Source organism: Saccopteryx bilineata, chromosome X, assembly GCF_036850765.1.
Source record: "Saccopteryx bilineata isolate mSacBil1 chromosome X, mSacBil1_pri_phased_curated, whole genome shotgun sequence".
In the NCBI taxonomy this organism is placed as follows: domain Eukaryota; kingdom Metazoa; phylum Chordata; class Mammalia; order Chiroptera; family Emballonuridae; genus Saccopteryx; species Saccopteryx bilineata.
In genome coordinates this window covers 129138564-129210652 of record NC_089502.1, presented here as the reverse complement: position 1 = coordinate 129210652, position 72089 = coordinate 129138564, and the positions used below count along the sequence as shown (strand labels likewise).

Genomic DNA, 72089 nt, shown 5'->3' with positions numbered 1-72089 from the left:
AATACGAAGAAGAAATAAAAACATTTACAGAAACAGAAAAGATGAGGGAATTTATCACCAGAAAACCCCCACTTCAGGAAATACTAATGGGAGTTTTCCAACCAGAAACAAAAACAAAACAAAACTACAAGTAAAAGCTCCATCAACATCGCAATAAAAACAAGATTAATCTATGACAAAGAAATAAAAAAGGGGAGAGGACAATTAACAGTAGCAAAGGAGGATGGAGTGCAGAAGCACTCATGAGATAATGTACTACAATGAACATGATATGCATGTTTTCAATTACTTAATGGTAACCACCCCTGAAAAAACCAACACAGAGGTACATGGCTTGAAAAATGAAGTAACAGAGAAAAGAAGTATGGATTACAACCAAACAAAAACAAATGATAGAAAAATAAAAGAGAAGAACAAACAAGATACAAAACTATCAGAAAGCAATACATAAAATGGCAATAGGAAACAGTCAAATGTCAATAATTACACTAAACATAAATAGATTGAGCTCACCAATAAAAAGACACAGAGTAGCAGAATAGGTAAAAAATCCAACTGCATGCTGCCTACAAGAAACACATCTAAGCTACAAGGATAAAAACAAATTCAAAGTGAAAGGTTAGAAAACAATACTCCAAGCAAATAACATCCAAAAATAAAGCAGATGTAGCAATACTCATATCTAACAATGCTGACTACAAGACAGCAAAGGAAATCAGAGACAAAAACGGTCATTTTATAATGTTAAAGGGGACATTGAATCAAAAAGACAAAACACTTCTTAATATATATGACCAAACCAAGGAGTACCAAAATATATAAGACAGCTACTGACTGACCTAAAAACAAAAACCGACAAAAATATAATCATACTTAGAGACCTTAATACACTGCTGACGGCTCTACATTGTTCATCCAAACAGAAAATCAATAAAGAAATATTGGCCTTAAATGAAATACTAGAACAATTGGACAGAATAGACATCTATAAGACATTTCATCCCAAAGTGCCAGAACATACATTTTTCGCTAGTGTACATGGAACATTCTCAAGAATTGACCATATGTTGGGACACAAAAATAACATCAACAAATTCAGAAAGATTGAAATTATACCAAGCATATTTTCTGATAATAAAGCCTTGGAACTAGAATTCAACTGCAAAAAGGATGTAAACAAACCCACAAAAATGTGGAAACTAAACAACATACTTTTAAAAAATGAGTGGGTTAAAGAAGAAATAAGCGCAGAGATCAAAAGATACATACAGGCAAATGAACATAACAATACAACATCAGAATCTCTGGGATGCAGCAAAAGCAGTAATAAGAGGGAAATTCATATCACTACAGGCCTATATGAACAAACAAGAGAGAGCCCAAGTAAATCACTTAACTTCACATCTTAAGGAACTAGAAAAAGAAGAACAAAGACAACCCAAAACCAGCAGAAGAAAGGAAATAATAAAAATCAGAGCAGAAATAAATGAAATAGAGAGCAGAAAAACTATAGAAAATATTAATAAAACAAGAAGCTAGTTCTTTGAAAATATCAACAAAACTGACAAACCCTTCGCAAGACTCACCAAGGATAAAAGAGAAAGGACTCATATAAACAAAATCCAAAATGAAAGAGAAGAAATCACCACAGATATCATAGATATACAAAAAATTATTGTAGAATACTATGAAAAACTATATGCCACCAAATTTAACAATATAGAAGAAATGGATAAATTCCTAGAACAATACAATCTCCCTAGACTGAGTCATGAAGAAGCAGAAAGCCTAAACACACCCATAAGCAGGGAGGAAATAGAAAAAACTATTAAAATCCTCCTCAAAAATAAAAGTCCAGGCCCAGATGGCTATCCTAGTGAATTCTATCAAACATTCAAAGAAGACTTGGTTCCTATTCTACTCAAAGTCTTCCAAAAAACTGAAGAAGAAGCAATACTTCCAAACACATTTTATGAGGCATACATAACCCTCATACCAAAACCTGGCAAGGACAACACAAAAAAAGAAAACTACAGACCAGTATCTTTAATGAATACAGATGCTAAAATACTAAACAAAATACTAGCAAATTGAATACAACAACACATTAAAAAAAATAATTCATCATGATCAAGTGGGATTCATCCCAAAATCACAAGGATGGTTCAACATATGTAAAACACTTAATGTAATATACCATATCAACAAAACAAAGAACAAAAACCACATGATCCTATCAACAGATGCAAAAGAGGCATTTGATAAAATACAACACAATTTTGTTTAAAACAATCAACAAAATGGGTATAGAAGGAAAATATCTCAACATGATAAACTCCATTTATGATAAACCATCAGCTAACATCATATTAAATGGCATAAAACTGAGGACTTTCCCCCTTAAATCAGGAACAAGACAGGGTTGTCTACTCTCTCCACTCTTACTCAACATAGTGCTGGAAAATCTAGCCAGAGCAATCAGGTAACACAAAGAAATAAAAGGCATTCATATTGGGAAAGAAGTAAGGGTTTCACTTTTTGCAGATGATATGATTCTGTACATCGAAAACCTCAAAGACTCCACAAAAAGACTACTAGAAACAATAAACCAATATAGTAAGGTCGCAGGATACAAAATTAATATACAAAAGTCCATTGCCCTCCTATATGCCAACAATGAAACATCAGAAAATGAGCTCAAAAAAACAATCCCCTTCATGGTTGCAACAACAACAACAAATACCTAGGAATAAACACAACAAAAAATGTAAAGGACCTATATAATGAAAACTACAAAGCATTGTTAAGGGAAATTGAAAAAGATATAATGAAATGGAAAAATATTCCTCATTCTTGGATAGGAAGAAAAAATATAGTCAAAAGGACTATATTACCCAAAGCAATATACAAATTTAATGCAATTCCCATAAAAATTCCAATGACATTTTTTAAAGAAATGGAACAAAAATCATGAGATTTATATGGAACTATAAAAAAAACCAAATAGAGCAATCCTAAGGAAAAAGAATGAAGCTGTGGTCATTACAATATCAGACTTCAAATTATATTATAGAGCCACAAAAATCAAAACAGCATGGTATTGGCAGAAAAATAGACACTCAGACCAATGGAACAGAATAGAAAGTCCAAAAATAAAACCACATGTATATGGTCAAATAATTTTTGATAAAGGGGCCAGCAACACACAATGGAGAAAAGAAAGCCTCTTTAACAAATGGTGCTGGGAAAACTGGAAAACCACATGCAAAAGAATGAAACTTGACTACAGTTTGTCCCTTTGTACTAAAATTAATTCAAAATGGATCAAAGACCTAAATATAAGACCTGAAACAATAAATTACACAGAAGAAAATATAGGTACTAAACGCATGGACCTTGGTTACAAAGAGCACTTTATGAATTTGACTCCAAAGGCAAGAGAAGTGAAGGCAAAGATAAGTGAATGGGACTACATCAGACCAAGAATCTTTTGCACAGCAAAATAAACTGACAACAAAACAAACAGACAGCCAACTAAATGGAAGATGATATTTTCAAACAACAGCACAGATAAGGGCCTAATATCCAAAATATATCATACAAAGAACTCATAAAACTCAACAACAAACAAGCAAAAAATCCAATAAAAAAAACAGGAAGGGGACATGAACAGACACTTCTCCCAGGAAGAAATACAAATGGCCAACAGATATATGAAAAGATGCTCATTTTCATTAGCTATTAGAAAAATGCAAATCAAAACTACAATGAGATACCACCTCACACCTGTTAGATTAGCTATTATCAACAAGACAGGTAATAACAAGTGTTGGAGAGGCTGTGGAGAAAAAGGAACCCTCATCCACTGTTAGTGGGAATGTAAAGTAGTACAACCATTATGGAAGAAAGTATGGTGGTTCCTCAAAAAATTAAAAACAGAACTACCTTATGACCCAGCAATACCTCTACTGGGTATATATCCCCTTATCTCAAAATCACTGGTACATAAAGACACATGCAGCCCCATGTTCACTGCAGCATTGTTCACAGTGGCCAAGACATGGAAACAACCAAAAAGCCCTTCAATAGATGATTGGATAAATAAGATGTTGTAGCCTGACCTGTGGTGGCGCAGTGGATAAAGCATCGACCTGGAAATGCTGAGGTTGCCGGTTCGAAACCCTGGGCTTGCCCGGTCAAGGCACATATGGGAATTGATGCTTCCAGCTCCTTCCCCCTTCTCTCTCTCTGTCTCTTCTCTCTCTCTCTCTCTCTCTCTCTCTCTCTCTCTCTCTCTCTCTGTCTGTCTCTCCCTCTCCTCTCTAAAATGAATAAATAAAAAAAAGAAGATGTTGTACATATACACTATCGAATACTACTCAGCCATAGAAATGATGACATCGGATCATTTACAACAACATGGATGGACCTTGATAACATTATACTGAGTGAAATAGTAAATCAGAAAAAAACTAAGAACTATATGATTCCATACATAGATGGGACATAAAAATGAGATTCACGGACATGGAGAAGAGTGTGGTGGCTACCAGGGTTGGGGAGGGAAAGGGAGGGGGTAGGGGAGAGGAGGGGCACAAAGAAAACCAGATAGAAGGTGACAGAAGACTATATGGCCTGACCAGGCTGTGGCGCAGTGGATAGAGCGTCAGACTGGGATGCAGAGGACCCAGGTTCAAGACCACAAGGTCACCAGCTTGTGTGCGGGCTCATCTGGTTTGAGCGGAAGTGCACCAGCTTGGACCAAGGTTGCTGGCTCGAGCAAGGGGTTACTCAGTCTGCTGTAGCCCCACAGACAAGGCACATATGAGAAAGAAGTCAATGAACAACTAAGGTGTCGCAACGAAAAACTAATGATTGATGCTTCTCATCTCTCTCCATTCCTGTCTGTCTGTCCCTATCTATCCCTTTCTCTGACTCTCTCTCTGTGAAGAAAAAAAAAAAGACTATATGACTTTGGGTGATGGGTATGCAACATAATCAAATGTCAAAATAACCTGGAGATGTTTTCTCTGAACCTATGTACACTGATTGATTAATGTCACCCCATTAAAATTAATTTAAAAAAAGAAAAAGAAAAAAAATGACCAAGAGATGCTTTGTGCCCTCAGAATGGGTATGTTTATTAGGGAAAACAGCTACAGAGGGTTGGGGGCAGACCTTGGAGAAACAGAGAGATGTGGGATGGGGAGAAGAGAGGCTACCGAAGATAACACAGGGATGGGCAAAAGTAGGTTTACAGTTACATTGTGCAATTTTTTCTTTTTTCTTATAAGTGAGAGGACTGAAGGTAGTGAGACTCCCACATGTGCCTTGACCGGGATCTATCTGGCAACTCTGTCTGGGGCCAATGCTCAAATAAACCAAGCTATCCTCAGTGCCCCGGGATTGATGCTCAGACCAACCAAGCCACTGGCTGTAGGAGAGGAAGAGAGAGAGAAGGGGCAGTGGGAGGGGAAGAAAAGCAGAAGGTCACTTCTCATGTGTGCTCTGACTGAGGATTGAACCTTGGATGTCTGTACACCGGGCCAATGCTCTATCCACTGAGCAAACCAGCCAGGGAACTTTTTTTTTTTAGAAACTAAATTTAATAGGGTGATATTAGTCAATAAAAATGCATAGGTTTCAAGTGAACATCTCTTTAGCATTTGAACTGTTGATTGTGTTGTGTGCCCATCACTGAAAGTCAAATCATTTTCTGTCACCATATGGTTGCCCCTCTTTATTTCCCTCTTCCCCACGCTCTCCCCCTAGCAAGCACTTCACTTTTATCTGTGTCCATCAGTCTCATCTTTTTATCCCACCTATGTGTGAAATCATAGATTTCTCAACTTTTTATGATTTACTTATATCATTTAGCATAATGTTGTTAAGGTCCATCCACGTTGTTGTGAATAGCAATACGTCATCACTTCTTATGACTGAGTAGTATGTGACAACCTTTTGTGGGAATAAAGCAATTGTAATAATCATAACCTGCATGTCTTTTACCATACGAACAACTATAAACCACTTTTGCCCACCCCTGTATTTGCAGGATTACAGCTCAAGAGACCCTGTTGCCAAACAAGTCAAAGGCTGTCAGATCTTGGAAGAGGTCACTGACATTCTTAATACACTCAAAAGGGCCTAATGGATTTTCTCAAAAATATGCAGCCAGGAATTGTGAAAATAGCCATCCACTCTCTTTTTTTTTCTTTTTTCTTTTGAGACAAAGACAGAGAGAGAGACAAAGAGAAGACCAGATAGGGACAAACAGACAGGAAGGGAGAGAGATGAGAAGCATCAAGTCTTCATTGTGGCACCTCAATTGTTAATTGATTGCTTTCTCATATGTGCCTTGACCAGGGGGGTCCCCAGAGCAAGTGACCCCTTGCTCAAGTCAGCAACCTTGGGCTTGAATCCAGTGACTTGTAGGCTCAAGCCAGCAATCATGGGGTCATGTCTATGATCCCACACTCAAGCCAGCAATCCTGTGCTCAAGCTTATGAGCCCGCACTCAAGGCAGTGACCTCGGGGTCTTGAACCTGGGGCCTCTGCATCTCAGTCCAATGCTCTATCCACTGTGTCAACACCTGGGTCAGGCGCTATCCACTTTCTATGTCCTTGCATCTTCCATGACAGCTGTGTTCTGAGACTTTTGGAGGATTTTCATAGACAGGTTCAATTCTGAGGAAGATAAAAAAGCTGCTGGCGTCTGGTTGTACCACACAGTTGTCAAGCTATCATTCATTGAGTAATTTTATTTTTTAAAAGGAAAGAAAGAGAAAAAATAAACACTGTCTATTGTGACTAGCATTATATGAAAGACATAACGTTAGAGAAAAGGACAGTTAAATTGCAGAAATATGGACCAGTGTTGGGGACCTGGTGGCTGTTTGTTTCCTGCCTCAGTTTACCAACCAATCGCTATGCATATGGGTTCTGACTACTAAAACCTGGGAGTGCTGGTTTTACCTCCATGGGCACGTACTAATATCCAGTAGGAAACTACATCGACTGTCCATGTCTGTTTCTCATTAATGTCTTAGTCTGAGTTCCCCAGAAGCAGAGCCTGAGGCAAAGGTTTGAATATAAAGTTTATTTGGCAGACAAACCCAGGAAGCACTGGGAGGTAGACAGAGATATGAGGCAGGGAAGGGAAAGCAGCAACTACAGCATATAACTGGGTTCAAGAAGGAACTGCTGGGGACTGCTAGGCTGCACCATGCACACGGATTAGTCAACTTCCTGTTCATCCTTTGTGCAGGACCACTTCCAGGAGTAATGACTCCCGGACCTACTGCTCCACTCCTATCTCTAGCTGAACCTGTCCATGGAACTAGAGAAAGTCCTCAATTCACAAAAGAATTTGTAGGATTCAAAATAAGATCATTCCCTGTATCACCTGGAGTCTCCAAAAGGCAATCTAGACACCTTGTGATCTCTTTCTTAGTAAGAGCATGACACATCGGGGAGAAAACAAGAGTGGCCTCTAGACACAGAAGGTGTTGGGACTGACTGATGTTGGCTTTTGCCCCCTTGGGCAGTTACATAATGGAAAAAGGTAAAAACAGTACATGAGGAATTTAGAGACAGTCTGAAAGACATTGTTTTAAAAAAGTTAAATTTATTTTACCTTCCTAATAAGCTAAAGTTAGTCACCACTGAATAAATCACAAAGGTTACTGAAACCTCATCTCAGAATCTTGCCAAGACATATTTCTAAGGCTTTGTTCTTTGTGCTTTAATTGTAGATTCATATTTGTAACATTGTTTTACCCATGCTGTCTCCTCAAATAGCCATCTATAGTTATACAGATAGCCTTATTAAGACATAAGGAACAATAAGGTCAGAATTTGTTGGTCCGGATTTAATTATTTCTTCACCCCAAAGATCTGTGCTGAACCTCTGTGATGTCTGGCACAGAGTTGAGGTTCCAGATTCAAAGTTCAGGAAGATGTTTTCCTGTTCTCAAGGGGCTCAGAGTGTAATGGTTATAATATCCAGGTGCAACATGAAAAATGAGGAATTAGAGTACCCATTTTTTGCCAAATCAAACAAAGGGTTTGGGAATCACAAATTCAACTTAAGCATAGTGTTTTAGTGTCCAATGAAAGGCTTGAGTAAATAAAATTAGATAACAACAACTTTAAGGAGAATATAGAAATAAGACTAAAATTTAGCCAGAGATTACGTCCCTGTCTTCTCCAGTCTTCAATCATGTTTTCCTTCCGAAAATCATTCCAGCCCTCCAGGCAGGAACCCCAGTCTCGCCCTCTGGACCTGATGTTAGTCCTGTTGTAGGCTCCATAATAGGGATACAGGAGGTGAGTCCTGGGTACCTGACATCTTGCCTTCATTCTTACTATGTTTGTTGATCTTGTAGGATTGACTTTTTAACCTTAGTACAAGAGAACTACTGGACACTTCTCTGAACCTCAGCCCACTAGATGAGAACCCTAATTCGTTTCCACACATTTAAGTGCATCCTTCCTCCCTAGATGACTAGGTCATCTTGCCATGCATTTCTCTCTACATCCCCCACAACCACTCACAAGGTTTATTTGTTCACCAACAACCCTTAATGTGACAAACACACCACCATACTCTCACTCTTCCTGCCCCTGACAAAAAGGCCCACAGAGGCATGCACAAAGCCTAAGTTATTCCCTCCACGCCCTGCTGGTTACATATGCTCAAATGTTATTAAGTAAATTCACGTTAGTGATTTCTCAAGCACACCCACAATCACCCGCACTTTATGAACAGTTATACTACCTGCAAATAACAAAACAAATAATAAAAATTATTTAAAAAATAATTTTGTATTTTTCAATTACAGTTGACATTAGTTGCAGGTGTACTTTTTAAAAATGCCTTTTTCTTCAAAACAGTTTATTGTTCAGAACTATGCAGATGACTACACTTCCTTCCACTGAGTCAGAATTAGTATATGTTTGCCATAACTTACCATCTAAGCCCCTTCACCAGGAAAATGTGCCTGAATTCAAGAAAACACTACCTTCAGGGCCTGCTTCCTTCTGAAAACCTTCATTATCTCATTTCCAGAGTAGTTTCATACACACTTACCAATTCTCCAAGATGAGAGTTACTTCTGGATGAAGAAGTGGAGAAAAAACAATAGGGTCTACTGTTCCAAAATCTATAGTCATTGGGGCTTTAATAAAGGACATTCAGTGCCCTCTTATTTCCTATGCTGGATGATTTTTTGACCCACAACAGACACGTTGGAAATACAAACATAAGCAGGATCAACAGCTTTCCTTCAACAAGAAAAGAATTGTCCCTTTTCAAGGAAAGAAAGGGCTAATTTCATCCGGATCTGCATTCCATTTAATGAAAGAAACTCCACGAAGAGGGACCATTGATAAAATAAGCCTCAGAGGAAAAACCTCTGCTATCCCTTTTGCTAGATGCTGCTTTGCATATTCATTAGTGTATTAGACTATATTATACAGATTAGAATATTAAACAGTATTTGTCGTGTTATTGCTTCATTTTTTTTTTTTTTTTTTTTTTTTTAGTGAACTATACGTCTCAATAAAAACAAAGTTTTGAAAATAACAAATCCCCATGAGGTATTTTGCAATTTGACTCCTCACTGTCAGGTTAAAACTTATTCCTAGAGCAACCCATTTCTCAGTTCCTTTAAAATATTTTGGTCATTAACTTTTGATTATTTCCTCTGCAATAAGGTTAAAAATTATTGGGCCATTACAGCACTAAGTAGGATTGTTCAGTGAATAGCACATAAATTTCCTTGTTCAAAATATTGATGGTTCCTTCATGCCCCATAATATCCAGAGAACATACATTACACTTATCTTCCCCCTCCCCTACTGTGTTGTGCTCTGGGAATCATATAGCAGGAAAGGATCACGTACTAGTTGCCCCTACGAACATATCTAAAACTGCAGCAGATGAGGTTTTATCAAACTATTTAGTTAGATGCTTTCTTTTAGAACAGAGGTGACAAATATGTAGATGCCAGTGTGCTGTCCCCCTCACCAACATGTGGCAAACACCACAAATCAATCAGATTTCTAATAATTAATCCTTCTGAATTAGACCACATAGTTAGCTGTACCAAGTGACCAAAGTGGACACCAAGATGAAATCAGCAGTTCCCTGACTGTTTCAGGTAGTGTGAGCCAGGATCTTCATGGATTTCCTACCAGGCAACTCATGCTCACTTCCAAGCCAAACATGCTCAGTCCATAACGTCAACGTAATGGGTACATCTGATCCTCAAATATGTCATCCAGTTAGGAAAATGTGAACTAAGAATCACAAAAGTCTTGAGCAACGTACTCAGCCTCCTGAGTTTCTCATCAACTACAGAACATAGAAGACAGCCACAGCCCCACAATTTAAAGGGGAAAAAGTTCTCCTTAAAAAAAAAGAGCATAACTTTCTCGAGTACAAGCATAAGTACACAGTCAGCATAATGAATTTTAGTGACTGAGTTAATGGAATAGTAATTCACTCTAAATTTCAGGGGCAAGGTATGCAGCCTCTCCATAAAACAAATGAGTGAGAATTGGTTTCGTCCTACCTGGGGTGTACACAGTAACTAACAATGACAAAATCTCCATAAGTTTGTGCTTCTCTATAAAGAAAAGAAAAGCTAATTAGGTTCCCTGCTCCTTGAATAATTGTATTTACAACACAGATTCACATCATCTCCTAATCCTTAGCAGTCTTGACCTTGAGATTTCAAGCAGCCTTTCATAATGCCTTACAAAGGAGTTCTCTGCTTGCCCAGCACACTGCAGAGTCAACTAGAATCCACTCTGTTTTAGTTACCACTGCTGCCTATCAGCTAACATTAACAAGAAGCAGGCAAATACAATGAGAAAGTTATACTCTTCTAGACACCTTATTCCCCCAGTTTCCATCCAAAAGTTTTTATTTGTAACACCATATCATCAAATTTAAAAGGTTTACTTTCTCTAATCTATCGACCCTTCTGTTGTTTCCATTTTTCTCCCTGGGGCAAGATCCAAACCAGTAATTCCTAAACTTTTCAGGCAATCCTAACAGTCCAGCCAACCAACTGACGGTGCATAGTCTATTGTTTCTCATTTCAAGAATGACACTTTCCACTGCAGACCGAACTTGCAATTATTACCCTGGCCTGTATTTTGCTGCTTTCCTTGGAAATTGCATTTTCTATTTCTAACCTCATCTGTGCTCTTAACAATTCCAGCAAGACTCTTGATATGTAATGCTGAAGAAAAAACAAAACAAAACAAAATGCTCCCAAGGTTTAGTGGAAGAGAGGAACACAAGGTGAACAGGAATCGCCTAATGCCTAAGGAATTAGATAGAGGTCTTTGCTTCTCTCCCAAGTCTGCCTGCATACATACCACTGGTGCAATGCAGTGTGATATGCAGCCGATCAATACTGAATATATATAACTTACTTTTCTGTCAGGGGCAACTTTGCTTGGTATGATGATTCAGAGCAGTGGAACGTAACTGCAACTGTCTTTGGCACCAGAACAAGACTTTCCTTCCATGAGCCTGTGTTGAGATTACAGAGATGATTTGAGAAATGCCTAATACTACTACTCCTCTAACCTCCACTGGAGCATGGACTTCCCTTCCTTCTTGTTACAGATCAGAGGGTCCAATCAAAGAGGGCTGCTGTCTGAAAATAGTCAGTCAGCTAATAAGGCCAGAAGCAATTGTTCATAATGAGTGGTCAGAAAAATTATTATGCAGAGTCAACTAGAATCCACAAAGTTGGCATATAATAAGAAGTGCTGTGATTACAACAGAGCAAGAGATAAAACAAGTCTGGATTCATTTCACGCACAGAGTCTGGGATGGAAAGGAATTTTTCTGAACTTGTAGGCTCACTTTTTTGTGTGTGTGACAGAGAAAGAAAGAGACAGAGGGAGGGACAGATAGGAACAGGCAGGCTGGAAGGGAGAGAGATGAAAAGCATCAATTCTTCGTTGTGGCTCCTTAGTTGTTCACTGATTACTTTCTCATATGTGCCTTGATGGGGAAGCTCCAGCAGAGCAAGTGATCCCTTGCTCAAGCCACTGACCTTGGGCTCAAGCCAGCAATCTTTGGGCTCAAGCCAGCGACCATAGGGCCATGTCTATGATCCTATGCTCAAGCCAGTGACCTCATGGTTTCAAACCCAGGTCCTCTGATTCCCAGTCTGATACTCTATTCACTGTATCACCACCTGGTCAGGCTAGGCTCACTTTTCAATAGATAAACTATGTGCTGAAAGGCAAGGATGAGGCTAAGGATAATCAACTGTGGAATTAATGTCTGATTTACCTAAGAGTTGACTGACATAACTAAATGCATACACACTAATAATCATACACAAGGCAACTTTGGCACCAGCTTTAATTGTTCCTTAAAAAAAAAAGGTGAAAACCTTAGCCAATGCTATCTTAGAATTTTTCTCAGTACTTGGGTTTAGTATTAATTACTCTACTTCTATGTCCTTTGCTAATTTACATAACAATTTGGAATCATCTCATCTTTGTAACAGGGGTAATTAAGGAACTCTACAAAATTCTCAGTCTGCCATCACTAGAGTAATATTCTTTACCTTTTGCCATTCCCCTCTTACCTCCAAGCCTGTTCTGTGCTATAAGAAGGTTTTCTGCCCTGATAGCTTGGTTGGTTAGAGCATCATCTGGAAGCGCAGAGGTTGCCAGTTCGATCCCCAGTCAGGATACATACAGGAACAGATCGATAAGCTATATTCCTGTCTCTCTCTCAAAGAGAGAAAGAGAGAGAGAGAGAGAAAGGAAGAAAGAAAAAGAAAGAAAGAATGAGAGAAAGAAAGAAAGAAAGAAAGAAAGAAAGAAAGAAAGAAAGAAAGAAAGAAAGAAAGAAAGAAGAGAAAAGAAAAGAAAAAGGTTTTCCCTTTCAATGTATCAATATATCATCTATAAATATATGCTGGTATCTCAGAATGGGCCCCCCCTCTGAGCAGTGGTAGAGGAAATGGAATACTCACTCTACCTGCCTTGAGTTTCTGAAAGAGGCAGAACAAGCTGTAGCGTGTGTATGTTTCTAAGGAACACCCCAGTGGAAATCACTGCTTCCGAGTTTCTTGTCACAAAATCAATCATTTGCTCTGGCTACACTAAGTCTTCCATTTAGTCATTTCATGCCCAATCATGTGTGGGCTACAGAAGCATTTTTGTAAAAACAAAAATTTTGGGGAAAAAAGCCCCTTATTTTTCTAGAAAAAACAAAAAAGAATGATAAAAAATGTGGCATTCATTTCCGTCTCCAGGATCAGAGAGCTCTAAAGCTCTAATTTCATTTTGTCAGTCACTCGATGCACCGTGCTTCCTGAGAGCCCACCTGGGGAATCTCTGTGGTCACCCTATGGGTCCTAGAGGAATTGTGACAGAAAGATTGGGAAGGTTCTCCTGAGTCATGTCTCACCTCAGCAAATAGACAGGCCCTGCAAACCCACAGAACTTGTCCCAGAAAAGCAGACACACACTGTGGGTTGTTAATTCATTCTTGGCTGCTACCTGGCCCCTGTCTTCCCTCGGCAGGTTTGTGGTGTGGGGGCTGGGATGCTGCAAGCCACATTTCTGCTTTGCTGGCTGGAGCCCTATTAGTCTCTAGAGGGACTGCAGGCCAGAGGAAGGAGAAGAGACTTGCTCCTTCCTGTCTGCTTCCTAGGAAGATTTCTCCACCAACATTTCTCCACTGCAGTGGTGGTGCCATCCCGTGACGGCAGCCAAACGCAGTTGGCAGATTTTCCAACCCCTATAGAACACCTTCATCACTCTCCCTCAGAAACACCAGAACCAGCCATCCTCACAGATCTGCATTTAATTCCATGGACCCCCTCCTCTGAGGGGCAATATTTTAAGAATTCCTACATCTTTTTTTTCTTTCCTTACCCACAAAGGTAGATGCTGTTACCTGTAGTTTCTTCTCCTCTGATTCCTTAGTGTTTTCTTTTCTACTGTTTAGTGTCTTAGTTAACAATGCTAAGCTTTGTTAACAATTCTTTGTACATAGTTAAGGCACTGCAGGTTGTCAGATAATGTCATTTTGTTCAATGTCATTTCATTATAATGATGCAATGTGGAAAGAATTTAACTCTTGTTTATATCAGTTAGCCTACTTAAAACTGGTTTTTCTTATATGTTACATATTTCATTTAAAGTCACAGGGCCTATGAAAATGCTACGTGAGCACATATGTTACTAATGAGGTTTCTGCCACCTCACTGGACCCTGAACTGATACATAAGCCTTTAAAATATAGCATGTTTTTGGAAACCAGCCGAACAATCTGACTGCTATGAAAGCTCACTGAGCTCTCAGACAGGTGAATTTCTCTTTTCCTCACCAAAGTCAAAATCCTCTACAAAGTCATGAGATTTAAACTATGTAGAGTAACTTGTTGCATCTAGTGATGGACAAAAATGCAAAATTTTGTATACGATTCTAGGATTTTGTGCTAGCCAGTCCCTACCTGGTTCTCCCACTGCCCAGAGTAGACAGAAGTCTTACAACGAGCCTTCAATGGGACATATGTACTGGAAGTACCAGGAGCCTGCTGGAGCTGAGGCTGTCCCATCTCCTCCAAGCATACCCATTCCATCTCCCTGAGCTTCACCTCCAGTCTTGGGTTGGCTCTACCTTGACTTGGGGCCCAAAACCCCTTGCCAGCTTCCTTTCCTGGGGAGCTGGAGCCCGGTCTTTCCACTTGCTCAGGCTCTGCCTTAATATCAATCAACTCCCCTGGAGAGAAAACTGCAACCCAGAGATTCCTGCCATCAGGATCCTGCCGACAGCCTGAGTCCTCTAAATACAACATAAATTTACTAAAGCCAAAGACACTGATTCTACATCTGGGTCAATCTGTCTAGGGCCCTCAAGGCTCTGCTCATGCCCCTGTCCTTCCCTGCCCAAAGCTAGAGGTCCAGCAAGGCTTACAACTGGAGACACAGTTTATGATAGTACACTCCCTTGCTCAGTTCCCTTTTAAACCAAAGACTCTGATCTGGAGGCATTGGGATCTGCAATGTATGGCTGTGGAAAAATCATCCATGTATGATTCATGTTGTTTAAAGATCATCTCTGGGATATATGACATGATTCTCTGGCCAGCTTTTTAAGTGAACTGGGGCCAGGAAGGCTCTAGGCATGAGCAAACATCGACTGAGGAGACAATGCCCCAGGAACAGACCCACTGCCATGCAGAGCCTGAGAAGCAATACGCAGCACACACAAAAAACATCTCTTCCTCCTCTTTAGCCCACATGTCTCAGCTGCAACAGATAGCCAATACTATGATCATCTCTGCTTCTTTCCTATGTCCCCAAAGACCTTGGGGACAGAGCTTAAAATGAATACTAACATCTGCTTCAAATTTCTTTTTTGTTTCCTTATAATCTGATGTGTTGGCCCTGGCCGGTTGGCTCAGTGGTAGAGCGTCGGCCTGGCGTGCAGAAGTCACGGGTTCAATTCCCGGCCAGGGCACACAGGAGAGGCGCCCATCTGCTTCTCCACCCCTCCCTCTCTCCTTCCTCTCTGTCTCTCTCTTCCCCTCCCACAGCCAAGGCTCCATTGGATCAAAAGATGGCCTGGGTGCTGGGGATGGCTCCTTGGCCTCTGCCCCAGGTGCTAGAGTGGCTCTGGTTGCGACAGAGCAATGCCCCGGATGGGCAGAGCATCGCCCCCTGGTGGGCGGGCCGGGTGGATCCCGGTCGGGCGCATGCGGGAGTCTGTCTGACTGCCTCCCCGTTTTCAGCTTCAGAAAAATACAAAAAACAACAACAACAACAAAAAAAAAACAAAAAAAAAAAACCCACAAGCACCTTAAAATTAGAGGAAAAAAATATTTAAATATATATATATATATATATATATATATATATATATATATATATATATATATATAATCTGATGTGTCATGCCAACTGTTTTGTACTTTTTTTTGGGGGGGGGGACACAGCCATGCCCATTTATTTGCATATTGTCTATAGGCACTTTTTCACTAATAGGGCTGAATGAAGTAGTCACAACAGAGATGTGTGGTCCACAAAGCCAAAAATAATCATTATCTGGTCTTGCAGAAAAAGGTTTGCTGGCTCAGCTCCCATTTATAACCACTTTGGGATATATACTAACCACATGAGGTGATGGATGTGTTAACTAACTTGATTGTGGTAATAATTTCAGAATCTCTGTGCATCTCAAGTCATCAGATTGCATGCCTTCAATACATACAATTTTATTTGTCCAATAAAACTGGAAAACCAGAAATTATTTAGTTTATTTCACTCAAGCTCTGTTGCTATCTGTTTTAGGATCATGGTGAGAGACACCTAAAACCAAAGGCCTAAAAATAGCTGATGACATCTGAAACCCTGAAAATAAATTACTTGTCATTATTATTTCCTAGCAATCAGAGACTGCACTGTCTACACTGTTAGGGTACTGTTGAGAACTCTAATGTGTTATTTCACATACTCTTCACAATCATAACACATATTAGTTATTCTATTTTTACAGACGGAGAAATGTCCTCAGTTAAAAAAACTCAGAGAAATTTAAGATACTTGAATGATTTCAGCCAATCATTGGTAAAAGCAGGATATAAATCATAAGGTAATTTATTATACACATCTTCTGAAATCTAAATGTGTAGAAATCATCTGGCCCTGGCTGGTTGTCTCAGTGGTAGTGTGTGGAAGTCCCAAGTTTCATTCCCAGTCAGGGCACACAGGAGAAGTAACCATCTGCTTCTCCATCCCTCCCCCTCCTTTCTCTCTCTCTCTCTCTCTCTCTCTCTCTCTCTCTCTCTCTCTCTCTCTCTCTTCCCCTCCTACATCCCTGGCTTGAAAGGTTCAAGCAAGTTGGCCCCGGATGCTGAGGATAGCTCCATGGCCTCACCTACCTCAGATGCTAAAATAGCTCGACTATGGAGCAGCAAACAAAAGGACCCAGATGGGCAAAGCACTGCCTGGTAGGGGGCTTGCTAGGTGCATCCTGCTGGGGCGCATGCAGGAGTCTGTCTGTCTGCCTCCCTGCCTCTCACTAAAAAAAAAAAAGAAACAAAGAAATCATCTGGTGGACCTTAATGAAAGGCAGATTCTGATTCAGGAGGACTGGAATGGAGCCCAAGATACTGTCTTTTTAACAAGTTCTCAGGTGATGCTGTTGGTTTCAGACCATACTGAGTAGCAAGGCAGTATATCATACTGCACCATGCTGAACAGATTTAATTGGAAAATATTATATCTTTCTAACTAGATCAAAACTGGAATGAAAAAATCAGTGACCAGAGTTGGAAGGAACAATTTAGTAACAGGAACAGTAAAAATAGCTAACATTGGCCCTGGCTGGTTGGCTCAGCGGTAGAGCATCAGCCTGGCGTGCGGGGGGACCCTGGTTCAATTCCCGGCCAGGGCACATAGGAGAAGCGCCCATTTGCTTCTCCACCCCCTCCCTCCTTCCTCTCTGTCTCTCTCTTCCCCTCCCGCAGCCAAGGCTCCATTGGAGCAAAGATGGCCCGGGCGCTGGGGATCGCTCCTTGGCCTCTGCCCCAGGCGCTAGAGTGGCTCTGGTCGGGGCAGAGTGATGCCCCGGAGGGGCAGAGCATTGTCCCCTGGTGGGCAGAGCGTCACCCCTGGTGGGCGTGCCGGGTGGATCCCGGTCGGGCGCATGCGGGAGTATGTCTGACTGTTTCTCCCCGTTTCCAGCTTCAGAAAAATACAAAAAAAAAAAAAAATAGCTAACATTTACTAACATGTTACTCTGTGTACTTGATGTAAACTGTCTTAATCTCCCAAATCACCCATTTTATGACAGAGGAAACTGAGGCACAGAGTGATTAGGCAACTTACTCAATGCTGTACAAATAATAAGTACAAATACTGAAACTCAAATTTCATTCTATATAATACAGTCTCTGCTTATGATCACTAGACTACTATATCTTATTGCGTGTCTTCAGTTACATGACAGTGATGATTGTAAGCCCCATCTGTGAATGGGTGTCAGCCCCTGTCTTTCCCAGACACCCCTACCTGGCTTCAGCCAAAGCTCCTCCACAGGGCCTGATCATGGCATGAAATTCAATAGCAACCTTGGCCCTCTTTCCAATGGGCTGGAATCAGCCCTACTGTCATTGATATAACATCAAGTATACCATACGGACTCTGCCTCACATAAGCCCCACCTCATGTTGAAACAGTCTATATAACAAGTTTCTATCCTGTTCCCCTCTGTCCATTTCTCCAATGTTACATTGGCAACAAACTCCCATCCTGAACCACAGCCAGCTTGGGTGGGTTCTTGAGAACTCACCAATTACTCAGTCCTGAGAGTTGCACAATCCCAAAGGCTCTCTGAATGGCAAGTTGTCTGGAATGACAATAGCCTCTCATACTAGACATCTTGTACTAGCAGCTGTGAGAATTACAGTTACAGGATTAGAACCTTTAACTACCATGAAACTGAACCTAGTCTAAGATAAACACATGCTCTTTGGATCCTACACATTAGAAAAGCTAGATGTCTTTTAGAGTCTCCTCCATAGCCTGGCTAGTTTTCCTCACCTCCATTCTTTCTTCTCATCTGCTCCCCCATTCCGACTGGCCCATCTTTGATGACCTCAACCTGTCTGAGGTGGGACATACAAGCCTCAAAATTTCTCCAGGTTTAACTCACAGACGCCATCCATGAAATCTGTGCCGCTCCAAGAAGAGAATATTCAGAGCAAAGTCAGATGGTCTAGGACTTGATGTTCTCCTTGAATGATCTTTAAATAGCCACACACACACACATACATTAATTAATTTTCTGCCATACTTCACTGGGGTTGCAATCTTTTTCAGCAAATTGAGACAGAGATGCCATAATGAGAGCAAAATTCTATCAAATAGCATTTCAGCAAAAATTGAAAAATCAAAAGCAATAATATTTCTGAGTAAATGCCATCAAATGTATCTATTTTCCTATCAAGGGCTATAATGAGACTGACCAAAAAACAACTTGCCAAATTAATCCATCCTTAAAGACTATTGCCTTTTCTTCCATCAATTTCCTACTCCTATCATTTAGGAATATCAATAAACTCCCAAAGAGAAGCTTTGGGAGTTGTTAACATTGTCATTTGTGTTCCTCTTCCCCCACAATGATTCTTACTAAAGACTTCAGTCACCTGCTATCTCTCCCTCAGTAGTAATGCACACCGTAAAGAATTGAGCATAAGCCCTTGCCCCAAATCCTCAGTTTGAATGGTTTTATCAACTACAAGCAGTTTCAAAGCCCCCGAGGAAGACAATAAGAACTTTTGTCTCACCGGATTGCCTTTCTTATCCCAGATTATCACAACTGAATATGTTTATTTGGAATGGCTTCCGTTTCTTGCCTTCCCCATGTTTCCCCAGCCTATTGTTATTCGTCCGTGAGTAGAGTCAGGAAATCTGTTTGAGTTTGCTTCGTGCAGCTCAAGAGTTAGCTGGGTGTCCTTGGAAAAATAACAAAATATGTGTGCCTCAGTTTTCTCATTTGTAAACTGTATTGCTATTAGGAGGCAAAATTAGATAAAATTAAATACATATAAGAAAGGGGACAAAGTACTTAGAAACCTAAAATTTATACAGTTCCATGTGTTATTTCTTTTGAAAGTTTATTGAAATATAATTCACATACCATGCAATTCATGCACATAAGGGGGGTGGAGGTAGGGAAGAAGGGCAAGGGGTAGGGAAATGGGGCTAGAAAGAGACTTTGCTTGGGGCAGAGAATGCATGATGTGGTGTACAAATGACGTTATACTGAGTTGTATTTGAAAACTGTATGGTTTGACGAACGATGTTATCCCAATAAATTAAAAGTTATTAATAAAATTTTTAAATAAAATAAAAAAGAACAAAAAATAATAAAGGGCACAATTCAATGGATTTTGAAACAATCACCACCGTTGAGTTTTAGAACATTTCATTGCCCCAAAAGAAACTCTATAGCAGTGTGAATGGTGGACCATGGTGAGAGACAAATAATGTTAAAGGCCTAAAAATAGCTGATGACATCTGAAACCTTGAAAATAAATTACTTGTCATTATTTCCTAACAATCAGAGACTGCACTGCCTACAGTGTTAGGGTACTGTTGAGAACTCTAATGTGTTATTTCACATACTCTTGGAGATCCATTACCCCTCCCGCCCTACCCCCAAGGCCAGTTTGCCTCCCACTCCCAGTCTCAGCCCTGGGAAACCACTAATCTGCTTTCTCTATGTATATTTGCCTCTTCTGGACATTTTGTATAAATGCAATAATAAAATAACGGTCCTTTGTGACTCACTTCTTTCACTTCTCATAATGTTTTCAAGGATGATCGATGTCAATGATTTTCAACCACCAGTCCACCAGATCTACATACAACATCAGGGAGGTTAACTCTTCCTTGGGCGGGCAGGAAATTTCCAGCAGACTGGTGGTTGAAAAACAGTGGTCTATGTTACACACCATTCCTTTTTATGTTGAATAGTAATAATCCATCATATGGACATTAACACATTTTATTTATCCACTCATCAGCTGGTGGAAATTTGGGTTATTTTCACTTTTTGACTACTATTGATACTGTTACTATTTACATCTATGCACGAGTTTTTGTGTAAACATGTTTTTATTTCTCTTAGGTAGATTCTTAAGAGTTGAATTGTTAGGACATAAGGTAACTTTATTTATTTATTTATATTTATGGTCATTTTATGTTTAACATTTTAAAAGACTGTCAAAATGTTTTCCAAAGTCACTGCACTATTTTACATGCCTACTAACAACGTACACAGGTTCAAATTTCTACATCACACCCTCACCAACACTAATTATTATCTGCCTTTTTTATTATAGTCATTCTAGTTGATGTGAAGTACTATCTCATTGTGGATTTGATTTCCATTACCTTTAAAACAAATAATTTTGAGCAGGTTTTCATGTACATTTTTCATGTGGGTTAGTTGAAATTTTTTCAGAATTCTACTTTATCTTTAGTGCTTTTTGAGTCATCATTTGTATGGCTTTGTAGTCTCCAGGAATCAAATTACATGTCCATAACTAATCACAATCTACTGCCATCATTAGTTCATTAGTTTACAGTTTGATGAAGTATAGAAACTTTACCTTTTCTTATGTCCCTTTTCCCTACCCAATTATAATTGTTTTAACTATTACCTCTGTACATATTGAAAACCATATCAGACAGTTATAATTTTGCTTTGTCAAACATAATACAGAAAGTCAAGAAGAGAAGGCTACTCTGTTGTATTTACCCATATTTTGCTTACTTTCTTTCCCCCTTCCTGATATTCCAAAGTTCCTTCTTTTATCATTCTCTTTCTGTTCAGAGAAAGTACTTTAGCTATTGTTTTAGGTTATGTCTGGAAGCAATAAATTCTCTTCATTTTTCTTCATTTGACAATATCTTGATCTTATCTTCATTCCTGAAGGTATTTTCTCAGGATATGGAATTATGGGTTCATCATATTTTTTATTCAGCATTTGAAAAATATCATGCCACTCCATTCTGGCACCCATCATTTCTCATGAGAAACCTGCTATCATTTGAAATGGTGTTCCCCTTTAAGTAGTGGGTAATTTCTCTGTATTTCAAGAGTTTTTCACTGTCTTTAGATTACAGAAGTTTGATTAAAATGGATCTTGGCATGGATTTCTTTGGGTTTATTGTGTTTGGTGCTTACTAATTTTCCTAAATTTGTAGGTTTACACCTTTCATGAATTTGAGAAATTTCTAGTCCTTATTTTGGTAAATATTTGTTCATACTGATATTCTTTCTTCTCTTCTGGAACCTCAATAACAGGAATATTAGGAACCGTTCTCATTGTCCACAGGTTCCTCAGACTCTGTTATTTATTTTCAGTCTATTTTTCTCTCTGTTTTTAAGATTGGGTTGTTTTTAATGTTCCATCTTCAGGTTTACAGCTTCACTCCTCTCTCATTTCCATTCTTTCACTGAGCCCACAATGGGACATTATTTTGATTATTATATTTTCCAGTTCTAAAATTTCTATTTGTTTTTTCTTTATATCCTCTACTTCTCTTAAGAATTTCTGTCTAATTTGTTCCAGTATGTTCATAACTGATCACTGGCACTTTTATTATGATGGTTGCCTTTAAATCCTTTCCAGATAATTCTGATATCTGTGTTTTCTCAGTGTTGTAATCTATTAAATTTTTTTCTCATTTATCCTGGATCTTTCTATGATGAGTCATTTTTATTTCTGTCTTAGATATTTTGTGTACTATGGACTTTGGATATTATTTAAATCTTCTATTTCAGAAGGCCTCCATGGACACCATGCAGATATGGGAAGTCTGGCCCTGCCTCATTGCTGCCAGGAAGGTGTGGAGGTTCAAGCTTTGCATTTAAACCTAAAATAATACAGTGTAATTTAGAGGTGGTAGAAGTCCAGACTTCTCATGTGGTTGCTACTGATGTGATGGTGGGGGACGGAATATGGAGAGGGCATCTCATTACCTCTGGGTAATGCTGAAATTATAGTCTTGGAGATTTCTAGAACACTACTTCAGAGGGGAGAGATAGAGGAATCTCCTTTCCAATAGATGATGGTAGAAATCTAGACTCTACAACATTTGTCCTTTGCTGATAGGTCCAGGGAAGAGGCACTATTTCTGTGATGTGTGAGTAGGGCAGTTATTATGAAAAAGGTGGTTTTTTTGCTAGACTGATTCTTTCCTGATGTTTTGGCTTAAAAGAACAGGTTTTTCCTAGGGATTTATTTTTGGTCCGGCCTGTGGGATATTTCTGAGTTGCAAGCTCCTCTAGCACCCAATCCTGGATAATATAAGGAAGGGAAAAAGAAAATCCAGGGAGCTCAGCATTTCATCATTCCTCAAGTTTTGAGGTCCTCTGTTGGTCTGCCTTCTCTCCAGATTTTAGAGTCTTTGTTTGTTTTACATTTAAGGGGAAATGTGCCTACACATATTGTCCAGAATCAGAAATGTCCCCTTTTTCATTTTTTTTTAATGTAGCCACTAGAAAATTTAAAATTGCATCTGTGACACATCATGTTTCCATTGGACCTACCTTCTTAGCTTTCTCACATGCAAGTGAGAGGGTCTTGGAGATTCCTTTCGACCTCTAAAATGCCTGATTTTAAGGATTATTTTTTGGCTTCTGTATCTTGTTCAAATGATGTAAATAAAAGTATTGTTATTTCCACTTACCTACATCATAGCTATCAGAAATTAAATGGTCCTAGAAAGCCCTTGTAATACCTACCTCAAAATAGAGCCAAGGGATAATCGAAGGTTATTAGTTTTTAAAGGAATGCCAATATGTTCAAATTTCCATAGGAAGTAGCTGGCAAGCAGGCATTTCTCCAAAGGAGCTTATTGTAGGTGCTAATCAGCTCGCAATATTTTTTCTACTGTTTGTGCTGAAAGTACAATTAATTACCTCAATCGCCTTCCTTCTTCATATACTAAATAACATATCCCCCCTCACTCTGTGGAGAATAAACTAAATTTGATAGAGAAACGTTTAATGGGTAGCTAAAAATAGCACAGTAATGCCCTTGAAAGAACTCCCAGTGCTCCCTCTCCCTCCTTCTAGAAATACTTTCCTTTTTCTGAAACTACCAATGAATGTTCTTGTTTCCTAGCGATTCTTTCCCTCATCCTAGGCGCCCACATATTTCTTTTCCTCCCACATATTTTGAAAGACTATTACAACTCAGTTCCTTCCAATACTCACAATAATTAATATTGAAATCCACTGGCTCCTTCACAGAATAACCCCCATAACTGTGCCTTGAAATCCTGATTTCCTAGAAATCTTGTTTAAAAATTAAGACAGTGCTATTCAGCTTTTGGTACAAGATATGAAGTCCTCTCCACATCATCCAGAGTTCCCCAGTGGTTGGGTTGTCTCTTATTTCAGTTGCTTCCTTTGCAACATGTGTTCCCCATCACTCAATATAAGGGGCCTTCCTGAAAGTCATTGATGATTTTCTTCTCCTAAATTCTGTAATCTATTTACCAGGCATTCTTTTTTTTCTTTTTTTTATTTATTCATTTTAGAGAGGAGAGGGAGAGACAGAGAGAGAGAGAGAGAGAGAGAGAGAGAGAAAGAGGAGAGACAGAGAGAGAGAAGGGGGGGAGGAGCTGGAAGCATCAACTCTCATATGTGCCTTGACCAGGCAAGCCCAGGGTTTTGATCCGGAGACCTCAGCATTTCCAGGTCGATGCTTTATCCACTGCGCCACCACAGGTCAGGCTACCAGGCATTCTTGACGTGTTCTCCTCCCTTATTTCATATTACAATGTTCTCTTCTGATTCTATTGAATATTTCTTGTTTCTTCACTTGGCTCCCTGTCTTTCTTTGTTATCTAATAATATGAATTCTCTGATTCCTTCAGTTATTCTTAAACCTGTCTTTCTTTATTCTCTTTCTTGGGAAGAATATCCATTCCTAGTTTCAACTACAGCTTTTAGCTGATTATGCTTATATCCCTGTCCTTGCCTTTGCATCTATACTACTGTCCCAAATCTCCTGTCCTCCTTAGCATTCCTGCTTGTATGTTCCCACTACATCACACACTAGACACATCTGAAACCAAACTCTTCTTGTCCTACAAATGACTGCCACTCCAACTTCCCTGTCAAATGGTTGCAAGGTTCTCTGCTCCAATGGGTCTCCAACCTGTACATATGAGTTATCTCTGATTAAACACTCTTTATATTATATTCCATCTCTGAAATTAGGCACCCAATCCAGCATGTCTTCCCCTACAAACAGGAGTATCGTGGAGGGGGAAAGGCCTTGGAGCTGATTAGACATGTGTTTAAATTTAGCTAAGTTATTTACATGTTTGCATGAACTTCGATGTATTACGTAACATCTATATGGTTCAGTGTTTTTACATGAAGAAGGAGAACAATACTTATATGGAATTGTTGTGATGATTCAATGAGATAATTAAATGACATAACTTGAAAACTGCATTTTAAATGTAATGTCATATAGTAGGACTAAAAATAATGTTTGTTGCTACTTGTATCTCCCCTCCTCTTCTTATCTGTTCCTTTCTCTGAATTGCCATGGTCATAGTGTGCAAGCCTCTCAGTGCAATGTACTTATAATCTCACAAACACAGCCCTCACTTTTTATTCTGCTGCATCCAGATGTCTTCCTACGGACCTGCTACCCTAATGCATACTGACAGAGTCATCTGACTCCTTCACTTTACGGTGACTCCCTTTCTTTGAAATATTAATAGGAAACTTCTTTAGCTGTTTTTATAGTTCTTGAAAGTTTCCTTTTCCTTTCTCCTGACCCAAACTCTTTTTCTCCACATCCCCTCTTTCCATGATCTGGATCTTTTGCCCTAGTCGTACAGGTGGCTCTCATCTCTTTCCCAGGTCCACATTGGTCTCTCCCTTGAAACTTTACCATCTCTGTTTCTAATTTCATACCACCTAGTGACAGATCAGCCCTATGTCCCTTACAAGTCTTTGCCTCAGCTTTGCAACCTCCCAGACAATCCCTGCGGCCCTTCTTGCCTGTCATCATGATTAATAGCTAATAGCATTCTGAACTGTGTTTAATTGTTAATGTGCTCGATTAGTGCTTCTAATTGCTTTGCTTCCACATACCAGTAATGTTTCTAAACCAAATTTGGCTACTGGCATTAGTTGTACTTTTTTGCCCTAGTAAAGATCTTCAAAAATCATTGATAATCCTCATTTCATTTTAAAAAGGGTATTTTACAAAAATAGAAGAGAACAATGTTAGAATTAAAATATTTAAATTGAATAAATATTTTTTAAAATTTGTATTATCCTTATTCTTTTCATTTTGATGTGAACTTGAGGAAACTATTAGGACAATTCTTAGACAGGGATTTGGGAACCACTATGATTGTCTTTATATACGTATTATTTCTGGAACATGGGTAATTGGGACTCAGAGAGTTCCTACTATGAACCAAGTAGTGTAACTCGGTGTTTGTATGTATAAGATAGGGATTAGTATATCATTGTACAGAGAGCAGAGCCAAAGCATAGAAGCTTGAAACTTGTTCTAAGAATCGACAACCCACATTTAATCATGAGAAATTCAATCAAGCGTAACTAATTTGAAGGACATTATACCAAATACCTATCACTCTTCAAAACTGGCTACACAGAGTGAAATAAGTAAATCAGAAAAAACTAAGAACTATATGAATCCATACATAGATGGGACATAAAAATGAGACTCAGAGACATGGACAAGAATGTGATGGTAATGGGGTGGTAGGGAGGGGGCGAGGAAGGAGAGAGAGGGGGTGGGGGAGGGGGCACAAAGAAAACCAGATAGAAGGTGACAGAAGACTATTTGACTTTGGGTGAGGAGTATTCAACATAATCAAATGTCAAAGTAATCTGGAGATGTTCTCTCTGAACATATGTACCCTGATTTATCAATGTCAACACATTAAAATTAATAAAATAAACTGGCAAGGTTTCGAAAAATAAGGAAAGACTGAGAAAAGGTCACAAATCATACATGACAACTAAATGCAAGGCAGTGTCCAAGACTAGATCCTGGAACACAATAAAAACATTAAGGTAAAGCTGGAGGTATAAAGTCTGGAGATTAGTTAATATTAACACACCAATGCTGGTTTCTTATATGTGACAAATGTACCATGGTAGTGTGAGATAAGATTGGAGGAAACAAACTGGTTGAAGAGTATACAGGAACCCCTTGTACTATTTGTGTCACCTTCCTATAAATCTAAACTTATTACATCTAAAAAGTTTAATTAAAAGATTGAGAAGAGGTTCTACTGGCCAATTCCTTTGGAAACTTTGGGTTAAATGATAGCCAATTGAGTTTTCCAATTCCTGCAATTGTCAGAGTTTTCTAAGACACTTGAATGCATTGTAGCTATAAGAAAGAGAATATAAGATGCTATATTTCCCAACATATTTGGCTAGTAACCTTTTCTCTCTTCAAAAATTATCATTCCAGTAAAAAATGCTGACATGGAGAAGCTTTTTCCCAGTGCTTCACAGATTTCTAGCCAATATCTGACTGTGTTCAAATTTTAATCAGCAACTTTTGCTGGAGATAGAAAGATGCTATAAACATGTAACTAGCCAAACACTTAAAACTAGAAAATACTATGATAAATGAGACACTGGCATTGAAATTATATTAATAGGCTGCTTCTGTTAACCAAACTTAATAAGATGGCTATAAAAATATAAATATATAGACTATCTTTAGTTAGACAAAGGGAAAAAATAAAAATCAACCATGTAAGTACAGGATGAGAAAGAATGGATGATTCAAATACCCATCATGTTCCCGGGAGGAACTTTGTGTCTTGAGTTAGTAGGTAGGATGAGTAAAACTGTCATGTTTAATGAAGAGGACCCATATAGTAAGATTAAGCCCATTTCTGCAGATTTGTTTTGTTTAGTTCTATGTGCCATGTCACAAAAGGTTCTCAATGAATATTTTCAAAGGAGAAGGGACAGGACCATGTAAATCTTGGAAACCATATCATATCAAGAAATGTGGAGGGGTTTTCCCCAAAACTAGGACTTTAACCATAATGAACAGAAACCTTAAGGGGATTTGACAGCAGCCATTACAAATACAAGGATACAAGGAGAATCAAACCCATTCCTTGTCATTCAGCAGTCAGAAGGAGAACCTAAGGAAACAAGAGCTGGCATATTTTAGTTCAATACCATCTTTGTAATCATTAAATTGCCTCATAATGGAATGCATACTTTTGAAGCAAAGTGAGCTCCTAGCCTCCAGGATTGTTTAAATCGAAGCTGTATAGCTATCTGCCCAGATTGCTACCAAGGTGTCTTCTACTTTGCACCTCGTACATGACTTCTATGAATCCTTCCAGTCCTAAGATCTGTGAATGTATGAAACCATAGGGAAGGAAAAAAATTAAGAGGCATTAAGAAAACTAGAAAACTACTGAAAAAACTCTCTTAGGTACCTTAGACCCCACTATACCTCTCTTTTAACTAGCATCCCTGAAATCATATTTAGAAACTGCTTGGAAAAATGCTGGAGTTTATCAAAAGAATCAGTGCTGAAGTACCATTCCTAAGTGTGTACTTAATAGACTTCTGATGGTATTATTTAAGTTACAGTACAGGACATGGAACTGAATTTATCTAGACCAAGTATTGTTACACAAAAGGAAACTTACTGAAACAAATTGGTTTTGTTTTTTTTTTTAATCCATCATATTTCCTTCCTATGCAAATAATTGGCTTATAAAAAGAAACCAAACCAAATATGTGTATAATAAGTTCAAAGCCTGCTTCAAGTCTATTCCCAAACTCAGCCAAAACTAGCATGACCTGAGTGACTGAGGCACCTAGGACACCAATGGTGAGTAAACACTCTCCAGGATCAATAAAGGTCTATATGCTCAGCCCTTGAGATTGAGTATCAATTTTTTATTTTTACTTATTGATTTTAGAGGAGGGTAGGGAAAGTGAGAGAGACAGATAGAGAAACATCAATTTGTCATTCCACTTATGCATGCATTCAGTGGTTCACTCTTACATGTGCTCCGATTGGGGATGGAAACCACGAACTCAGTGTATGGGGACTATACTCTACCAACTGACAGCTCCACCCAGGGAAAGTGAGTGTCGCTTAAATTTTGCGTCAGAGGTGCCTGCTTACCTCACCTTGGTCTCAGGGTGATGACCTGTGACCTGTGATTGGTCAGGTCATCACAGCCCCTCCCTGCTTTCACAATCGTCTCCTAGGTAACAGCCATATAGCTGCCAACCTTAACGGGCAGTATGGTCTGTTGCTCAAGAGCCTGAGGAAAAAGGGGCTTCAGGTCACGTCTTTTCTCAACCCACAAGGAGGAGAGAGGTCTGTACCAACCCTACCATGCTATCATGGCTTGGGCCCCGGAGCAGAAGTGGGTGGGGCCAAGTCCAGATGATCCTGGAGCCAGTAGGGATGGCCTGGGAGGCGGAGGTGGAGGCGGAGGCGGACATAGTGGAGGTAGCAGAGGAGGAAGAGGTGGAAGAGGCAGAAGAGGCAGAAGAGGCAAAAGAGGAGGCAGGGGCTTGAGGGCCACTAGCTCCACAGAACCTCCTACTACCTTTAAAATACGAAACAGTATGATTGGTGCTGTGATTGGTATCAGAGGATCAAAAATACAACACATCCAGAGTATGACAAATACAAAAATACTGATTATAAAGGGTGACAACGAAGCAAATGTAAACATTTTTGGCAGCAAGGATATGACAGCAAATGCCAAAGCTGCTATAGAAACCATTATTAAAAAACGAGAAGAAGGTTCCAATTCACAATCCAGTGTTGCTAATGCTGCATCCCAATCCCCTGTTGGAAGAAATTCAACCACAAGTAACACTGTTAGAGAAGTTCGGCAATTGTTAAACTGGGACCGAATTAAGGAGGAAGTAGCAGATTGGGAAAAAAAAAAGTGGATGGGTTTACCTCCAATTAGAAAAGACTTTTACGTAGAATCTGCAGCAACAAGTTCACTGTCTCAAGTGCAAGTAGACATTTGGAGAAAAGAAAATTTCAATATAATGTGTGATGACTTGAAAAATGGCAAAAAACGTTCTATCCCCAACCCAGCTTTTACATTTCAAGACACATTCCACGATTATCCTACCTTGATGAGAAACATTAACAATGCTGGATTTAAATATCCAACACCATTTCAGTCACAGGCATGGCCCATTATTCTTCAAGGGATAGATCTTATAGGAATTGCCCAAACTGGAACAGGCAAAACATTGTCCTATTTATTGCCTGGGTTCATTCATATAAGTTCTCAACCAACACCTAGAGGACAAAGAAATGGTCCGGGGATGCTAGTCCTTACACCAACTAGAGAATTAGCTATCCAGGTGGAAAATGAATGTTACAAGTATGCATATAAAAGTCTTAAAATCGTTTGTATATATGGTGGCATAAATAGAAAAGAACAAATAAGAAGCATTGACAGAGGCGTAGACATCATTATTGCTACTCCTGGTCGGCTCAATGATCTACAAATGAATAACTTTATCAACCTAAGAAGCATAACCTATTTAGTCTTAGATGAAGCTGATCAAATGCTGGATATGGGATTTGAACGTCAGATAATGGAGACTTTAATAGATGTGCGCCCAGACCGGCAGACAATTATGATAAGTGCAGCTTGGCCAGGTACGATTCGTCGAGTTGCACACTCTTATTTGAAAGAGCCTATGATTATTTATGTTGATTCTCTGGATCTCGTTACTGTAAATACAGTGAAACAAAATATAATTGTTACCACAGTAGAAGAAAAACGATCTCTTATCCAAGAATTCCTACAGAATCTATTTCCCAAAGACAAAGTCATCGTGTTTGTCAGCAGAAAACGTGTTGCTAATGATTTATTCAATGACTTAAGTATCCAAGGCCTATCTGTCCAGTTGCTTCATGGCAGCAAAAAACAGAGTGAACGTAAACAAGCATTAGATGACTTTAAAAGTGGAAAGGTGAAAATACTGATCGCTACTGATTTAGCATGCAGAGGTCTTGACGTTAGTGATATTACACATGTTTATAATTACGATTTTCCTTGGAATATTGAAGAATATGTACACAGAATAGGACGTACCGGAAGAGCTGGGAAAAGTGGCATAGCTATTACCCTAATTACTACAAAGGATTGGAAGATTGCCCCTGAATTGATTCAAATTCTGGAAAGAGCAAATCAAAGTGTCCCAGAAGCTCTTGAAGCAATGGCCAATCATCACAAGTTTGCTGAACCAAAAAAGAATACAAAAAAACCCACAAAAATATTTCAACAAAAACCCCAGGGGTCTTATGGAAAACGACATTAAATACTTGCACCAGGCTACTGAAACATTCAAAATATGTTAAAGACATGCACTGTTCAACATACAGAAGGAAAAATCGGAAACATATGGGGAGTTTACAGACAAGCAACTCTTAAATAACACCACTAACCTGCCAATATGCTCCTTAATAAAATCAAAATTGATTTGAAAATGAGAGAGTGAGTGAGTGATTATGTAGGGGTAATTGTATCTTCTCTAAAAGACTTGGCAGTAGATAATAATGGTGCTCTACTTGCTTTAAAATAGTTGTACTAAATTGAAAGTTTTTATCAGACTTATTCAAGTCAGGACATTCTATTTTCACCCAATGGTCAGGACCACAATTCCTAAAAATATCTCCACAATGATTCCCTAATTATTTTAATTCTAAAATTCTAACTTTTTTCAATAGATATGACTAAGAGAGCAGGGTGCCTGACTGAGTAGGAATCAGATCTTCATACAAACTCTGTTACTAAACATTGGTTAAAAATTGGAGAAGGGGAGGCAATTGCTTTTAGAGGTCTCACTGTCTTCACTATTGAATTTGGGTGGTTGTATTAAGTAACTTTGGGGTCCCCTTCATTTCTACAATAAATTCTATGATATAACCAAACTCATGTACCTAAGCCTTATATTAACACTTTATTTTCTAATCTAGGGAAAAACCACATCCTTGCATAACAAATTGACCAATGAACACCCCACCATTAAGAGGAAGACAGACACACAGATAGATACAGACAGATACACAGACAGACACAGACACATAGATACAGACAGACAGACACACAGATAGATTCAGAAAGACACACAGACACACAGGTACAGACAGAAACACAGATACAGTCAGACACACAGACAGATACAGACAGACACAAAGAAAGGGAGAGAGATGAGAAGCATAAACTCATAGTTGTGGCACCTTAGTTGTTCACTGATTGCTTCTCATTTGTCCCTTGACTGGGGATGAGGCTCCAGCTGAGCCAGTGATCCCTTGCTCAAGCCAGCGACCTTGGGCTTCAAGCCAGAGACTTTGGGTTCAAGCTAGTGACCATGGGATCATGTTGATGATCCCACACCCAAGCCAGTGACTCCCCTACCCCGCTCAAGCTGGTGAATCTGCACTCAAGGCAAATGAACCCATGCTCAAGATGGTGACCTTGGGGTTTTAAATCAGTATCCCAGGTCAACACTTCATACACTGCAGCACCACAGGTCAGGCAATGAACCCCTTTTAATAATCAGAAAAGCGCATTCTGCTCTTTCATTAATTTTTGTGATGTGACTTGTGGGTTATGTATTTTCTTTTCATCAGATTTTATTCCTCAATTTGTCTTAAGAAGGTCAATACTGCCTGACCAGGCAGTGGCGCAGTGGATAGAGTGTCAGACTGGGATGCTGAGGACCCAGGTTCGAGACCAGGAGGTCAAAAGCTTGAGCGCGGGCTCATCCGGTTTGAGCAAAAAGCTCACCAGCTTGAGTCCAAGGTCACTGGCTTGAGCAAGGGGTCACTCACTCTGCTATAGCCCCCCAGTCAAGGCACATATGAGAAAGCAGTCAATGAAAAACCTAGGTCTTGCCTGACCTGTGGTGGCGCAGTGGATAAAGCATCGACCTGGAAATGCTGAGGTCGCCGGTTCGAAACCCTGGGCTTGCCTGGTCAAGGCACATATGGGAGTTGATGCTTCCAGCTCCTCCCCCCTTCTCTCTCTCTGTCTCTCCTCTCTATAATGAATAAATAAATAAATAAATAAAAAAGAAAAACCTAGGTCTTGAAACAAAAAACTGATGATTGATGCTTCTCATCTCTCTCCGTTCCTGTCTGTCTGTCCCTGTCTATCCCTCTCTCTGACTCTCTCTGTTTCTGTAAAAAAAAAAAAAGAAGGTCAATACCACATACATACTTCAATAGAAAAAATGTGAAAGAAAAATATTTCTTATATACTTGGAAAAACGGTAAAAGCAATCAAATGACACTTTTGTCATAGGAACCAATTTTAGTAAAACTCCTAATTTGCAATTCTACCTCTTATGTTTTCTGTAGACACAATATGTATCTTCTTACATTGCAAGAAATCCTCACAATGATGCAAATTTTAAAATACATAATTTTTTAGAACATTAGAACTCATCAAGCTTTAAAATTTCTGGCAAAAAAAAAGTAATGCAACAATCTTTTTTTCCCCAGCATGTCTTAGCTGTGACCACAAGAATTAAGTCAGAAATTAAGTAAAATAAAGAGGCATAAACTTTAAGTATAGATGTTTGAGACTTAAAGTCTGGTTTTAAAGGTTCGTTCTTCATATAGGCCTCAATATGTCTTGATAAAATTAATAACAATGGCTAACATTTTTGAGTGTCTGATATAAACCAGGTGGGCTAGCTTATAATTTTTATTAAAAAAAAAAAAAAGAAAACCACTCAGAAGGTAATCTTATCCCTATTTCGCAGGGGATGAAACAAGGTCAGAGGAAATAATTAGCCCAGGATGCAAGACATTATGCTTGTCTTTAGGTTACCCACCGTTCATATTTAGTGATCTAGACAGGTATGTGCAAATTTACTCTATGCAAAACAGTCTATAGCCAAACTTTTGGGCAGAAGTTCAAATGGCCCGTTTCTGTTCACTCAGAGGAGAAATGATGAATGTTTAGCAACTTGGAATATATGTTATTTGCCAGAACTCCTCCTAGGGGCAATGCTATATTTGTTAGAGAAAAATGTAACAATTAAACCACTTGAGATAGAGAGAGAGTTAGGTTTCTCAATCATGTTTAAGAAACAACAACAACAAAAATTATCACTCAATGTCCACGAGTTGGAAACGGAGAGAAATATAACATTCTTCTAAAAGAAAAGGCAGGCAAGAACTAATGCATAAGGATATGAAATAGAGATTCAACAGTGGTTCTCAACCAGGGGCACATTTGGCCCCTCCCCTCCCTATATTTCACAATATGTGGAGACAGTATTGATTTGTTCAGCTACAGGGGGTGGAGGTAGGGTGGCAAGGTGCTACTGGCATCTAGTTAGTAGAGACCAAGGATACTACTAAACAGCCCCACACAACAACAAAAAATTGATTTGGCCCAAAATATCAACAGTGCTGAGACAGAGAATCCATGAAAGAGCATAAACAAAGAAAACTTCATAGAAGCCAAAAAAGGATTTCCCAGGGAAAAAAAATAGAGGATTTTAAAATTGTATTTTGTGGGTTATGCAGAATAAAATCCTACAGCCTTTGGGTCCTTGTTTTAGTCTATATCAGTCTCCACCAGGGCCCAATTTATTGGTGTCTGAAGACAGATTTGGTTGTCACAACTCAGGGGAGGGATGTTTGCACATCCTGGGAAGAGTCCAGTGGTGCTGCTAAAGTTCCCAGAATGCACAGTACAATCCTTCAAAACAAGGAAATATGTGGCCCAAAGGTCAGTAGTGTCACAGTCAAGAAACCTTACAATAGATTAAGTGCAACACCCCCTGCACCAAATTCAATTGCAGCAAAACCAAGAAGGAAGTTCAATGAGGGGGGAAAAAAAGATGATGCACATTTCTTATGCATCATTCTACATAAAACCTACGAGGAATTTGGCTGTCTTTGTTATTCTCTAGATCAATGAGTTTCAGGGTTTTTTTTTTCCTCCTAGGGGAGACTTGGCAACGTCTCTAGACATTTTTGGTTGTCCTACTGAGGCAGCAGAATTGCTACTGGCATGCAGTAGTGGGTTAAGGTCTGGGATAAACATCTAATAATGTACAGGACAGCACCTTACAAGAATGGATTTTCCAGCTCAGAATATCTATGGTATTGAGCTCAAGAAACTGTGGTTTACATTGATCAAGAAAGTTTTTTGTGAGTGAATTGCTTTTTAGAAACTCAAAGAAATACTGAAGTCTACATACAAATTGGAAGACTGTGACATCAGGGCACTGCACATTCTTTGACACAGCAGACAAAGTATGAGGATTCAACTGCCCTCAGAATTATTCCTATAAAATGCTTAGCATGGTGATTTATGAAGCACTCGACAAATATTAGGTCCCTACCGTCCTGCCTCTCCCATCACCCGTTATGTAAGGTTAATCACAATTCTGGAGGCTGTTACTTTATTTCTCCCACTTGGAATGCCCTTTATCCTTCCTCTCTACCTAGTTAACTCAGATTCACCATTCTGGGTCCAGTCAACATGCCACATCTTCCCTACGATCCTAGCTGCTCGCATCCATTTCAGAGCATGTAGCTCTCTCTCATTATCTAAAATGTTCCCATCTGTACTGTACTTGTTTGCATTCCTACAGTGACAATTTTGAAAACTTCAAATCAGTTGAAAGGAATTGCACTATCAAATATTTAAATGCATTATAAAAATATAACAGTTATTCAGCATGATTGACAAATCATAGGAGAACTGTCCAGGGCTAAAACTGCATTAAAAAACCTGTGTAGAATAAAAGCAGAATTTTGAAATGAAAGAAAGAAAAGCATATTCCAAAACAAGTTTAAAAATTAAAAAATATAAAATACATATGCCCCCCCATGCAGTCTCTTCCTACCCCCATGCCTCTGCCTTCGCCCTCCCCCCGCCCCTATCTCCAACCCCTCTTCCCTCTGGCTATTGTTATCCTGTTGTCTGTAGCTATGTGTTATGTCTCTGAGTTGGCTAATCCAGTCACCTTCTTTGATCTCCTCTCCTCTTCCCCCTTCCCTCTGACAGCTGTCCATCTGTTCCCTGTGACCCTGCCTGTTTCTATTTTGTTCCTCAGTTTATTGTGTTTGTTAGATCAAAATGGAAAAAAAGTAAACATAAAAGCACCTACAGAAATTTTAAAGGTAAATATTAATAATTTTAACAACATAAAAATAAAATATAAAAAAATATCATAAAAGCCAAAGGAAACACCAGAAAAATAATCTAAAAAACATAAAACAATCATAATTATTTATATTAAATACACAGAGATTTTTACAAAGAAAAAATAAAAAATGTATTCCAAAATAGATGTATAGGCAGATATGCGGAAGGTAGTTCACCAAACAGATGAACAAGTGAACAATGAACATTTGAAAAGAGATTAACTTCCTTAAAATCAAAGGAATTAAAATTAAACCAAAGACATAACTTTTTTCTCTAAAGAGTTGGGCTGTGATTAGGGGGGAAAAAAACCCCTGGAAATAGCTAATACTAGTAAGGATGTAGGAAAGTAAATGTTGATAAATTTAGGGATAGTTGAGATTATATTAACATCTGTACATATTTAATAGAATTAGCCCCAGTGAAATCACTTCTAGATATTTCCCTTAAGCAGATAGTAATGTAGACATACCAAGATATATATGCACAGCTATTTATCATAGGGTTACTTAAAATAAAAGTCTAAAGAAAGAAAACCTCAATGTCCAATGTTAGGGTACTGGTTAAATAAATTGCAGTGTATCTACTTCTGATTTGGAACAGAAGAAATCGTGCTCTCAAAGAATATTTAAACGTATGAAGGAAATTCGTTTATGAAATCATCTTTTTTAGAAAATTACATTGATCCATATACCCATACAGAAAAAAGCAGTTGAGATGGACCACATATAGACACACATTAATAATAGCCACAGGTTTTTCCATGATGTAATTATGAATGTTTTTTTTATTTATTTACTTTATTGGGGTGACATTGGTTAATAAAATTATATAGGTTTCAGGGGTATAATTCTATAATACATCAGCTGTACAGTGTATTGTGTGTTCACCACCTCAAGTCAAGTCTCTTTCCATCACATTTATCCCTCCTTTACCTCTCCTCCTTCTCCCCAACCCCTTTCCCTCTGGTAATCACCATACTGTTATCTGTTTGTTTTTTTTCTTAATCCTTTCACCATTTTTACCTATCCTCAACCACCCTCCCTTCTGACAGCTGTCAGTCTGTTTCTACTCTGTTTGTTAGTTTAATTTCTTCATTAGATTCCACATAACAGTGAACTCATATGGTACTTAGTCTTTCTCTTACTGGCTTATTTCACCTACTGTTCAGGTTCATCGATTTGGTCAGAGGGTAAGATTTCCTTCTTTCCTATGGTGAAGTAGTATTCCATTGTGTAAATATACCACAGCTTTTTTAACCACTCATCTACTGATGGGCACTTGAGTTGCTTCCAAATCTCAGCTGTTGTAAATAACACTGCAAGTACTATAGGGGTGCATGCATTCTTTCGAATCAGTGCTTCGGGTTTCTTTGGATAAAGTCCCAGAAGTGGAGTCTCTGAATCATAAGGCAGTTCCATTTTAACTTTTTTAATTGAATTTATTGGGGTGACACTGGTTAACATAATTATACAGGTTTCAGGTGCCCCATTCTACAACACATTTTTATGCACCATATTTTGTGTTCACCCGCCCAAGTCAAGTCTTCATCCACCACCATTTATATTCCCTATACCCTCCGCCAACTCCTAGTCCCCACAATCACCACACTGTTGGCCATGTCTATGAGGGTTTTTTTTTGTCTTTTTTCCTCAATCCCTCCACAGACACCCTCACCCAGCTCCTCCACCCACAACAGCTGTGACTCTGTTCTCTACCTATAAGTCTGTCTCTCTCTGTTTTGCTTGTTAGTTCATTTTGTTCATGAGATTCCATATATAAGTGAAATTATATGGCATCTGTCTTTCTCTGGCTTATTTCACTTAACATAGTACTCTCCAGGTCTATCCATGCTGTTGCAAAAGGTAAGATTTCCTGCCTTTTTATGGCCAAATAGTATTCCATTGTGTAAATGTAGCACAACTTTTTTATCCACTCATTTGATGGGTACGTGGGCTGCTTCCAAATCTTAGCTATTGTAAATAATACTGCAGTGAACACAGGGGTGCATATAATTCTTTCAAATTATTATTCCCCATTTCTCCAGATATATTCCCCAAAGTGCAATCACTGAGTCACAAGCAGTTCCATTATTTATTTTTTAAGGTAATTCCATACTGCTTTTCCACAATGGCTGTACCAATCTGTATTCCCATCAACAGTGCACAAGGGTTTCCTTTTTTCCACATACCATTCTGATAGGTGTGAAGTAATACTGTGTTTTTTAATTTGCATTTCTCTTATGATTAGTGACATTGAGCATCTATCTTTTCATATGTCTATTTGCCATTGGTATGTGCTCTTTGGAGAAGGGTCTATTCAGGTCCTTTGTCCATTTTTAAATGGAATTATTTGGGGGAATATTTTGGTGTTGAGGTTTTTGGTGTTGAGCTGATAATAATAGAATGTTAACCCCTTATCAGCTGTATCTTTGGTGAATATGTTCTCTCATTCGGTGAGTTGTCTTCTCATTTTGTTGATGGTTTGCTTTGCTGTGCAAACACATTTTAGTCTGAGGCCGTCTAGGTGGTTTTAATCTTTATTTCATCTTCTAAAATTTATACAAAATTGTATCACTTTCATTATGATAAAAATGATGTTGAACATAATTCTTCAATAATGTTTCTAAAGTGACTTAATGAGTAATTGACTGAAGAAATTACTTCAAGAGGCATTGTGGTTGAATGTATTCAAAATGCAAGCATCTGTTTTGTTTCCCACATTAGAATGTAAATATCATTAATAGGAAACATTTCTCTTTTCCACCACTGACTGCATCTTAAGTGCTAAAAAAAGTGCCAATGGAATATAGTATGAGCAAACTAAGTGTCTGAATGAATGAATTTATGAATGAAAATAAGTGTACTGTTTCATTTTTATTAAACAAAAGTTTTTGTATTTCTGTTTCTTGTTTGGTTTGCTAACATCTGGCGGCCAAAACTCACCTTCTGTTTAATAAGAAAAATGTTGTATGTTCTTATCACACACACACACACACACACACACACAAAGGAAAAACATACAAAAAAACAAAGGGATATGAGAAAATTCTGGTAGGTGTTGGATATCTGTATTCCTTCAATTGTGCTGATGGTATCATGGGTGCTGGCATATGTCCAATCTCATCAAATTGTAAACACTAAATATATTAATATGCAATTCTTTGTATATCAATAATACCTCAATAAATCTGTTAAAAAAAAGAAAGAAAAGAATGGGGCATGGCTTCCAACAGAGAGACCTGTTATCCTTTTATATGTGATCAATGGGAACTCCAGTTTTGTTTTTGTTTTTTCATTTTTATAATTACATGGATTTCACAGAGTTTTCTAACTCATATATCAAAATAAAAAGTCAAAAATTGCCTGACCAGGTGGTGGTGCAATGGATTGAGCATCAGCCTGGGACACAGAGGACCTAGGTTCCAAACCCCAAGGTTTCCAGCTTGAGCATGGGCTCACCAGTTTGAGTGAAGGGACACTGGCTTGAGTGTGGGATCATAGACATGATCCCATGGTCACTGGCTTGAAGCCCAAGGCTGCTGGCTTGAGCAAGGGGTCACTGGCTTGTCTGGAGCCCTCTGGTTAAGGCATATGTGAAAAAGTAATCAATGAGCAACTAAGGTGCCGAAACTACGAGTTGTTGCTTCTCATCTCTCTCCCTTCCTAGCTTATCTAGAGAATAACTCACACATAGAGAGCAGGCTGACAGCTGTCAGTGGGGGGCTATGTGAGGAGCGTAGAGGGATTGAGCAAAAAAGGGACAAAAAAAAGTGAGAAAAAACTCAAGGACCTGGACAACAGTATGATGACTTCCAGGGTGTGCAGAGGTAGAAGAGGGTATAGGGGGATAAGTGGTATTGGACGAAGATATGACTTGAGGTTGATGGTGAGCACACAATACAGTGTACAGAATAGATGTTGCAGAATTTGGCAACTGAATGTTGTGTAATTTTGTTAATCAGTGTCACCTCAATAAATTCAATTTTAAAATAAGTAAATACATAAATAAATGAAAATTCTTGCAGCACACTGGTTGGAAATTCTCTGGTTTAAGTCATTATTAGTTGAATATTATTACCAACAGCCCAAAGCGACTTATCTAATAAATTGAAAAACAGCTATACAGAACCTTGCGTTGAGGCAGCAAATTTTTCATTATTAAGAAGCGGCTCCAATGAGGTGTACTCTAGGATGAGAGTTAACTATAACAAGCAAATTAAGTCCTTGCCCAAGATGTTTATTTAATAGGGACACTAAAAACACAGGCTTCTATTGGGACTTGCTGTAATTTTATAATAAATTGGAAGCATACCAAACCAACCCAGCTTTTGAAAACTCAGCAGCAATTAGAGGAGCAGAAGGAGAAACCAACGGAGTAGAAAACTTGAGGACACCCAATATCAAGGTCATCTGAACCAATAGCTTTAACAGCATTCACACTTGGCTGCACCTGGAGTACATCACTGGCTCTGACAGATTTGAAACGTAGCCGACCAGAGAATTTCTTACAATCAACAACACAGAGGGCTCAGGGTGAACAATTCTACCTAATGGAGATACATAGCCAAGAGCAATGGGAATCTTCTCTTGAACACAAGGAATTTAAAAACATCTTTTCACACAGAAGGGGGACAAGGCCATCTTTGTTCTTCCACCTGAGCTTGAAAATCCAATTAAAAAAAAAAGGCAGAGAGTAAGTACTTTCTAAAAGAATATTGACAAAGTCAGCACATTACTCTCTACCACCTCTCTTCCGATAACTCCAGTGCCCTTCCCTTAATAAAAAATGGTAATTCAGGATTTCTTGGTGTATTGATTGAATAAAAATCTATAATTAATTATAAAAAATGGAGAGACAGATGCTCTCTCCTTAAGCTGACTCCTCCATTTCACTTCCCAAATACTGCTGAAGTCATTCAGTGCCACTAAACTACAGTGACTGCTGACATCTCCTCACCTAGCACACAAACGACAGTGAAAGCCTTGTATCACTTTCCCAACACATGCAGATGGTATTCTTTGGGTCCCTTCTCCTACTGCAAACTTCTGTTTTCTTCTAGACATTCCAACAGGGTAAAAGCTCTGCAATGATGTTTACCCAGCTTAAATAAAGTCCATCCAATCATTTAAAGCTTGCAATTTGTGGAGAACTTTCAGCAGTAAGTACGCTGATGTGTTCTGGGGTCCTAATTAAAATTTCAATTGGAACTCATTTCTCATATTCAGCAAAATCCCTTTCAAGCCCGAACTAATTGGTTTTAGGCTTGTGTCCTGTGAGGACCCATATGCGGTTTTACATAAATGTTTTAATTTTCTTTGGAACCAATAAATGTGGCCTTGTCACATCTCTTCCAGGCATTTACGTTCAGGTTCTCTTTATAGGCCTCTTGTTCAACACACACACTTTTTCATGGTGCTTTCCTGTGAAGCACCACGTGACATTCCAATTTAACTTACTCTCTCATGAATAAGAGCATGTGAAATCATGTTTAACTAAAGGAAAAAAACTACTTTCTGTTTCGAAAGAAAAGGCTCCTCCTCCCCCCTTCTACAGTCCACACACACACACATGCACACACATATTCACATGCGCGCACACACTCACATGCACACACACAGGTTCAGCTTTGTTGAGAACATCCAGCCTGCCTGTCCACTACATCCCCTAGAGCTCACTCTGCCATTCAGAACTCAGAATACTATGGATGGATGATATGCAGAGTTAGCTGAACTTACTGTTTCTGTTGATGAGGGATAAAGATCTTTGCTTTTATCTGGAAGTGACTGGCTGTTGTCCTCAGCTTAAGTATAACATAACGATTAAGGGTAAAGTCTTTTTTTTTATCAAGTGAGAGGCAAGGAGGGCAGAGACAGATTCCCGCATGCACCCCAACTGGGATCCATCAGTCAAGCCCCCTACCAGCCGATGTTCTGACCATCAGTGGCCATTGCTCCTTGCTCGGCAACCGAGCTATTTTTAGTACCTGAGGCAGAGGCCATGGACCTGTGCTCAGTGACCGGGGCCATCTTGCTCAATTTCGAGCCATGGCTATGGGGTGGGAAGAGAGAGAGAGAGAGAGAGAGAGAGAGAAATGGAAGGGGGTGCAGAAGCAGACGGTCGCTACTCCTATGTGCTCTGACCAGGAATCAAACCCAGGACTTCCACACACTGGGCTGATGTTTTACCACTGAGCCAACCAGCCAGGGCCTAAGGGTAAAAAGTCTTAGGAGTTGGAAAGACCTGCACATGAGTATCAGATTGGCTATTCGCAATCAGTTACATGAATTTGGGTAAGTCATATAAAGGTCCTAAGCCTTGGTTTCATTAGCTGTAAAAGGTAGACGATGATTTTAATTTCTACTTCATGCATACTAAATTATATATATATATATATATATATATATATATATATATATATATATATATATATATATATATAAAGTATCCAGGATAGAAGAATATTTCTACCTCATGCATACTAAATTATATATATAAAGTATCCAAGATAGAAGAATATTAACATTAAACTCAATAGTTTAAAAATTAAAAAAAAAAAAAAAACAGGAGAAGATGGTTTGGGTATAGTATGATAACACTCAGGCTATTTCATTCTAATTATCACTTTCACACACACACACAAAGTTAATGTGTTGCAAAAGAATACCAAAAACATTGCTGTTTTGTTTTGGGAAATGATTCCATGGAGAAGGTACTTGTTGAGACTCTCTACCTCTGCAACATGTATGTGCTTGAACTCTGTTCCTCCCTGAGTCTGTTGCATTCTTCTTCCTCCTTAAACTGCATTTTTTACTTTTTCTTTGTATACATGGTAAAAACGGCTGATTCTATAGCTCTCTGGTTTATATTATATATGTTCATGACATCAGTCTAGATTGAGCTAGATTGTCTCAGCTCCAAATTTATATCTTTGTAAGAGATCATGTGATTGGACCAAATTGAATCAGGTCTCCATTCATGGTCCAATCAAGTAAAGTATTTTGAGTGGGAGGGCTGGAGATGATAGGGCCCTATAACAAAAAGACAGCTTCTCATACTCCATCATCCCTGTATTTGAAGGAAAGTAAACTTCAGAGAAATGGTTCCTTAGAGACAACAGTATTAAACTGTTTTTCCTTAGACCAAAAGCTCGCATACATTAATTATGTTATATGCCCAGTTAGTAGCTCTAGTTCTCACACACAGAAACTATCAAAATTATTTTTAGTCCTTTCTCTAAAATATGAGCCTTTTAATACTACCAAGAGAATAAACTCATTGGTAAATCTATTATTTATTCTACCACATATTTTAACTATCCCATTACTGGAAACAAATATGAGACCATCTGATGAACAACATCTACTTTTTTTTCTTTCTTTTTTTTTTCTGTTATATCCATGTGTCCAGAGCATGAATCAAGCAAGGGCATGGACCAAACACCATGCTGGGATAAACAAGGAGTTACTTTGCCTCTGGCTAATATGAGATAAGCACCACCAAACCAGGTGCAACTCTGTGCAGGTCAGGGATACAACATTTATTTCTAATGAATTTTCACAACCATTTTCCAAAAACAGTATTCACAATAATATTTATATCATTTCCCAAGCCTATTCTCTGTAAAACCTGAAACTGTTTAATTAAAGAAATCTCATGGGCCCTGGCTGGTTGGCTCAGCGGTAGAGCATCGGCCTGGCGTGCGGGGGACCCGGGTTCGACTCCCGGCCAAGGCACATAGGAGAAGCACCCATTTGCTTCTCCACCCCCCCTCCTTCCTCTCTGTCTCTTTCTTCCCCTCCCGCAGCCAAGGTTCCATTGGAGCAAAGATGGCCCGGGCACTGGGGATGGCTCCTTGGCCTCTGCCCCAGGCGCTAGAGGGGCTCTGGTCGTGGCAGACCAACGCCCCAGAGGGGCAGAGCATCACCCCGGAGGGACAGAGCATCGCCCCCTGGTGGGCAGAGCGTCGCCCCCTGGTGGGCGTGCCGGGTGGATCCCGGCCGGGTGCATGCGGGAGTCTGTCTGTCTCTGCCCATTTCCAGCTTCAGAAAAAAAGAAAAGAAATCTCATGACTAAAATAAGACAACTCAAGGATCCAAGATGGCAGCAGAGGAGGTAGAACTTACATTCACCTTCTCCCAGGACTAAATAAGAATTACAACTGAACTATAGAGCAATCAACCAGAATAACCAATTGAACATTAGCTGAACAGAAGTCTAAGAATTCATAGAAGAAGCACTGTGGAGACTTATAGGAAGATCAGAGATGCAAAAAGGGCTAGCCCTGCACCCACAGGTGAAAATTGAGAATCCAGAAGGATATCTCAGTTGCAAAGGTCACTTCTGAGAAGCTGGGGGTCTCAAACTCATGCCAGACTCCCCAACCCAGAAGAGTTCCAGTGCTAGGAAGAGGAGCACATGTAACATCCAGCTGTGAAAACCAGCAGAGATTCTATTAATACATGCTGGGGTGAGACAGGTATGTGCTCTCAAACCAGGCATACTCTTAAAAGGTCAGCAGACAAAATCTGATTCATGGGCAATCGCCTTGGGTTCTGGGTGAGTGATGGTGGCTCAGGGTAGACTGGAGTCAAACAGAGAGAGATTGTGTTCTGTAGCTCTGGGGGACAGGGGGACAAGGCTTGAGGAATAGCTGCCATTGTCACTGTGCTGTGTTTCTTTCCCACACTGTCCACAGATGCTAGCTTTCTTGGGTTGAGCATCCCGTTTCACACAGTGCCTGTCCTGTGGAAATCTACTGGCCCCAACCACCCAAATCTCTGTGGATGCACACTGTCATGCACACCCCTGCCAAAGAGTCAGCTTCCTTTAGGGACCCTTGGTCCAATAAAGTCTTTCGTAGAAGACTCTGCAGAAGGTCTGTGCAGACTTGGGGTGGGGTGGGGGTGTCAGGGACACACAGGGTGTAACCAAGTAGTATAGTGTGGGTGCAAGAGCTATTTTTCCCCATGTGCCTCGTCTGGCACCACAGTTCCTGTGCAGAGCCCTTTGTGTTTTACCTAATAAATTCTACTGGTCTCCCACTAATGACTCACTAAGAACTTGCCCTACCATAAAGTTTCACAGGCTCAGGGGTGTGGCGACTGGCATTGGTGTACTCTGAAATTTTTGCTAAGTGTCCACCAACCCAGCACTGGTACTGAGTTTGAATCTGTAAAAACCTGGTAAACCTTTAACCAGACTCATCAATAATGAAAGACAGAAGACTCAAACCCCTCCCCCAAATAAATAAAATGAGACATGAAAGAGGAGGTGTAAGAACTGACACCACAGAAATACAAAGGATTATAAGAAAATGTTGCAAACAACTATATTTCAAAAAAAATCAGACTATCTTGAAGAAATGGATAAATTCCTAGAAACATACAATCTTCCAAAAATGAATCAAGACGAATTAGAAAATTTGAACAGACTAATTAAAACCAATTAAATTGAAGCAGTAATAAAAAAATTTAGAAACTTTCAACAAACAAAGCCCTGGACCAGATGGCTTCACAGGGAAATTTTACCAAACTTTCAAACAAAAACTAACACCTAGCCTATCAAATATTCCAAAATTTCAAGAAGAAGAAAGACTTCCAAGCTCATTTTATAAGGCCAGTATTAGCCTAAATCCAAAACCAGATAAGGACACTACAAAAAAAGAAAAGTATAGGCCAATATCCTTGATGAATATAGATTCTAAAATCTTCAACAAAATATCACTAAACCAAATTCAATAATATATTAAAAAAGATCATACACCATGATCACATGGGATTTATTCTGGGAATGCAAGGTTGGTACAATATCTGCAAATCAATTAACATAATACACCACCAAATAAAAAGGAAAGATAAAAAATCATACGATCATAAAATAGATCAGAAAAGCATTTGACAAAATCCAGCATCTGTTTATGATAAAAGCTCTCAGCAGGCCCTGGCCAGTTGGCTCACTGGTAGAGCATCGGCCTGGCATATGGAAGTCCCAGGTTTGATTCCTGGTCAGGACACACAGGAGAAGTGCCCATCTGCTTCTCCACCCTTCCCTCTCTCCTTTCTTTCTGTCTCTCTTTCCCTCCCACAGCTGAGACTCCATTGGAGCAAAGTTGCCCTGGGCACTGAGGATGGCTCCTTGGCCTCTACCTCAGGCACTAGAATGGCTCCAAATGCAGCAGAGCAATGCCCCAGAGGCGCTGAGCATCGCCCCCTAGTGGGCTTGCTGGGTGGATCCCGGTCAAGTGCTTGCGGGAGTCTGTCTGCCTCCCCACCCCACACTCTTCTCACTTGGAAAAATACAAAAAAAAAAAAAAAACCTATCAGCAAAGTGGGAATAGAGAGATATATCTCACCATAATAAAAGCCACATATGACAAACCCACAGCTAACATCATACTTAAAGAGGGAAAACATAAAAATAAAAGTATTTCCCTTAAGATTAGCAATAAGACAGGTTGTCCACTTCCACCTCTCTTAGTCAACATAGTACTGGAAGTCCTAGTCACAGCAATAAGACAAAAGAAATAAAAGGCATCCAAATTGGAAAGGAATAAGTAAAACTGTTATTACTTGAAGATGATATGACACTGTAGAGAGAGAACACTAAAGAGTCCACCAGAAAACTACCAGAACTGATAAATGAATTCAGTAAACCACTAGGATACAAATTAAACATTCAGAAATCATTTTCATTTTTATATATCAATAATGAATTATCAGAAAGGGAAACAGAAAAATCCCATTTACAACTGCATCAAAAAAAGAAAAATAAAATACCTAGGAATAATTTGTAACCAAAAAGGTAAAAGACCTGTACCCAGAAAAATATAAGATACTGAAGAAAGTGAAGAAGATACAGATAAATGGAAGCATATACTGTACTCATGGATAGAAAAAAATCACATAATTAAAATTCTCATACTACCCAAAGCAATGTATAGACTCAATGCAATGCCTATAAAATACCAGGTGAATATTTCATAGAACTAGAACAAATAATTCTAAACTTTATGTGGAACCACAAAAATACCCCAAACAGAGCAATCTTGAGAAAGAAGAACAAAGTCAGAGGTATTGTGCTAACTGATTTAAAATGTGAACACAAGACTAAAGTAATCAAAACAGCATGATACTGTCATAAAAACAGACACATAGATCAATGGAACAGCAGAGGAAACACAGAAAAAATTTCATGCCTTTATGGTTAATATATGACAAAAGAGGCAAGAACATATAATGGGGTCCAGACAGTCTATTCAAAAAAGTGTTAGGAAAATTGGACAGATACATGCAAAAAATGAAAATAGACCATCTTCCTATATCATGTACAAGGATAAACTCAAAATGGATTAAAGACTTAAATGTAAGACTGAACCTCAAAACTTCTGAAAAAAAACATAGGCAGTAAAATTTCTGACATTTCTCTTAGTAATATTTTTTGGCAACATATCTCCTCAGGCAAGGGAAACAAAAGAAAAGATAAACAAATGGGACTACATCAAACTAAAAAGCATTTGCACAGCAAAGGAAACCATCAAGAAAATGAAAAGACAGACTAATGAATTGGAGAAGATATTTGCCAAACATACATTCAATAAGGAGTTAATATCCAAAATTTATGAAGAACTCATACAACTCAACACCAAAAAAACAAACAACCCAATTTAAAAAATGGGCAGAGGACCTGAATAGATACTTCTCCAAAGAAGACATACATATGACCAATAGATATATGAAAAGATGCTCAATGTCACTAATCATTAGAGAACTGTAAATTAAAATTCCAATGAGATATCATCTCATATTTTTCAGAATGGCTATCATCAATAAATAAGCAGACATAAGGATATGGAGTAAAGGGGACCCTCATGCACTGTTGGTGGTAATGCAAATTGGTGTAGTCACTGTAAAAAACAATATGGAGGGTCCTCAAAAAATTTAAAATGAAACTGTCTTGTGACCCACCAATTCCATTTCTTGGTATATAGCCAAAGAAACCCAAAACACTAATCTGGATAAATACCTGCACCCCGATGTTCATTGCTGTCAAGAAATGGAAGCCACCCAAGTATCCACCAATAGATAAGTGGACAAAATAAATGCAGTGCATATAAACAGTGGAATATTACTCATCCATGAAAAGGAATGTAATCTAAGACATTTGAAACACAATAGATGGACCTAGAGGGCATTATATGAAGTGAAATAAGTCAGTCAGAGAAAGACAAATACCACATAATTTAATTCATATGTGGAATGTAAAGAACAATATAAATGAACAGACAGATCAGAAACAGACTTATAGATACAGGGAACAGAGTGATGGTTGCCAGAGGGGAGAAACATTGTGGACTGAATAAAAAAATGTGAAGTAATTAAGAAGTACAAATTAGTTGTCACAAAATAGTAACAGGGATGTAAAGTGCAGCATAGGCAATATAGTCAAATAATATTCTAATTATTATTTATGGTGTGGGTAGACACTTGAAATATTGAGAGGAACACTTTACAAAGTATATGATTATCTAACCACTGTGCTGTGCACCTGAAACCAATACAAAATAATATTGAATGTAAATTGTAAGTGAAAAAAAATTTTAAAGTAAAACTAAAATAAAAATAAGGCCATTCATATCACTTAAATATCTAACCCCAAAACATTTTTTTTTGTATTTTTCTGAAGCTGGAAACGGGGAGAGACAGTCAGACTCCCGCATGCACCCGACCGGGATCCACCCGGCATGCCCACCAGGGACGACGCTCTGCCCACCAGGGGGTGATGCTCTGCCCCTCCGGGGCATTGCTCTGTTGAGACCAGAGCCACTCTAACGCCTGGGGCAGAGGCCAAGGAACCATCCCCAGCGCCCGGGCCATCTTTGCTCCAATGGATCCTTGGCTGCGGGAGGGGAAGAGAGAGACAGAGAGGAAGGAGCGGGGGTGGGGGGGGGGTGGAGAAGCAAATGGGCGCTTCTCCTATGTGCCCTGGCTGGGAATCGAACCCGGGTCCCCCGCACGCCAGGCCGACGCTCTACCGCTGAGCCAACTGGCCAGGGCCCCAAAACATTTTTATATGAAACTTAGTCATAATGTTATCTCATGTTTACAGATTTTATTAGCACTAAAAAATATATGTTGAGCTTTACAGTTGTGATTTGGGTAAGACAAGGCTATTTCTTGGCTTCATTTCTCCTATCATCCTAAACCACAAAGAAATTGATTTACAGTAATGCTCTCAAATAGATTTTAATTTTCTTATTTACCACAGATCTAATCATTTTCATATCTTGTTCATTTATTGTTGATGTCTTATCTCAATATATTAGTATGCTATGCTGAGATTTAAGGAGCCCATGTAGAAAACTAAATAAATATTAATCATATTGGCTGCTTCAGAAAATATCTTAGAGTATAATATTGGATGTGCCAAAAAATATAAATTATAAGATTTTACTCGAGGTCAAAGAACCTTGAAAGGAAGGAAAATAAAGTATGTGGTTAAATATGGATAAAACCACTAAGGAAATGTTTCAACAGCTAAATTGAGTGGTTCAGAGGAAAAGTTTCATGAAATTTTCTTGCCAAATATGTTTTTTGTCATCACATTAATAGCTCCTATATATTTTTTGAGAGTTGAAATCATACCAGGTATTATGGTAGGATGAGAAGTTAAAGAGTCCCCACTACCCACCGAACTTGAGTGCTATAATTGACATATAACAATGTGTAAGTTCAAGGTGATTTAATACTTATATATTGTAAAATGCTTACCACCACAAGTAGCTAATAATTCTATCATATCACACAATCATTTCTTTTTCTCTGGGGAGAACATTAAGATCTACTCTCTTAGTAACTTTCAAGTATATAATACATTGTCATTAACTATAATCACCATGAGGTACATTAGATCCTTAGAACTTATTCATCTTATAACTGGAAGCTTGTACCTTTTGACCAACATTGCCCCATTTCTCCCTCCTTGAAGGTTTAATATATATCCTGTCAATCCCAAATCTAAACCCCAGAGGTTCCTAATTCAACCATGATTTTATGTAGAGAAAACAACAAATGGCCCAGACCACTGGCTTTCCATGCTCTGACTGCCAGGGAAAATTATCTGTATTATTGCAATCAAGACCCATTGTATATTCAGAAACCTAACTGCAGCTTTTTGTGGCAAACCATGGTGCCTGCTGAGCCAGCAGACATGAGCTGGTGGAGATACACCAGACCCAAACAGCATGCCAATGCTCTTGTGCAAAACCTAGCAGAAGCAAGGACATATCAACTAGCTAGACTCCACAAGATTGCCAGAAGACCTCCATCTTATTGCCTTATTTAGCAGTAGCAAAGTGATAAAATGCACATACACTGAGCATCAAGTTCAGAGTAATGACAAAACTTCAGAAATATAGTCTCTGGCATCCCAATCTAGCAACTCTGTCTTCATTTACCTGACTCAAGTGTGCAAAGAAATCATTCATTATATTCGTCCGTCATCCCACCATTTACCCACCTGTACTTCTTGGATATCAGATCATGTAGCCTAAGATAGATCAGGAGCTTCCGAGGATATGATCACTAAACAAATAACCATTTTGACATGGGCATCTAACCATGTTGACAGTATATCAGTAAGAGAACCTATGTCTGTGCGGTAGGGCTAGGGTCTCTGCTGGAACGGAAGCAATGACAAGTTCTCTGGCTTTAACAGCAAACTGATCTAGGTCCAGTACAATTTCCACCATGTTGCTTCTATTTCTTTTTTTTTTAAATAATGAAACATGCATAAAATTAAAGAATAACAGACATCGATACCTAAATTTAGCAAATGTTAATATTCTGTCTCATTTATTTTGTTAAGAAAGCAAATTATAGAGAGTGTAAAAATTCTCCTATCTTATCCTAGTTTCTCGTCCTTGCATTCTGGGGATAACTACTTCCTTGAAGCTGATGTTTATCTTTCCCATGTAGATTTTAGATGTTCACTACTTACACATGTGCCTATAAACAATATATAGTATTACTTTTCTTGCTTTAAATTTAACATAAATGATGTCATGTCACCTGCATTTTTTTCTCATTATGTAGTAAAATTTAACAAAGCTGATTCATGTAGATTTGGCTAATTCCCTTAAATTGCTGAATAGTGTGCCATTCTATGACTATGTAACAATACATTACTCTAAGGATAGGAACATAGGTTGTTTGCCAGGGTTTTTTCTATTATAAACAATGCTGTAGTGAATAATATACACATCTCTTGTGCATGTGTGTAGGAGTTTCTCTAAGGCATATACAGGACTGATATTCAAAGGAAAGACACCACTGTGACCATGCTAGTTATTTACAGTATATGTTTATTCTGGTGGGTTGGCACCTCTGATAGCACTTATTGAATATTTTGAATATCAAACCAAGGGTATATACCTAAAAGAGAAATCTCTGGGCCATAAAGTATACTCAACCTCACCTTCACTAGGATTACCGAACAGCTTTTCAAAGTGGTTAACCCAATTTAGACTTCCCACCAGTAGTTTGATATGTGCATTCCTGTTTTCCCACAGTTGATATTGTTAGACATTTCCATTGGTCTGATGAATGTGAAATGGTATCTTATTTTAATTTGCAGTTTCCAGATTACTAGTCAGGTGAAACACTGTCCATTTATCAGCCATTCAGAACTCTTCTTAGGTAAATTGGCTGTTAACTAGCTTTTACTCCGTTTTCTATAGGGCTATCTATCTTTTTCTACTTGATTTGTAAGTTTTCTGCATTGATTCTGCATATTAATCCTTTTTTCAATTGTAAGAGTAGCTAGTATCTTTTTGCCATCTGTGCCTATATTTCACTTTCTTTATGTGTCACTCTACAGAATAGCATCATTTTTTGTTTGCTTTTGGGATTTGTTTTGCTTTGGTTTGGTTTTTGCTCTGTGCATTTTCACAAACTAGTTAAACTCTCAAAGTCTCCATTTACTAATTTATAAAATGAGGGATGCCCTGGCCAGGTAGTTCAGTTGGTTACAGCATTGTCCCAATATGCCAACATTGCGGGTTCAATTCCTGGTCAGGACACATACAAAAATCAACCAATAATATGCATGAATGAGTGAAGCAACACATAGATGTTTCTCTCTCTTTTCCTTCCATCTCTATAAAATCAATCAATAAAAATGTTAAATTTAAAATGAGGGCAATAATGCCTTCTTCGTAAGATTGTTGTGAATAAAATCAATGAGATAATAAATGTACATGGAAATATTCAGTAAATAAATGATAGTTTTCTTCCTGTGGCCCAACCCTCAAATGGAAGGGGAAACAAGAGCCCAGTACCATGCAAATATCTTCACTGAGCTATGATGTGTCAAACAAGAAATCACATGGATACTTAAATAGAATGATGAGTTGACTAGATTAAATAACTCAATAAATAAATATGTATTGAACCCTTTCCATGTGCCAGGCATAGGATTAGAATGGGATGCAAAACAGACCAAGGCTTATCTAGAGGGAGAGAGACAACAATGTCAGGAAGAATAAAACTAACAATGTTTAAGGGGATTACAAAAACAAGGGGTACAGTTTGGGACTGGGTGCCCAGAAAAGTCTTATCATGGAAGCAATTGGAGCAGAAATGCAGAAAAATTGAAGAGCTTGTGAAGGAAGTATGTGCAAAGACCTTGAGGCTCTAGCGTATTTGTCAATCAAGGAGAACAAGGACAGTGCGAGGGAAGGAAATAGCAAAAGCAAGAATGACAGAAGAGGTAACCAGGGACCTGCAAATGACCTTGGAGGTCACAGTAAACATTCTGAATTATTTTCTAAGTGTGATGGAATGTCCCTGGAGGGTTTTGAGCAGAGAAATGACGTGGTATAAGTTATTTTTTAAAAGAATCCAGCCAACCCTAAGAAAAGGCTGAGAGAGTACAGGAAAAGAACTAGGGAGACCTAGAAGACTGTCCTTGCTGCACACATACTTTCTAAAGTCGTTCTGATAGTTTCCCAATGCTCATAAAAATAAGATCCTCTGAACTGAAATCTCAAATGCAGCAAATGGCATTATTTCTATTTACTATTATTAGACAATCCGTGTTTAACCCAGAACCCAGCAAAAGATGAAAGAGATTAAGTACAAATTGTCAGTTAAAGAAATAGTCACAGGGAATATAGTCAATAACATTGAAATAACTATGCATGATGTCAGATGAGTAATGGACTTATTGGGGAACTGCTTCATAAGGCAGACAAGTCTACTCGCTATGTTCTACACCTAAAACTAATATATTGCCTGTCAACTGTGATTGAAAAATAAATTTTCAAAAAGGGGAAAAAAAGGAGTAGTAACAAAAACTAAAAACAATTGTGCCGAACGTGTTTGCCCCTCATTTGCACAGAGAGCAGTCTAAGCACCTTTCTTCAGCTCAAAGAAATCAAGGCCTTTTTAAGACAGTTACTAGCTGTGGATATTAAAGTGTCAAGTGCCTTGGGTAAAAGCCGTCATTCCCCCTGATTCTTTTTTGAGCATTATTACTTGCTGATATGGAGAGGTCATAGCTAACATTCTCTCTCAAGATACGCTGCCTATCTGATAATGAATTTCCCCAATACTGTGTCACTCTCCAAGGTGTTCTAATTGATTTTTCTCCCTGTTGTTTGGACTCTCAAGTTATTTAATTAATGGGTTTCTTTTACACAAATAGAAAAACACAGCATGACCAAAATCAAAGTGGTCAACTGCTCAGCATGGTCACCTCCGAGCTGTAACACCTGATTAGGTGATCCCCCACCCCCAAGCCCACCTGCCAGTCCAGGGAGGCTTCCCATTCTGTTCCTCTGAAGGTTTCTCCTTCTCTGTTGAAATCACTGGTTTCATTTCTTAAGAAATTATTCTTAGAGCAAATCCTCCCAAACTTTCCTATGAAAATAAATAACCTAGAGAACTCATGAAAATGCAGATTTGAATTCCACAGAGCTGGGGCAGGGCTCGGGGTTGTCTATTTCCCAGGTGATGCTGAGGCCAGTGATCTGAGTACCACACTTCAGTAGCAAGGTCCTGGGCTTAAGGCAACTATAGTGTTAATGGTTATTAAAATATATGTGCATAAATTTTCTTACACATATATAAAATATATCTTTATGTTATACATAACATATTGATTTGGAATCTCAAGTTGTTTCATTTATGGGTTTCTTTTACACAAATAGAAAAACTCAGCATGACCAAAATCAAAGTGATCAACTACTCAGCATGTACAGCCTCCCATGCATATGTATATGTATTCAGAGTATATTTAGAACACTTATTACTTGTGGATAAAGAAGTGTCACAAATGACTTGTGTGGAAAGTAGTTAGAATCATGACTTTATTTTTTAGAGTATCAGTATTTGGTAGCAGAAAGAGTTCAGGTCTAAACTTTCAAGTTGAAAATTTGAAAACATACCTAAGGACAGTATGCATATTAATTTACCACCTTGCATTAATATCCTAAATGGCTATTTCTATGATCAAAATAAGATCTTTTTAGGAAAGGGGGAAGTAGTTACTTGTCTTTGTTGGACTTTTCTCAAGGTCAACAACTCACAATGTTGAAGGTATAAAGCCCTCAGCCCTGATTCTCAACCTATACTCTCAGGACCAGCAGCATCAGAATCACCTGGAATTTTTTTTAAATTCCAAATTGCAGCCCTTCCCAACCTACAGAATCAAAAGTGCTATTCATAGGGCATGACTATCTGTGTTTCTGCATTTGAACAAACTCTCCAAATGATTCTGAATTTTGAGAACTACTGCTCTACAAACTCTACTGCTCCTTTATCTCCATTTCTGATAAATAGCATTCATACAATTTTACTAAATGTATAGGAATGATAAAAATATCTAACTCCCATAAACTTCTTCTTAATAGTGCTTTGCACATATAAATAAATTAATATAAACCTGGCATAAGGGGAGAAAATTAGTATAATTTCCCCCACAATATACAATGGACCTGCCTTCTTTACTAATGCAACTATTAGCTATTCATTGCATGAAGAAAGAAATCCAAAATATGACACAGACATTAACATTTTAAATTTTAGGCAATTTATAGCAAGCAGTAAGCTCTCCAGAGGCCAGCTTGATATTGCTTTGAGGGCCACTTCTCAATTTCTTATACAAAGAATATCTAGGCATTGTTCTTTTCTCATCTCAAAGTTTATTCCTCCTGGGAAGAATCCATTTGAATCATCCTTTCTATATAATTGACTATTTATATGTAGCTATTACTGGAGAACTTTACCCTCCTGAGGGCCACAAACCATGCCTGGGCCTGATGCTGGGATACTTTTATGATGAAATGTCACTAGGAGATAAGAATCTAACTATGGAACAATTCCACAATGATTTTCTTAAATCTCATATGGAAATATGTCATCAAGTGTCACACATGGGTCCATTTCAGTCCTGGGCCCTACCAAAAAATACTCCTCAGAAGTAATTGGTAAGTTCTAATAAATTTCTACATGAGAGTTCCCCTGGGTTCCCATCATCACATTTAGTGCCGGCAGTAGCCCTGGGAATAGCTAGAAATAGTTTCATGTCATCATTTAGGATTAGAATCTGTAACGTTTCAACATCAAACGCACTTCATGAATCACAAATATCTCTGCACTGAATTCTAATCTGGACTTTTTTGAAAAGTTATATTTCATGTCTTAAATTTTGTTTACCTTTTACATGACAGGTTTTAATATTTTAACCAATATATAACTACTCATTTAAAACAATTTTAATCTTCATAGAACTGACACATGAAATAAACCAATGAAAGGAATAAATTAACAGCTTTTGTAAGAATCTAGTATTAATGAACAATGTAGGTTTTGTAAAAACCTAATATTAATGAATAATTATGATAATTTTATGTACCAACTTGGCTGTGCCACAGTGCCCAAGTATTTGGACAAACACTATTCTAGATGTTTCTGCAAAGGTGATTTTTGGATAAAATTGAATTATTTTTATAACTTTTTTTTTTTTTTACAGAGACAGAGAGAGAGAGTCAGAGAGAGGGATAGATAGGGACAGACAGGAACAGAGAAAGATGAGAAGCATCAAGCATCAATTGTTTTTCGTTGCGACACCTTAGTTGTTCATTGATTGCTTTCTCATATATGCCTTGACTGTGGGCCGTCAGCAGACTGAGTAACCCCTTGCTCCAGCTAGCGACCTTGGGTCCAAGCTGGTGAGCTTTGCTCAAACCAGATGAGCCCGTGCTCAAGCTGGTGACCTCGGGGTCTCGAACCTGGGTCCTCCACATCCCAGTCTGACACTCTATCCACTGCGCCACCGCCTGGTCAAGCTAAAATTGAAATTTTAATCAATATACTTAGAAAAAAAATAGATTACTCTCCATAATGTGATTGGGCCTCACCCAGTAAGTTGAAGGTTTTAATAGAATAAAAACAATGTCCTTTTGGTAAGGAGAAATTCTGCCAACACGATACTTTTGATTTTTTTTTTCTGAAGCTAGAAACGGGGAGAGACAGTCAGACTCCTGCATGCGCCCGACCGGGATCCACCCGGCTCGCCCACCAGGGGCGACGCTCTGCCCTTCCGGGGTGTCACTCTGCCGAGACCAGAGCCACTCTAGTGCCTGGGGCAGAGGCCAAGGAGCCAACCCCAGCGCCCGGGTCATCTTTGCTCCAATGGAGCCTCGGCTGCAGGAGGGGAAGAGAGAGACAGAGAGGAAGGAGGGGCGGGGGCTGGAGAAGCAAATGGGCGCTTCTCCTATGTGCCCTGGCCGGGAATCGAACCCGAGTCCCCCGCACGCCAGGCGACGCTCTACCGCTGAGCCAACCGGCCAGGGCCCAACACGATACTTTTGGATTCAACTATATAACTCTTCCCTGGGTCTCCAGCCTGCTGGCCCACCTTATCTGATTTTTGATTCACCAAGCCTCCATAATTGTGTAAGCCAACTGTTTTTTTGTTTGTTTTTTTGTTTGTTTGTTTGTTTTTGGACAGAGGCGGAGTGAGAGAGAGAGGGACAGGTAGGGGGACAGACAGGAAGGAAGAAAGATGAGAAGCATCATTTCTTCATTGCAGAACCTTAGTTGTTCATTGATTGCTTTCTCATATGTGCCTTGACCAGGGGGGAGGGTGGCTACAGCAGAGCGAGTGACCCCTTGCTCAAGCCAGTGACCATGGGGTCCTGTCTAAGATCCCATGCTCAAGCTAGCAACCCCACGCTCAAACTGGATGAGACCTCCCTCAAGCCAGCAACCCTGGGGCCTCAAACCAGAGTCCTCCACATCCCAGTCCTATGTTCCATCCACTGCACCATCTCCTGGTCAGGCATGAGCCAAATTCTTAAAATCAAGCAGTCGCTCTATACCCTTCTCTTTCTCTGTCTCTTGTGTAAGTGTGTATAATCAATGCTGGATACTATATATATTATATGTGTGTCCATATATGATACTAGTGGGAAAATATATGTCCAACCTTACCTTTTCTTTAGGCATTTAATGAAAACCAACCTGCAAAGTTTATGTGATCAAATTCCAACAGAGAAAACATTCCCTCTCAAACAGCCATGTGGTGTTTATTTCCTGATGTGGGAGCAATGCCCCTTCCACAGACAAATTCTTCCCAGCAAAAGAAACAGGACTTTAAAAATAACATAGGCTCCTAACCGTCTGCCATAGACTCAGCACAGGACAGTCTAAAGGGAGGGAGATGCATGCACTGAATAAATCTGTAAGGATCTCCCCTTCGCTTTAGTGTGGTAACACTCAATTTCTTGGTTTAGTACCTGCCGCTGCTAAAAATAAGGTCCCCCTTCTTCCTTGGCAATAAAAGGCATGCCCGTCAGTTCATTCAAGGCTTTGCCCCAACTATGGAAGATGGCAAAGCAGAACTTTATCTTCTTGACACATATTGTTTTAACACATAGAGAAATAAATGGTTTTTATATTGCACATCATAATTCATAGATTAAAAGGGTTTTTTTGAAACATCAGAAAAAAATTTGCAATTTGGATCATCTCGTTATTTTTTATTTTCTCCAGCTATGTTTAGGGAGTTTCATGCACTAAAAAAAATCATAAATATTCAGTATTCAGTCTGTAAGGAGAGCAGAGAAAAAAAACTAATCTTCTGTCCCTGAAAATATCAAATTAGAGAACCTGTGCACTGTTTTTACCCTAAGTAGCAGTTGCAAGAGCAATTAAAAAGTTAACTGTCCCTAAGACTGCTAAAATAATCTTCCTCTTCAGAAATGTTCAGGCTTTTGTTTATAGTTGATAATGAATGACTTTGATTTTGTGCAATCTCAACTTGAACTAGAATCCATTGATCATCAAGTACAACCTCAGATCAGATTCCTAAGAACATTTCAAGTCCTGTGCTGGACTGCACAACAGAAGAGAGAATAGGGGAAACACTAGAGTTCAGAAACAAGGATGGCAGGGATGGGAACAGCATGGCAAAGTATGATATTTATGAAGACACAAAGTGGAACACTTAAGAGACAATTTCATAAACCACTTGAATTGCTAACAATGATGATGAGCAGCTACAGAATAGTGACACCATTTGAAATGGAGACCAAGCTAAAACAGTGTAAAACTGTAGACAAATGGATCAAGTTATACAGACTTTTTTTCCAAAATAAAAATTTAAAACATTAACATGTATTATAGAAGAAAGATGATGCATTTTTCTTTCTTTCTCACTTTTTTTTTGACAGGTGCAGGAAAGGGAGAGAGAGAAAGGAAGGCAGAGAGAGGGAGGAGAGAGATGAGAAGCATCAACTCATAGTTGCTTCACTTTAGTTCTTTTTTTATTATTAATTACGTGCCTTGACAGGGGGGTTCCATTTGAGCCAGTGACCCCTTGCTCAAGCCAGCGACCTTGGGCTTCAAGCCAGCAAACTTTGGGCTCTAGCCAACGACCTTGGGATCTCAAGCCAGCAAGGGCCAATGCTCAATGCACTTCTCCACCACTGGTCAGGCAAGATGATGAGTTTTTCTGTAGATTCATTGACACATTCATTCAGCAAATCTGCCCTGCCACCTGTTAGCCCTCTTTACTAATCTCTACCTCTCTCTGTGTTGTTTACTCTGTTCCTATCATACTGGACTCTTTGCTCTGCCTTAAACCTTCACACATATTTCTATTTCAGACCACTGCACTAGCTGTTTCCTCTGCCTGAAAATGTCTTCCTGCAAAGAGACACTTGGGTCATTTCTTCCCTCCCTCTAGCCTTTATTCTACATCTACGCATTCAGTGGAGCCTTCCCTGGACACCCCTGCCTCTCAGCAGTTTTTATCAACCTTCGCTGGTATATTTATCCTCCTTAACTCATTCTTCCTTCTCCTCCCCTCTTCTCTTTTCTTCTCTCCTCTTCTCTTCCTTTCCTTTTCTTTTTCTCTTGCAGCTTTGAGGAAACAACTTTCCCTGCTGGAAAGGCCCACATGGTAAAGAACAGAGAACAGTCTCCAGGCAACAGACACAAAGAAACTGAGGCCTTCGGCCAACAGCCCACAAGGAACCGAATCCTGCTAACAACTGTGTGTGTTTGGAAGTGGGTTCTTCTCCAGTCAAGGCTTAAGATGACAAGTGCTTTTCTTTCCTTGTCTTCAAGAACATGTTGACATTATAATAAACACAGAGGCGGACTTTGGGAGACATCTTCCCATCTTTGGAGTTAAACAGACTTTCCATTTGGTTAGTAGCTAGATTTGGGCTCCCTACCATGAGACCCATGTGTGACAAATGTTTTTGCATGATTACTTAAGCTTTGGTTTTCAGCTGTAACAAGAAGGGGGTAGGGCAATGAAAGTATTTTATTAATGCTGCTATCGGCAAAGAAATTTAATAGATCTATTAGTTCTTAAGCTCAAAAAAAAATTCACACAGAAGGTTCTTCTAATAATTCCTACATGATACTATCTTTCCTTTATAAAGGTCTTTTTTCCTCTCAGTTGCACAGTGGAAAAAAATAGGGAGTGAATAGAAAAGACACGTTATATCCTAAAAGGTAGTACCCAAAACACAGCTCATGGTTGGTTATTAAGGGTTGGCACTTTACTATTTTTCTTCATTTTAAATCAAGAATCTTATAACAGAAACTCTGCAAATACCAAGATGATTGAATGTCAGTGGGTAAACACATTGGGGTGGGGGTGCAGTATGGAAACACCTGTAACTATAATTGCAGCCTGCTTCACAGTGTTTCATTCTTATGTTCCCTGTTCAAGGTGATGGAGATAATTAGATCATTATGTAAACAGACCTAGAGAGATTAATAGAAAATAAGTACTGCCTTGTTCATATGACTTTTTCTATTGACTTTGAAGGCTTAAATTTTTCTAGTTTCAAGATTCAGAGTCCCTTAGAAGGTTGATCAGAAACTTTCTGCTAGGTCAACCTCTATTGCCCTGACATTGAATTGCAGGTACATTTTCTGGTCTCCACTCTGAACTATGCTTACCTGGAAACAGAAACATATGTCCAGGAAGGTACTATCTTTCAAAAAAAACCAGAAGCTTTCATTGTATAGCTCACTGTCTTTTTTTTTTTTTTTTTGTATTTTTCTGAAGTTGGAAATGGGGGGGCAGACAGACTCCTGCATGTGCCCGACCAGGATCCACCTGGCATGCCCACCAGGGGGCGATGCTCTGCCCATCTGGGGCATTGCTCTGTTGCAACCAGGACCATTCTAGCGCCTGAGGCAGAGGCCATAGAGCCATCCCCAGTGCCCAGGCCAACTTTGCTCCAATGGAGCCTTAGCTTCGGGAGGGGAAGAGAGAGACAGAGAGGAAGGAGAGGGGGAGGGGTAGAGAAGCAGATGGGTGTTTCTCCTGTGTGCCCTGGCCAGGAATCGAACCCGGGACTCCTGCACGTGAGGCCGATGCTCTACCACTGAGGCAACCGGCCAGGGCCGCTCACTGGAATTCTTATAATGACTTTCCTGAAAGATAACGGCAAAGGTAATCAATAGTGAATTAAGGTACAGAATAAAGAAAATGTTATGGCACTTTGTATGTGTAAAAGAGGCTACATATTTGGTGGTCTGCGTGCTTGATCACAAATCAAAATATTTAAGTTCTAGTGTAAACTCTGCTATTGACTATGTAACCCCAACTATGTAATTTATTTTCCCTGAATCATTTTTTCACCTTGAAATTTGAATATAACTAAGCCAATCTTTTCATTTTGATGGGGAAATTTATGACTTCATGAATAATAGTGACAATTTCAAGTGCAGAACTCAGGTTACTCAGTCCCCATGGGTTCACTTTTGAGTTATATGAATATAAGATTCATAAATACTGATTTAAGGACATAGGTGCTATATAATAATCAAAGTTATAAAAATTAAATTGAAGAATGATGGTTTATAATTGTTAATGTATTCACTACTGTACGAGGGATCATATATATTATTTTATGTATAGAATTATACATATATGTGTTATATGTGGGTTCATTATATAAATAAGAAAAATGAAGATTCCTTTGTAAAATAACTGTTGTAAGATAAATGCTTTCTGAAAAAGATGTTTCAGAAATTCTATGAGATAATTCTGATGCACACAGGATTCTATGGCTATTGGAATGGATTGCTTTATGGTATTCTTTGTAGAGTTCTACACACCAACAGCCCTGTACATGTGTTGGCACACCCGTGTACAAGGTGGAGAAGTAGAAAACTGGCTAATATGGTTGACTAAGACATAAGTGCCTCAGCCCAAAGCCCATCCTTATCCTCCTGGTCATTCCTGTCCTTGTCCCTTGTTCACAATTGTAATCTAGGGACTGAACCATTTTTTTTAAAAGATTTTATTTATTGATTTTTAGAGAGAGTAGAAAAAGAGAAGGAGAAAAAGGGGGAGGGGAAGAGCCAGAAGCATCAACTCATAGTAGTAGTTGCTTCTGTATGTGCCTTGACCAGGCAAGACTGGGATCTGAACCAGTGACCTCAGCATTCCAGGTCAACACTTCATCCACTGCGCCACCACAGGTCAGGCAGGATTGAACCATTTTGGTCCACATTTTTCTTCCTGGGGAATCTGATGCTGATTTTCTTCCTGAGGAGCTATTTTCAGGGTTTGTTCTGTTATATGGGATTGTCATTCAATTTTTTAGTCCCAAACTCACTAACATTCATTCCTATAAATTCTTCTCTTGTCTAATACCCACTATCATGCAATCTTGAGCAAAGGAGGTTAGGAGGAAACTTAGAATAACATATTAATACTGGGAATCAAGGGTAACTGGAGAGCCTGGATACCTATGACAGTATCTTCATTTTGAAATTAAAAGTACCTTTCATAATACTTATTACAAATATTGCATTCATAATATTATTCCAATAAATTTTCTCATACACAAAATATAAATATTAAGAAGAATAAAATAAAAACCATCTGTACCTATTACCTGGAGATAAATCCTTGATGTGTATATTTCCAGGCTGTTCAATACCTACATAACACTTTATATAAACTAGAAATAATAAAATAGAAACAGTTAAAACACTAATGTTTTCATTTAATATGACAGTTAAATTGAATGAAGAAGAATGTGGTAAAGACTATGCATATTTTAAGACTTTTTGACAATGCTTTGTTATAAATAAATAAATTATATAAAATAAATTATATCTATATCATTTTTAGAGAAATGGCTTTATTTTTCCCCAAACACATATATTTTGCTATCATTCAAAAAATCAAGAAATACTTTAAAAAGCAATTAAACTAAAATGTCACGATTATATGTCTAGTATTATTTTATCAGCATGTCTCTGTGCATATACACCAAATCAAAGAGAAATAAATACTAGGTAGTTGATAGATTGATTGATAGATATACATATATAAATAACCAAAATAACTTTAATAATAAGTTCATATATATACAAGCTACCATTTTAGAAATGCTAAATTTAACTCCACTAAAATGTAGCAGAACAAAGGTGAAACTGAAGGAAATACTGAATATAATTGTTCCTTTATTGCAAAAATACATGTTCCTTCTTCTTTTTCTTCTTTTCCAGGTGAGTGGAGGGGAGATAGACAGATTCTTGCATGCGCCTGACTGGGATCCTCCCGACAACCCTGTCTGGGGCCAATGCTTGCAACCAAGCTATTTTTAGCACCTGAGGTAGAGGCTCCACAGAGCCATCCTCAGCACCCCGGGTTGATATGCTTAAATCAATTGAGCCACTGGCTGTGGGGAGGTAAAGAGGGAAGGAAGGAGAGAGACTGAGAAGGGGAGGGGGAGAGGGAAGTGGAGAGGTGGAGAAGCAAATGGTAGCTTCTCTTGTGTGCCCTGATCTGGAATCAAACCAGGGATGTCCACACACTGGCTGACACTCTACCACTGAGCTAACAGGCCAGGGCCCAAAAATACATGTTTCTAAAAGATCCACCTAAAGCAGTGGTTCTCAGATAGGAAAAAATTTGTCCTCTAAAGGACATTTGGCAGTGTCTGATGACATTTTTGGATGTCACAACCCAGTACTATTGGTATTCAGTGGGCAATGGCCAAGGATATTGCGTAAACACCCTACATTATACAAGATGGTCCCCAAACAAAAAATAGTTCAACCCAAAATGTCAATAATTCCAAAGTTGAGATTATTTTAAAAAATCAAAAAAACAAAAACATTTAAAGATTAAAGCCATTATTTTTAATATACTTGCTTTGATTTTAGATGTGATCACAGGCACTCTGAAAGATAAAATGACTATCACACACTTCTCTCCCAACTGCCCATAAGCATTGCATCTGTAGCCATAACTCCTCAGATGTTTAATCTAGTTCTTGGATATTATTACTCAGATTTTTTTTTAATTTTTAAGAAATTTCCAACTTCTTTCTAGTCTGGGAGTGTCTGCAGTGGCTTTCTTTTTTTAAATTGGCCCTGGCTGTTTGGCTCAGTGGTAGTGAGTCGGCTCAGTGTGTGGATGTCCCAGGTTCAATTCCTGGTCAGGGCACACAGGAGAAGTGTCCATCTGCTTCTCCATCTCTTCCCCTCTTGTTTCTCTCTCTCTCGCTCACTCTCTCTCTCTGTCTCCCTCTCTCTCTTCCCTCCTGCAGTCATGGCTCAACTGGAGTGAGTTGGCCCAGGCACTGAGGATGGCTCCATGGTCTCTGCCTCAGACACCAAGAAAAGATCAGCTGCTAAGCAATGTAGCAACACCCCAAATGGGCAGAGCATCACCCCCTAGTGGGCTTGTCTGGCAGATCCTGATCAGGGGGCATGCAGGAGTCTTTCTCTACCTCCTCTCCTCTCACTGAATTAAAAAGAAATGGAATTTATTAAAGTGACACTGATTAAGATAACTATATAGGTTTCCGATGTCCCATTCTACAACACATTTCTGTACACTATATTCTGTGTTCACCCTCCCAACTCAAGTCTTTATCTATCACCATTTATGTCCCCATACCCTCCGTTTCCCCCAAGCCCTACCCCCACAATCATCACACTGTTTTCCATGTATATGACATTTCTCTCTTTTTTATTGTCCTTTTTTGCTTAATCCCCTCCCTCCACACCTACCCTCCCCATCAACAGCTAACAGCCTGCCCTCTATCTATGAGTCTGTTGCTATTTTGCTTGTTAGTTCATTTTGTTCATTACATTCCACATAGGAGTGTAATCATATGGTACTTATCTTTGACTGACTAGTTTTTTCACTTAGCATAATGCTCTCCAGGTCCACCCATGCTGTCGCAAAGGGTAAGATTTTGACCCAGTGATTCCATTTCTGGGAATTTATCCCAAGAAACCCAAAACACTACTTTGAAAGAATATACGCACCCCTTTGTTTGTTGCAGCATTATTTACAATAGCTACCCTATGGAAGCAGCCCAAGTGCCCATCAGTAGATGAGTGGATAAAAAAGCTGTGATCCATTTACACAGTGGCTTTTTCTCTAAATAACTGCTTGGCTGTGTGTGATATTCTTGAGTCACACTTTCTTTCCATTGGAACTTGTAGGCATTTCACCATTATAATACGGCAGTAAATGTTACTATGAAGGATTCGGAGACTGACCTGATATTTTCTTCTTATGAATCAGCCCAATCACTCAGATTGTTTCCTCAATTTTGCATGGTTTCTTGGAACCAAGACTTGTCATCTCCTTGCCCTTGAATATAAGAGCATATTAGCCTGACCAGGCAGTGACGCAGTGCATAGAGCATCAGACTGGGATATGGAGGACCCAGGTTCGAGACCCCAACATCGCCAGCTTGAGCGTGGGCTCATCTGGTTAGAGCAAAGCTCACCAGCTTGGACCCAAGGTCGCTGGCTTGAGCAAGGGATATTCAGTCTGTTGCAGCCCCCTGGTCAAGGCACATATGAGAAAGCAATCAATGAACAACTAAAGTGCCACAATAAAAAATTGATGATTGATGCTTCTCATCTCTCTGTTCCTGTCTGTCCCTATCTATCCCTCTCTCTAACTCTTGCTTTGTCTCTGTAAAGAAAAAAAAAAAAAAAAAAAAAAGCACAGATAACTAGATAGAGGGTGGCGGAGGACAATCTGACTTTGGGCGAGGGGTACGCAACATAATTTAATGACAAAATAACCTAGACATGTTTTCTTTGAATATATGTACCCTGATTTATTAATGTCATCCCATTACCATTAATAAAAATTTATTAAAAAAAAAAGAGCATATTAGCCACAAATATTGTCTCTTGATTTTTCCCTGTGTTGCTTATTTACCCCCCCCCCATGTTTTCCCCAAATCTGAGTAGTAGTAGTAGAATTCTCAGGATTTTATTCAATCTTCCTTTGCTAAGTGTTATTTCCTGCTGTGCTAGGACACAAAATTTGAGGGGAGGGGGATTTTTTGCCATGTTTCAAGTTGATAGAATAAGCTTGTCTCATTTTACTTGTCTAGTTTCTGCTTATCTATTTTTACTATTTTTTGGACAAATAAACTGCATTTTCTGTTTAGTTAATTAGGCTTCGGGAGGGGAATTTCCTGTGACCTTGCCCCATGTAGCCAGTTTCACATTCCTCTAACTGTATCATTATTTTATTTAGTCTCTATTACTGGAAGTTTTCATTTGTTTTGCTTAGTATAATAATTATTTCAACCAAATCCACTGCCACATTTGTAATCTTTTATACTGCTTGGGGGCTGTCTGTATAGGGCAATTATATCTATTAAGGTAAATAACTACTGAGGGCTCAGTGAGGAGCAACATAGAGGGCATACATGATGAACCTCCCAAGTATAATAGTCAAAGTGTAATCACATGGAAAGTTTTATATTTTATGTTTAAAATGTGGCTGTATTACCTGCAAAATTCACTGTGTTCAGATGTATCTTATTGCAATGTCAGGCTTCACACACCCCAAGAAGGCAAAGAGAGTAATTTCAAAGAACAGAGGTGGGATTTTCAGATTGTTGCTCATCTTACTGAATGGACATACCATGGTCTCTCCCCATCCCTCAACTGCTGGATACCCCTTCATCACCTTCTATCTCTACTCTAAACCAACATACTCAAAGCTAAGTTAATGATTACTTCAGATACAATGCCTTCAAAAGCAAGTGAAAATCACCTCAACCCTCTAAGAACTTTGATTTCTTTCTGATGTGAGTATATACTTGGCCATAGGAAAACACATACAAAAAGGCATTAAGTTTGGGGAAAAAATAGTGGGTCTAAGGCATAGGATAAGATAGAAAGGAGTTGCCTTTCCAAGGGTACCTACAACTTGTGAGTTCATCGAGCTTTCATCAAGTTTCCAGGTCTGGATGCATTTGAACTTTACAAAGTATGGCACTGCTCAGCCTGAGTGTGCCATACTATATCTTTTTAAATTTTCCATATAAGACTATAAGTTATACTGTGACAAATATGAGCAGATGGTGGTGGTATGCTGGTACATGTTTAACAATTGGCCCCCTTGGAATGGAGTAGGGAAAAGCCCTGATTTCAAACTTCTGTAGTGGTGTAAACACTCCCACCATAGCTAACTTCCAGCTACCACTATGATGTCACTGGACACAGCACTGAGAATAATGTACCACAATCAGCTTCTCTTGAGGCAGTGGGAACATCTCCAGCACACCACTGATAAATAGCTTAAAATATAACATTCTGATAACTTCAACAATAGCTTAAACAAATGCAAGATTACCCTTCCTTACCAACAATACCATGCAATTCCTTACTGTTCTAGAAGGGGCAAAGTTGTTGGAAAGGAAAGTAAACAATGAGAAATACTTTTCAATTCCTAAGTAACTTTGAAATAATTCTTTCTATCCAAAGCCTACAAATATTTAAAACCCAAATAATAGCAGTTTTGCCTTTTCAAACTCTTTGTTTTACAAAGTCCTTCAAAAACTAATACCTTCAGGTATTAGTATGAGCAGTGATAAGAAAACGTAAACTCTTCTTGTTACTTTTAACTTCTGGAATTACAGTCATTAATGAGGATTATACAAATACCATTTATAAGTTAAGCCTATGTGCAATTAAACACAAATGAGTGTAAAAATAAGTAACAGTTACTACTCCAAGGTTATTTCATACACTGTTCAATGACAATGGCAGTGTTTCACTATTTAAAGTATAGTTTTTGAGGATCCAAGATGGCAGCAGATTAGATAGAAGGTATACTCACATTCTCCCAAGACCAAACGGGACTTACAGCTAAAATATAGAGCAGTCAAACTGAATAACCAAATAAATACTAACAGAAGAAGTAAAACTGTTATTATTTGCAAATGACATGATACTGTATATCGAGAATCCTAAAGATTCCACCAAAATATGAAAACTAATCAGTGAATTCAGTAAAGTAGCAGGATACACAATAAATATCATAAATCAGTTACATTTTTATATACCACTAATTAACTATCATAAAGGGAAACTAAAAGAACAATCCTACTTACAATTACATAAAAAATAAAATACATGAGAATAAATTTAACCAAGGAGATGAAGACCTTATCTGGAAAAGTAAAAGACACTGAAGAAAGAAATTGAAGAAGATAACAAGAGGAAATATATACTGTGTGCATGGATAGGAAGATTTTTTAACTTAATTAAAATGTCCATACCCACAGAAAGCAATGTATAGGTTCAATGCAATTTTGAACAAGATACCAATGGCAGCATATTTCAAAGAACTAGAACAATATTCCAAATATTTATGTGAAACCACAAAAGACCCAAAATAGCCACAGCAATATTGATAAAGAAAAATAAAGCAAGAGGTATCATGATACTTGATATAAACTGTATTACAAGATAATAGTGATCAAAACAGTATAGGTATTGGCATAAAAACAGATACAGAGTAGTGAAACAGAATATATAGCACAGAAATAAACCCACACCTTTATGGTCAATTAATATTTGACAAAGGAGGTAAGAACATACAGTGGGGTATAAACAGTCTATTCAATATGCTGTTGGCAATATTGGACAGGTACATTTAAAAAATAAATGTCGGCCACCTTCTTACACCACACAAAAGAATAAACTCAAAATGGATTAAAGACTCGAAACCATAAAAATCCTACAAAAAACATAGGCAGTAAAATCTCGAGTATTTTTTGGAGCAATATATTTTCTCATATATCTCCTCAGGCAAGGGAAACAAACAAGTAAACAACAAAAAAGAAATGGGATGACATCTAACTGAGAAGCTTTTGCACAGCCAAGGAAACCATCAAAATGAAAAGATAACCCACTGAATGGGAGAACATACTTGCCAATAATACATATGATAAGGACTTCATATCCAAAATTTATATAAAAAAAACTTATATAAAACTCAACATCAAGAAAACAAGTCAATTAAAAAACGGGCAAAGGACCTGAATAGACATTTCTCCAAAGAAGACATACAGATGGTCATTAGACATATGAAAAGTTGCTCAACATCACTAATAATCAGAAAAAGGCAACTTAAAACCACAACAAGGTATCACCTAACATCTATCAGAATGTCTATCAATCAATAAATCGATAGACAAGTACTTGAGAGGGTGTGGAGAAAAGGGAACTTTTGCCCACTGTTGGTGGGAATGCAGATTGGTTCAGCCTCTGTGGAAAACAGTAATGAATTCCTTCCAAAAAAAGGAAAAGTGGAATTGCCTTTTGCCCTAGCTATCCCACTTCTGGGAATATATCTGAAGAAACCCAATAAACTGTGATCTGAAAGAAGATCTGCAACCCCGTGTTTATTGCAGTGTTATTTACAATAGCCAAGATTTAGAAGTAGCCCAAGTGCCCATCAGTACATGAGTGAATAAAAAAGCTGTGGTACATTTACACTATTTGGCCACAGGAAAGATACTATTTGGCCACAGGAAAGAAGGAAATCTTACCCTCTGTGACAGCATGGATGGACCTGGAGAGTATTATGCTAAGTGAAATAAGTCAGTCAGAGAAAGAAAAATATCATATGCTTTCACTTTTATGTGGACTCTAATGAACCAAAAAAACAAACAAAATAGAAACAGATGCATAGATAGAGAACAGACCGACAGCAGAAGAGGGTTGCGGGGGTTCAGGTGAAATTGGTGAAAGGATTAAGCAAAAAAAAAATTCATATGCACAAACAATGTGGTGATAAACAGAGGGAAAGTGGGTGGGAGGAGGTACAATCGGATAAAAGAGGGATAAATGGTAATAGAAGGAGACTTGATCATTAGTGGTGAACACAGCATACAATATACAGATAATGTATTACAAAATTGTACACTTGAAACCTCTATAATTTATTAACCAATGTCACCTTGATTAATTGAATAAAAAATTTATAAACAATTACTTGACACCACAAGGTTAAAAAAATAATAAATTGGCCCTGGCCGGTTGGCTCAGTGGTAGAGCGTCGGCCTGGCATGCAGAAGTCCCGGGTTCGATTCCTGGCCAGGGCACACAGGAGAGGCGCCCATCTGCCTCTCCATCCCTCCCCCTCTCCTTCCTCTCTGTCTCTCTCTTCCCCTCCTGCAGCCAAGGCTCCATTGGAGCAAAGATGGCCCGGGCACTGGGGATGGCTCCTTGGCCTCTGCCTCAGGCGCTAGAATGGCTCTGGTCTCAACAGAGCAGCGATGCCCTGGAGGGGCAGAGCATCGCCCCCTGGTGGGCGTGCCGGGTGGATCCCAGTCAGGCACATGTGGGAGTCTGTCTGACTGTCTCTCCCTGTTTCCAGCTTCAGAAAAATACAAAAAAATAAATAAAATAAATAATAATAATAAATTGAGTTTTGAGGTAGTGAATGTAATGTATTATGGAAACATGCTATGTGCAGCTCTTGGAGATGAAGTCATCTTGCGTGGGTGATGGAGAAAATCAGAAAGCAACAGTAGAGCACAGTTGAAAAGAGACCTCCAATTATTTTGATTTGTTTGGAAAGAATCTGTGAAGTCCCCTTAACTGGACACTTTCCAAGTTCAATATATTCTCCGATATTCTTTGATTCCTCAAACAGTATGTGACTATCACACGCCTCAGCCCCTCAGAAGTCCAGGCTCTTCCTTTCAGCTTCTCAATGTTTAAGTGATAAATGTGTCACCCTTGCTGTGATAACGTCTTGTAGTAAAAACTAAGTCTACCTCCTAGGAATAAAAGATATCTTTGGAGGATTCCTGAAAACACAGAGCTTTCACCCAAGATTTTATTTTTTAAGAGGTTTTACTTTCTTTTTTAAAATTAAATGTACCGGGGTGATGTTGGCTCATAAGATTATATAGGTTTCGAGTGTGCAACTGTGTGATACATGACCTGTATACTGCATTGCATGCCCACCTCCCAAAGTCACATCTTCCATCCCCATATATCTGACCCCCTTTACCCTTTACCATCCCCCCACCCCCTTCCCTCTGGTAACCACCATACTGTTGTCTGTGTCTGTATCTTTTTGTTCACCCAACCTTTAAATGGCATGGCTCACATAGAAAATGAAATTATTTGCATAGCTCCTGAGATAAATGGTCAAGGCACCTAGCAACCCTGGATGACCAGCTGGGCTTCCATTTGCTCTAGACTAGGCCTGGTCATGCTGAATGCTGAGAGAAGGATTATCTCCATACAACTTCATCTCATTTATTGCCTTTCAGTGTCCCAAGTTACGCAGGTTGAAAACTAACTTAACCTAATAGAAATTATCTCGTTGCAAGTGGGACTCCTAAGTTATTGCCATCTGAGGTGAAGTTTAGCATGCAGGGTATTTATTCATGAGTGCCCTTGGTACCAACATTTGTGGAAGGGAGGGAAGCAAGCACAAGTGGGCAAAGAAAGAAGCCAAGCTACAGTTCAGACCAATGAAAGCCTCAGCCAAGCCCACACTGAGCTCTGATGCTAGAATGGCCCCACAAAGTGGTCCTGACTTAGACCAAGATGGCCACACCTTTGCACTCTCATATCAAATCAATGAATATAAGCCACCTTATATTCATTGTGGGACTTAGACACGATTGCCTTCTATAACTGTGACAATGCCTGAAGGGGCTGAAAATAGAAAGTTATTTTCTGGTGGCCCTACTGCAATTTAGAAAAGAAATATTTCAGTGAAGAGAGATCGGGGAAGTGCATCACAATGCCTTTTGAAGATCTCCAAACTAGAATTCATAAATGTCACTCAGCCTCAGCACTATTCACTTGAAACATATTTGTTCCTGTTCAGAGTATCTCTCAGTATATACAGTGGGGAGAGGGACAGGGAGGGTTCTTCCCAAGGGAAAAGTCCATTCAAGAGTCCATTTAAGGAGATGTGCTCTCATCTCCTTAAAAAAATACTGCATTAAGCCGTAGCCAGCTGGCCCAATGGATAGAGCATTGGCCTGGCATGCAGACATCCCAAGTTCAATCACCAGTCAGAGCACACATAAGAAGCAACTATCTGCTCTTCCTCCCCTCTCTCTCCCCCTTCTCTCCCTCTTCCCCTCCCATAGACAGTGGCTTGATTGGTTTGAGTGTCAGCCTCAGGTACTGAGGATAGCTCAGCTGGTCTGAGCATTGGCCCCAGATGGGGGCTGCTGGGTGGATCCCAGTCAGGGTTCCTGTGGGATTCTGTCTCACTCTCTCCCCTCCTCTCACTTAAAAAAATACTACATTAGATACCCATTCTCATTTGGTCTAACCACTGTCCCAACTTTAAATACAGGTGTCTAGCTCACCTGCCTTACTCAGCGCTGGGGTGGATTTTTACCAGTGCACTATACTTTAAGGAGCACTGAGTCATGACGTAAAACAGAGTCTACCATAAAGGTTTGCTTTTTCTTTCTGGCTTGACTGAAAATGTCAATACTCCCTGAGT

General features: G+C 38.9%; 1 protein-coding gene and 2 non-coding genes across 3 annotated transcripts; 1 reads left to right on the top strand and 2 right to left on the bottom strand.

Annotated features, from left to right (window-relative positions):
- Positions 1 to 28971: 28971 nt before the first annotated feature.
- Positions 28972 to 30927, top strand: DDX53 (DEAD-box helicase 53). The gene has a single exon (XM_066250565.1). It carries the CDS (start codon positions 28972 to 28974, stop codon positions 30925 to 30927), a length of 1956 nt encoding a protein of 651 aa, XP_066106662.1.
- A 12251-nt stretch (positions 30928 to 43178) lies between these two features.
- Positions 43179 to 43314, bottom strand: LOC136318034 (small nucleolar RNA SNORA48). The gene has a single exon (XR_010728002.1). It is a non-coding gene; the product is annotated as a small nucleolar RNA SNORA48 (small nucleolar RNA).
- Positions 43315 to 60637: 17323 nt separating this feature from the next.
- TRNAV-CAC (transfer RNA valine (anticodon CAC)) lies at positions 60638 to 60713 on the bottom strand. The gene has a single exon. It is a non-coding gene; the product is annotated as a tRNA-Val (tRNA).
- Positions 60714 to 72089: the final 11376 nt, after the last annotated feature.

Bases quoted from the DNA above. Each gene is read 5' to 3' on its own strand.
- DDX53 (XM_066250565.1), top strand. From the start codon at position 28,972: ATGGCTTGGGCCCCGGAGCAGAAGTGGGTGGGGCCAAGTCCAGATGAT.